Source organism: Nicotiana tabacum, chromosome 3 (assembly GCF_000715075.1).
Source record: "Nicotiana tabacum cultivar K326 chromosome 3, ASM71507v2, whole genome shotgun sequence".
NCBI lineage: Eukaryota > Viridiplantae > Streptophyta > Magnoliopsida > Solanales > Solanaceae > Nicotiana > Nicotiana tabacum.
The window spans coordinates 112,451,743-112,509,017 of record NC_134082.1 but is presented as its reverse complement, the minus strand read 5'-3'; the positions used below and the strand labels follow the sequence as shown (position 1 = coordinate 112,509,017).

General features: G+C 40.3%; 1 long non-coding RNA gene across 1 annotated transcript; it reads left to right on the top strand.

The window, feature by feature from the left end:
• Window positions 1-15,784: 15,784 nt before the first annotated feature.
• Window positions 15,785-37,351, top strand: LOC142179483 (uncharacterized). Its single transcript, XR_012707731.1, has 3 exons — window positions 15,785-16,081; window positions 36,781-36,864; window positions 36,946-37,351. It is a non-coding gene; the product is annotated as an uncharacterized LOC142179483 (long non-coding RNA).
• The last annotated feature ends 19,924 nt before the right edge of the window (window positions 37,352-57,275 follow it).

Sequence of the window (57,275 nt, the reverse complement as noted above, 5' to 3'; positions counted from 1 at the left end):
GAGGCCGTCTTCACACTGTTCTAACTACGGCCAACTTTCTAATGCTTAAGCTCTCATTTAGGGACTAAGTGTCCCAAAACACTCCGAAACTCAAAATCGAACATCCTGGCAAATCAAAATAGCAGAAATAAATTCGGGGAAAGCAGTTAATAGGGGATCGGGGCGTAAATTCTTAAGATGACCGGCCGGGTCGTCACATTAATATGATCTTTAATCAAATTTTACTTATTAATACAAGCAATTAAACTAGCAAGTTGAGTTCAAATAGTGTAAGTAATTGCATAATAATTTCCTATGTCTACCTGGACATAACATGAACTTTAGCTACGCACGGACTCTCATCACTTCGTGCATACGTAGCACCCACAATTAGTAGCAAATAACAATTTAAACACCTATGAGATTCATTCCCTCTTACAAGGTTAGACAAGAGACTTACCTCATTTCCAAGTCCACTTCACGGTCCACAAATTACACTAAAAGCCTCAAATCATGGCCGAGCAATCCGAAACTAGCCAAAGGTTGTACAAACTAATTAATATTTGCTCAAAAGTTCATAATTTAACTATTAAGTAATTTCCCAACCCAATTTGGAAGGTTTTTAAAATTCACCCCCGAGCCCACGTGCTCGGATTTCAAATTTTTTTGTAAATAATTGTTACAGATAACCTCACGAACATAAATATGTAATTTTTACTCAATTTCATAACCATTTTCGTGATCTAATCCCATTTTTGTCAAAATCTAGGTTTTTCAACAAACTCCTAAAATTTTCACGTTTTACATGTTAAAATCTACCCATAATCTATGTATTTAATTTACATTGTATAGAAATTACTTACCTTCAATAGCTAGGTGAAAACCCCTCTCCAAAAAGCTCCAAAATCGGCGAAGAGAAATGAAAATGAGAGAAAATGGCCTAAGTCCTGAAAACCTTTATCGTGAACGCAACAGGGTCCTCGCAATCGCGAACGCAAAGGGCAACGACCCACTGACCCCTGGCCCTTTAACCCTTTTACGCAAATGCGACATGGTCATCGCGAACGTGAAGGTCACAGGTGCTGAAGCTTCGCGAACATGGCCTGTTGATCGTGAACGCATAGGGTAAATTGTCCAGCCCCCCCCAATTCCTTCTACGCGAACGCGAGACTACCTCCGTGTTCGCGAATAAGGAAACCAGAACCAGCATATCAACAGTTTTGGACTTAGCTCCGGGCGGTTCGAAACACACCCGAGCCATCCGGGATCCTGTCCAACTGAACCAACAAGTCCATAAACATAATACGGACATGCTCGAACCTTTAGAACTCGTAAAACAACGAAACTTAGAATCGCACCCCAAAATCAAATTGAATCAACTTATGAACTTCAAACTTCTCAACTAGCTCCGAACGCGCCGAATCATACTTAAGACTATTCGGAATGACACCAAATTTTGTGTACAAGTCATAAATCGCCATACGAAACTATTCCCAGTATTGGAATCCTAAACGGACCTCGACAATACCAAAGTCTACTCCAAATTAAATTTAACGAACTAGAAAACCTTAAATGAACCAACTTTCAACATTAAGCGTCGAAACACACCAGGATCACTCGAAACATGATCCGAACATACGCCCAAGTTCAAAATTATCATACAAACCTATTGAAACCATCAAATTCCGGTTCCGAGGTCGTTTACTCAAAATATTGAATCAAGTCAAACTTGATCATCTTTGGCCACTATTAAGGAACTAAGTGTTCCGATTTCAATCCGAGCCCTTCCAAACCCAAATCAACCATCCCCGCAAGTCATAAAATAGTAAAAGCACATACAGAAAGTTTTAATAAGGAAAACAGGTATTTAAAAAGTAAAACAACCAATCGCCAACTATTAGCTAATGAATCACATGGCAAACCAAGAGAGGCTACTGAGACTTCACCCTTACACTTCGTCACAACATTACACACAATCTCATTGAGGCAATTTCTCAAACACATAACAAGCACAGTTCTTCCTAACCCCAATTTCTCAAACACATAACAAGAACAGTTCTTCCTAACCCCCACAACTCAATTTCAGCCCTAATTAGACTAAGGATACACCAATGTCACACCCAGCAACTATATGGTCAGACAAATGAAAAAGGAGTTGATCATGGCAGTCTAGGCGCAATGATATACTACACATGGCAGACTAGGAATTGGAAGCAGTTTAGGAACATTAATGTAAATAGAAGTTTTGTTAAAGAACATATATAGAAGGAAACTAAGCATGAACTAGATACGATACAAGGTACAAAAAGAGCTCGAGAATGTCAAGTGTTAATACAGAGATTATGAAACTAGTTGTCCAGTTGAGGCCTAGATGACTCAAGCACCATTCCGAAAAGATGGCTTGAGCTTTAGGTGCTCTTTAGGTGTATCAATTTAATTGTTATGGTAATGTTTTACATTTATTACCACAAAAAAGGACTTAAATATACTTTTCTTAAAATTATGAGATAAACAAATTTATGTGATAGTACATTTGTGTAGTTTAAAATCTTTTAGCTATTAGTTGCAAGTGATACGTTTATCTACATTTACCCTGACTTAAAATTGATTGATTATCCTTCAAAAATAAGAAACAATGCAAAAATTGTGGTGTTTTTGAATTGGTATGTGTTACACGCTACTAATATTTTTTAACAATTTTTTGTATAATATGCAAGATTTAAATGTAATAACTTGATCATTGTTTTATCCAAAATTCGTGAAACACCAATTAGTATATAATATTTGGTCTAGAAGCAGTAGTCAACATGAATTAAAAAATGAAAGTCCCAAAAGCTTTTTTTTTTTACTAATTTTTAAGAATGAAATTTAAAAGTAATGCTATTGAAAGAGCAGTATTGCTCCTTTTGAATTTTCACGAAATTATAATATTATTATTAGTAATGGGTTAAGACTAAATGCAGTTATAATTTGTTTGAGGCGGAACTAATAGGTATGGAATTAGTAAAAATGCTTTAAGATCAAACATTCAAACTTTAAGGTGATGGGCAAAAGAAAATGTTAAGTTGTAAAAGTACTATACCCGTATGTTGGATAGACTAATCTAATTTTCGCTTTAAATTCGAAGCATCAAAACCATTAATTATTTTAGTGAAGTATCCATTTTTAGAATCTATTTAGAGAGTACTATAAATAAAAATTTTATACAAGCAAAAGTAAATAGAAGATAAAAATCATAGCTAAAAGCCTAAAATTTTCTTGCCATATGGTAATTATGTTACATAATATAGTAGGATGTAGTGTATAGAACTCTTTTCTACTTGTATTTTTTTGTTTTTAGTTATTTGGTCTAAATGTTGTTAAACATTTAATGCATTGGATTTTTTTAATTATAACGTAATACTAATCCAAGACATTAAAATACTGAAAAGTATAATAGTCACTCAAACTAATTCTTGTTCTTTTCAATAATTATAGAAATATTTTTGAAAGTATCAACTTCTATGATCGGTGAGATATATCTCACTTATTTCATACATTTGATTACAAAACTATTTTAGTCATATTAATTAATGCTTTATTATAAAGTATATAACTTCACTTATTTATCACTTATATGTACATATCTCTACTGTGTATATATTTTATTCTATAATTATTTCCAAATTGATGAGTAATAAGACGTTCCTTTCATTTGGAATAAATTTTCTTTTCATTTAGAAACTGGCAGAGTTCGAGTTTTTATAGGAATAGGATTTAATTAATTTACAATATTTCTACGTGATTTGCTAAAAGCCTGAAAAAAAGGAGAGAGTTAGGCTAGAAGCTGGTTGGACCTAAGGGTGGCAAACGGTCAGGGCCCGGTCCTAAACGGTCCGGTTCTAAGTGAGCCCGGACTTCGTGGGTTGGGCTTAAATGGACCCGGGCTTCATGGGCTTTTGTGTAATCGGACCGGGACCGGGACAGTGAAGTAATGGTCTCGGGCTATGTGGGTCGGGCCCGGTCCTAAACGGGCCTAAGTGGGCCTTGACTATTTTTTTTTAAATTTTTTTATCTAAGGCAATTTCTTGTAAATTATATATATATATATATATATATATATATATATATATATATATATATATATATATATATATATATATATATATATATATATGGGATAGTGGGCCTAAGTGGGCCTATTTATTTGTTTAAATTTTTTATCTAAGACATTTTCTTGTAAATTATATTATATAATTGTGACTTAAAATTTTTTAATTCAAATTTAAAACACAAAATATTGTAAAAAGATACTCAAAGGAATGCGTTATAATTTTTATTATTATAACATTAAGAAAACATGGTCCAATCTTTCTTAGCTTCCACCCCCAATGGAATGAGCACAACCAAGGTGATAATACCACCATTGAGAAGAAAAAGAAACTAATCAAGATGTGCCAAAATACAAGTTACATATTAATTTTACATGGTATCTTTTACAAATTTCATAAATCCATCAAGGTTCGGAGGAATTTCCGTTGGTAGTGGCGGGAAAGAAGCTTGTTCATCACCGCTTCCGGGCGAAGCTGCATCCTCCGCAAGTTCAGCTAGCATTTCTTCGTAAGCTTCGTCTACCTCTGATTGTGATTCAGCAAGTCAAAAATTTCTTCGTTCCGAACGGATCCAATCTCTGAAAAGTACTGATTTTTCCAAGCTCTCCCTCATAGACGATCTATAATCACTAAGTTGTAGTCTTGCTTGACTGAAAGCACTCTCTGATGCCACTGTTGAAGCTTGAATGGTTAAAATATCTCGGGCCTTCCTTGAAAGGATCGGAAAGTATTTTTCTTTGTCCTTCCACCATTCCAAAAGATTAAATGAGCCGTCGGAATTCACTTCCTCAAGTCCCTGTGACAAATAAACTTCAAGCTCATTTAGTTGTGAACAATCAGTAGTGGTACAACCTTGAGAACCCTTGAACTCGGTCCAAGCAGTAAGTGCTCTTACGCCTGTAGTTCTTTTAGATGATTGACAACTAGAAGAAGAAGGAGTTGGAATATCTGGTCTAGCATTATCTAGTGCAGTTTGATAAGCACTATAAATAGTTAGAGCATTTATATTAATTGAGACATGTGCGTCCGAAAGGGTAGACAACCCTCAGGTGCAAGTGCTAAACCATTATAAATAGGTCGATACCAATATTGAGGACCACCTAATTTCATAGTAGGATTTAACAAGGCAGCAATACCATAAATAGGGAAAATAGGAAAAAAATATTTTTTAAATTTCTTTCTCATAGAATCAATAGCTACTTCATAAATTTCCTCACCCTCTGAAAAATAAGCAAACAAATTTGCAAGATCTGCAAGATAAACTAAACAGTTCGAAATAGTCGGATAATATTGCCTAGAAAATTCATTTGTAGCAACATGAAATCTTTCTAAAAAATCTACAACCATTTTAACATTAGCCCAATCTGCATTTGTAAGGTGCTCATCATTATCACTTACATGGGCATCGTTGAGTTTATGAGGTTTCTATATTCGTATGTAACAACTAAACTTTCATACATGTAATTCCATTTAGTTGGACAAGGTTTAGGAACCTTTCTTTCTCTTAGGTCAAATTCATCGCATCTTTTAAAATATTCTCTAAGTCTACTTCTACGGTTTGAATAAAAAAGCAAATTAAGAGCCATTTTAACCTTTTCAATTTCAACATTTAAAATTCTCATACTATCACCCACAATTAAATGGTAAATATGAAAAATACATCTGTCACGACCCCTGTTCGCCCTCCATGAACCATCGTGACGGCACCTAGTCTCTACGACTAGGTAAGCCTAATTTGCGGAAGAAAAACTAAACTTGCGGAAGTAAACAATTTAAAACAGGAATAAAGCAGTGAGAGTGTATAAATGTGCCGCTCAACATACACCATGTTTAACTCTCATTACAAACATATATCCAAGACCCGGAAACCCATGAATCACAAGCTAAAAAAGAAATACTACATAGCTCTAACTCCGGAATTTCTAATAAAGAACAGAAAAGTACATAAGGGCTAAATACAAAAAGGCAGTAATAGAAAGGGACTCCTTGGTCTGCGGACGCGACAGATGTACCTCAGAGTCTCTACGCAGTCGCCTCTCTCAACGATAGTAGGCCTGATCAGCGGTACCCTGGATTTGCACATGAAAAACATGCGCAGAAGAGGTGTGAGTACACCACAACGGTACTCAGAAAGTGCCAAGCCTAACCTCGGTTGGGTAGTGACGAGGAAGGTCAGGGCCCTACTGAGATAAATAAATAATAATTGACAGGATGAAGAAACAGTATAATGAGAGTCTACAGCGAGAATCTAAACAGGATAATAAGGATACAGTAATAGAAAAACAGAAATAAGGCAAACACAAGAAAATACCGCTCACCACAAGGATGATAACCGGGGATCTCTTAGTATCCCGAGGATCTCTTGGTATCCTCACCATATACACTAGGGATCTCTTGGTATCCTGAGGATCTCTTGGTATCCTCAATAGGTAAGTCGAGGATCTCTTGGTATCCTCAATATATATACATGTACCAGGGATCTCTTGGTATCCTCAATAAGTAAGTCGGGGATCTCTTGGTATACCGAGGATCTCTTGGTATCCTCAATATATATACGTGTGCCAGGGATCTCTTGGTATCCCGCACCTCAGTCCAGATCATAACACGTGCAGGGGATTTCCCGGGATGCCCTCCCATAGTCCCAAATTTAAACACACAACAACAACTCAAGAATATTAGAATAAATGCTAAACTCATGACAAGCAACAATAAATTCTAGCCTAACATGCTTCACGAAATACAATCAAGGCAGTTTAAGCTAATAGGCAAATAAGTCAACTAAACATGCCTCTCTAAACTATCACAGGCTAAGTTGCAATTAGAGTAAAACAGGTAAGAAGAAGAACTCAATTTAAATACTTCAAGTAAAACCAGATTTTCAACAATTAGCTCAGGTACGCGCTCGTCGCCTCACGTACAAGGCATTCAATTACCAAATATCATATCCTAAGGGGAAAGGTCCCCCCCCCCCCACAAGGTTAGACAAGCCACTTACATCAAACCGGCTCAAAATCAACTTGAAACCACACTTTTGCCACGAGTATCCGACTCCAAATGGCCCAAATCTATTCAATTCAATTGCATATTGTAAATAATATCTCAAGCAACTGATTCTAAGATTTAATTCAAAGCTAAGATGCAAAATTAGATAAAATGACTAAAATGCCCCTCAGGCCAACATCTCGGAATCGGGTGTAATTTATATTTTCAGAAAACTTGTACTCTTACGAGTCTATACATAATAAGAACACTGAAATCGGAGTCCAAATGACCCCTCAAATCCTCAATTAAAGGCCTCTTAAACTCAAGCCCTAATTACCCATTTTCCCCAAATTTCTCACCATTAATTAGGTGTTTATTCATATGAAAACGAGTTATAAAGTCAACAAAGTTACCTCCAAGTGATTTCCCTTTGATTTCCTCAAAACCCCCTCTTAGAAGCTTCAAACCCGGACAAAAATGGTGGAAGAATAGCTAATTTTCGCAAAGGCAACTATTTATATGTTCTGCCTAGCGATTTCCGCATTTGCGGCTCTGGGACCGCTTTTGCGGTCTACATGTCGCATCTACGACTTTCATTTAACAGCCCAGGAGCCACATCTGTGATACTACTTTCGCAGATGCGAAGCCGCATTTGCGGTGGAACTTCCGCATCTGTGGACACTGAACGGACACCCAAATTCCGCTTCTCCGGTCTCCTAAGCCGCATCTGCGGTCCCCAAACCGCAGATGCAAAAATACCAGAAGCAACAAAAATCTGCAACTCTTCAACTTCAAAATTCTTCCGTCAACCATCCGAAATCACCCCGAGGCCTCCGGGACCTCAACCAAAAGCACCAATATCACCTAATACCTTATTCAAACTTGTACAAATCCTTAAACCACCCAAAACAACATCGGAAACTCGAATTAGACAAGGATTTAAGCCTAAGAACTCCACTTTTCCTCAAAATACGCTTTCGATCAAAAACCTAACCAAACCACGTCCGAATGACCTGAAATTTTGCACACACATCCCAAATGACATAACGAAGCTGCTGAAACTTCCGGAATTCCATTCTGACCCTCGGATCAAAATCTCACTATCGGACCGGAAACTTCAAAAATTCAACTTTCGGCATTTCAAGACTAATTTAGCTATGGACTTCCAAAACACAATCTGGACATTCTCCCAACCCAAAAATCACCCAAAAGAGCTAACGAAATCATCGGATTTCCATTCCAAGGTTGTCTTCACACTGTTCCGACTATGATCAACTTTTCAACACTTAAGCTCTCATTTAGGGACTAGGTGTCCCAAAACTCTTCGAAACTCAAAACCGAACATCCCGGCAAATCACATTAGCAGAAATAAACTTGGGGAAAGCAGTTAATAGGGGATCAGGGCATTAATTCTCAAGACGATCGGCCGGGTCGTCACATCCTCCTACACTTAAACATTCGTTCGTCCTCGAACGAGCATAGAGACATACCTAAAGTAGTGAAAAGATGAGGGTAACGACTGCGCATATCCTGCTCGGTCTCCCAGGTCACCTCCTCGACCGGCTGGCCCCGCCACTGAACCTTCAACCGAAGCAATGTTCTTTGACCTCAATTTCCTAATCTGCCTGTCCAGTATTGCCACCAGCTCCTCAATATAAGATAGGTCCTTGTCCAACTGGACTGAACTAAAATCCAACAAGTGCGACAGATCGCCGTGATACCTCCGGAGCATCGAAACATGAAATACCAGATGAACTCCTGCCAAGCTGGGAGGTAAGGCAATCTCGTAAGCAACCTCCCTAACACGCCTCAATATCTCAAAAGGGCCAATAAACCTCGGACTCAACTTCCCTTTCTTCCCGAATCTCATAATGCCCTTCATAGGCAAAATCCGAAGCAGAACCCGCTCTCTAACCATATAAGAAACATCACGAATCTTTCGGTCCGCGTAACTCTTCTGTCTGGACTGGGATGTACGGAGTCTATCTTGAATCACCTTAACCTTCTCCAAAACATCCTGTACTAAGTCTGTGCCCAATAATCTGGCCTCACCCGGCTCAAACCAACCTACCGGGGATCTACACCGCCTCCCATATAAAGCCTCGTACGGTGCCATCTGAATACTGGACTGGTAGCTATTGTTGTAAGCAAACTCCGCCAATGGCAAGAACCGATCCCAAGATCCTCCAAACTCAATCACACATGCACGGAGCATATCCTCAAGAATATGAATAGTGCGCTCGGACTGTCTGTCCGTTTGAGGGTGAAATGCTGTACTCAACTCCACCCGAGTACCTAACTCATGCTGAACAACTCTCCAGAACCGTGATGTGAACTGAGTACCTCTATATCTGAAATGATGGAAACTGGAATACCATGCAGACAAACAATCTCCCCAATATAAATCCCCGCCAACCGCTCCGAGGAATAAGTGGTACACATAGGAATAAAATGAGCGAATTTGGTCAGCCGATCCACAATCACCCAAATAGCATCAAACTTCTTCAAAGTCCGAGGGAGTCCGACTACAAAGTCCATGGTGATCCGCTCCAACTTCCACTCCGGAATCCCTATCTGCTGAAGCAACCCATCTGGTCTCTGGTGCTCACACTTCACCTGCTGACAGTTGAGGCACCTAGCTACAAACCCAACTATGTCTTTCTTCATCCGCCTCCACCAATAGTACTGCCTCAAATCCTGATACATCTTCGCGGCACCCGGATGGATGGAATACCGCGAACTATGGGCCTCCTCTAGAATCAACTCTCGCAGCCCATCAACATTGGGTACACAAATCCGACCCTGCAACCTCAACACCCCATCATCTCCAATAGCCACATTTCTGGCATCACCGTGCTGAACCTTGTCCTTGAGGACAAGCAAATGGGGTTCATCATACTACCGCTCCCTGATACGATCAAATAAGGAAGACCGAGAAACCACGCAAGCTAGAACCCGACTGGGCTCCGAAAGATCCAATATCACAAACTGGCTGGCTAAGGCCTGAACATCCATCGCATAGGCCTCTCTGATGCTGGTAAATATGCCAAACTCCCTAAACTCTCTGCCCGACGACTCAAAGCATCAACCACCACATTGGCCTTGCCTAGGTGATACAAAGTAGTGATATCATAGTCCTTTAGCAACTCCAACCACCTTCTCTGGTGCAAATTTAGATCCTTTTGCTTGAACAAATACTGCAGACTCCGATGGATAGTATAAATCTTATAGGGAACCTTGTATAAATAATGGCGCCAAATCTTCAGGGCGTGAACAATGGCAGTTAACTCAAGGTCGTGAACATGTAGTTCTTCTCATGCACCTTCAACTGTCTGGACGCGTAGGCAATCACCCTACCGTCCTGCATCAACACCGCTCTGAGGCCAACCCTCGAGGCATCACAATAGACCGTATATGACCCCGAACCAGTAGGCAATATCAAAACTGGGGCTGTAGTCAAAGTTGTCTTGAGCTTCTGAAAGCTCGCCTCACACTCCTCTATCCATTGAAATGGAGCACCTTTCTAGGTCAACCTGGTCATAGGTGCTGCAATAGAGGAAAACCCCTCAACAAATCGACGGTAATAACCCGCCAAACCAAGGAAACTGCGAATCTCTGTAGCTGAGGACGGTCTGGGCCAACTCTGCACCGCCTTTACCTTCTTCGGATCCACCCGAATGCCCTCACTCGATACCACGTGGCCTAAGAAAGCCACTGAATCCAACTAGAACTCACATTTTGAGAATTTCGCATATAACTTCTTCTCTCTCAGAGTCTGAAGAACGATCCTCAGGTGCTGCTCATGATCTTCCCGACTCTAGGAATACACCAGAATACCATCAATAAAATAATGACGAACGAGTCGAGATACGACTGAAACACATTGTACATCAAATGCATAAAGGCTGCTGGGGCATTGGTCAGCCCAAATGACATGACAAGGAACTCGTAATGACCATACCGAGTCTTGAAAGCAGTCTTCGGGATATCTGGCTCCCGAATCTTCAACTGATGGTAACCTGAGCGCAAATCAATCTTAGAAAACACTTGTGCGCCCTAAAGCTGGTCAAACAGATCATCAATGCGAGGCAAAGGATAACAATTCTTTACTGTGACCTTGTTCAGCTGGCGATAATCAATACACATACGCATAGAACCATCCTTCTTCTTCACAAACAAAAAAGGAGCACCCCAAGGTGAAACACTGGTCGAATACAACCCTTATCAAGCAATTCCTATAACTGATCCTTCAACTCCTTCAACTCAGGAGAAGCCATATGATACGGAGGAATAAAAATGGGCTGAGTGCCCGGCAACAGATCAATGCCAAAATCAATATCTCTATCAGGCGGCATGCCTGAAAGGTCAGCTGGGAACACATCGGGAAAATCCCGTACTACTGGAACTGAAGGGGTATCAATACTGACATCTCTCACATATGCTAAATACGCTTCACACCCCTTCTCAACCATACTCTAAGCTTTAAGAAAAGAAATAACTCTACTGGGAGTGTAATTTAAAGTACCCCTCCACTCAACACACGGTACACCTGGCATAGCCAGCGTCACGGGTTTGGCGTGACAATCAAGAATAGCATAATGGGGCGACAACCAGTCCATGTCCAAGATAATATCGAAGTCGACCATACTGAGTAACAATAAATCGGCTCTGGTCTCAAAACCACTAAGAGCAACCAAACAATATCGATAAACGCGGTCCACAACAAGGGAATCTCCCACAGGAGTAGAAACATAAACAGGGGAACTCAAAGAATCCCGAGATATACCCAAATGTGGAGCAAAATAAGAAGACACATAAGAGTAAGTAGAGCCTGGATCGAATAGAACCGATGCATCTCTGTGACAAACCAATATAATACCTGTGATGACAGAATCGGAGGCAACAACCTCGGTATGGGCAGGAAGGGCATAGTATCTGGCTTGGCCTCCCCCTCGAGGGCAACCCCTACCTCCCTGACCTCTGCCCCTAGCTGGCTGGGTAGATGGGGTAGCAGCTGGAGCTGTGATCATAGCCTGAGAACTCTGCGGAGCACGCTGTGGCTGAGAAGTCTGTGGAGGTGCAGTCCTCCCAAGTCTAGGGCAATCCCTCACCACATGGCGGGTGTCACCACACTCGAAACAAGCTTTGGGAGGACGTGGTGGTTGTGACTGGCTAGGGCTAGGTCTGCTAGACTGACCTCTGAAAGCACCCCGCGCAGGAGGCGCGCTAGAAACCAGAGGTGCATAATAGGGATCCTGAGGTCTAGGAGGAGCTGGAGCACTGCTGGCTGCTGGAAGAGCTGAATGAACGGAGTGACTCATATATCCCCTGCCATGATGACCTGCCGCTGGGGTACGGGCACCAGAGCAGTGACTCGACTCTCGAGACCTCTTGGCCTCCCTCTCCTCTCGCTCCCTAGCGAGCATACCCTCGACCCTCCTAGCAATGCTCACTACCTGCTGATAAGGAATGTCTATTTCCAACTCTCGAGCCATGCTAGATATGATGGGTAGGATAAGACCCTCAATGAACCGGCGAACCCTCTTGCGGATAGTAGCAACCAAGGCCGGTGCATGCCTAGCCAATCTGGTATACCGAATAGCATACTCTGAAACGGTTATAGTACCTTAGCGCAAATGCTCAAACTCTGCGCACCATGCGTCCCTGAGGCTCTGGGGAACAAACTCTCTCATGAACATATCTGAGAGCTGGGTCCAGGTCAATGAAGCAGCCTCGTCTGGATTGTCTATCTCATAAGTGCGCCACCAATCGTAGGCGGCTCCCTGAAGCTGGAAGGCAGTAAAGGAAACCCCGCTAGATCCTGCTATACCCATAGTGCGAAGAATATAGTGGCACTCCTCTAGAAATCCCAAGGCATCATCTGATGCTAATCCACTGAATACCAGAGGATCATACTTCTTGAACCTCTCAAGTCTCCGCTGCTCGTCCTCTGAAGCAGCTGCCCCATCCTCGGGCTGAACTAGTACTGCAGGCGGTGCTAGAATGATCTCTAGGACCTGCTCAACATGCACTCGCTTCTCCGGAGTGCGGGCGGCGGGAGTCTGTGCTCTTCCCCTGGCCTGGGATGTGGCTGCAGCAAGGGGAAGCAACCCTGCCTGAGCCAAGGTGGTGTACATGCTCATGAACTGAGCCAATGTCTCCTGAAGGGCTGGAGTTGTAGTGGCACTAGGCGTGTCAAGTCCCTGGACTCCGGCTGGATCTGCTGGTGGTGCCTCGGCGGAGGCTCGCGTAGGTGATCTCGCTGCACCACGTGCGCGTCCTCGGCCTCTACCCCGGCCCCGGCCTCTAACGGCTGCAGAAGGGGGCGTGGGTGCTTGATCATCTCGAGTAGCACGTGTCCTCACCATCTGTGAGATAATAGAAGACAGAAGTTTAGAATTGTGATGTCAAAATATCGCACGACAAGGAAATCAAAGGAAGTGGAAATTTTTCTAACGGTTACATAGCCTCTCGTAGATAAGTACAAACGTCTCTGTACCGATCAGCGAGACTCTAATAAACCGGCTTGTGATCCATGACTCCTATGAACCTAGATCTCTGATACCAACTTGTCACGACCCCGGTTCGCCCTCCATCAACCATCGTGACGGCACCTAGTCTCTACGACTAGGTAAGCCTAATTTGCGGAAGAAAAACTAAACTTGCGGAAGTAAACAATTTAAAACAGGAATAAAGTAGTGACAGTGTATAAATGTGCCGCTCAGCATACACCATGTTTAACTCTCATTACCAAACATATATCCAAGACCCGGAAACCCATGAATCACAAGCTAAGAAAGAAATACTACATAGCTCTAACTACGGAATTTCTAATAAAGAACAGAAAAGTACAGAAGGGCTAAATACAAAAAGGCAGGAATAGAAAAGGACTCCTTGGTCTGCGGACGCGACAGATGTACCTCGAAGTCTCTATGTAGTCGCCTCCCTCAACGATAGTAGGCCTGATCAGCGGTACCTGGATTTGCACATGAAAAACATGCGCAGAAGAGGCGTGAGTACACAACAACGGTACTTAGTAAGTGCCAAACCTAACCTCGGTTGGGTAGTGACGAGGAAGGACAGGGCCCTACTGAGATAAATAAATAATAATTGATAGGATGAAGAAACAATATAATGAGAGTCTACAGCGAGAATCTAAACAGGAAAATAAGGATACAATAATAGAAAATTAGAAATAAGGCAAACACAAGGAAATACCGCTCACCACAAGGATGATAACCGGGGATCTCTTAGTATCCCGATGATCTCTTGGTATCCTCACCATATACACTGGGGATCTCTTGGTATCCCGAGGATCTCTTGGTATCCTCAATAGGTAAGTCGGGGATCTCTTGGTATCCCGAGGATCTCTTGGTATCCTCAATATATATACATGTACCAGGGATCTCTTGGTATCCTCAATAAGTAAGTCGGGGATCTCTTGGTATACCGAGGATCTCTTGGTATCCTCAATATATATACGTGTGCCAGGGATCTCTTGGTATCCCGCACCTCAGTCCAGATCATAACACGTGCAGGGGATTTCCCGGGATGCTGTCCCGTAGTCCCAAATTTAAACACACAACAACAGCTCAAGAATATTAGAATAAATGCTAAACTCATAACAAGCAACAATAAATTCTAGCCTAACATGCTTCACGAAATACAATCAAGGCAGTTTAAGCAAATAGGCAAATAAGTCAACTAAACATGCATCTCTAAACTATCACAGGCTAAGTTGCAATTAGAGTAAAACAGGTAAGAAGAAGAACTCAATTTAAATACTTCAAGTAAAATCGGATTTTCAACAATTAGCTCAGGTACGCGCTCGTCACCTCACGTACAAGGCATTCAATTACCAAATATCATATCCTAAGGGGAAAGGTCCCCCACACAAGGTTAGACAAGCCACTTACTTCAAACCGGCTCAAAATCAACTTGAAACCACACTATTGCCAATAGGGAATAGGGAAATAGGGAGGGTTATAAAAAGTATAATGGCTATTTTGGGGTTAAAACAAAGTTGTGAGGGTTAAATGGCTATTTTATAAATAGCCAACGGCTATTTTGGCAGCAATAACGCCTACATTTTAAAGTTGAAACAGTCAGAAATTTAATTGACAATTTTTTTAAATTAGCCATTGGGGACCGGTTGAACCGGCCCACTTCGGAGCCGGTCTCAGGCCCAAACGATCCCGGTCCTAATGGGCCCCTCCTATGAACCAGCCCACATGGGCCTGTATGTCTCCTTTGTGCCAGGTTTAAACGGGTAGGACCATTTAGGCCCACTACCTATATGTGCTCGCAGGCTTGGGCCGGTCCCGGGCCTAACCGGCCTACTTGCCACCCTTAGTTGGACTAGTAGGGTCCAGTTAAATACTTTTTCTTAGTAAAAGACACGTAATGATGACATAAACAAAGGGTAGAATGGTCAAATGGGTCAGAAAAGTTTCAAGGGAGCTTAGTAAATTCTGTTGCCATCCCAAAGAATTAGAAGAATTACCATAAATTACCTATTAGCCCTTAAATTTATTTTTAATACCAACAAACACACACGTGGAATGGGATATTTTACCAGCCTTCTATATAGCAAAGTAGTTCGAATATATAGAAGAGCCTTGGAAGTAGCTGGGTGTTGTCTTGCCAGCTTGCCGACCAAGGCCCTTTTTGGTCATTTCATGTAATACAATTTTAATACGTGTCTGCACCTACAAAGACCTGCACGTGAAATCTGGCTGCAATTTAAGGATCAGAAGGACAAGGCCAGCTCTCAATTTCTATCTAATTGTTTGCTTTACTCTGTTTCTCGCTGATCGTAAATATCATTGGATACTACTTCTATGTTTCTCTTTCACTCACTAAATTATAGTTTTCTTCGCTCTCTCCTGTTAAAACACTCTGAAATATCCCACCGCTCTTTTCCCGCTCAGTAGGGTAACTACGACAAGTTGCAACAAACGTTTGGATGCAGTGAACTGAAACAACACTCTTCTTAAGCGGCGAACTTGGTTCTCTTTCGCTACTACTAGGTACCCTTCTTTCTCTCTGACTTTGTTCCTCTTGATTTCTACCCTTACACTCCAAAATTCATCCTTATGCTAAAAGCCCTAATTTCTTCTATTCCCTTTTTATGATTTTGGGTAAATTGGAAACTGTGTGATTATGTAAATATTTGGAGGTCTCCTTCTTTGTTAATCGATTTTGTAATCGCTATGTTTTTTTAAAAAAATCAGCTGAAATTCAATTGTTTTTTGCTTTAAAATTTGATGGAGTTAACACTATTACCGATGTTGATCTTTTTTTTCTTTGACATAACATTTTGGATTGGTTTGAAATTAAGGCTTGATGTAAAAATTGTTCAAACACTTCATTTTTTTCATAAAAAATTGATCAATTATTGGACTTCCTACATCGTGCTTAATAGAATCAAAAGGTAATGTGGTATTTTTAATATTTACTTAGTCAATTTCTGAATATTATGTAGTTTGAAGAAGATGAAATGTGTATAAAGGTCATTTATTTTGCTTATTTAGCAAATCTTTTGTAGTGATCTAATGGCACTGATTTCTATTCTAGAGTTAAGATGGTATTCTGAATTACCATATTTTTAAAATGGTAAGATCTCAATTCATTTTCTTTTTTCGTGTGTGTCGCGCCCCATTTTTCCTCGGGGAGTCCGGGTTTCAATATTCATTGGGAAATTTTGGGAATTGGGTATTTGAAGAGTCGCTACCTAACGGATTAAGGTGCGTTAGGGCACCTAGAGCGATTAACTCATGTAACTAGTTTGCATTACCAGAGATCGGGGTAAGGGCTCGAAATAACCTTGAGGGGAAGGTGTTAGGCACCCCTCGCGGTCTACAATGGTGAGTCCCAGCTGAACTCAAACTATGCGAATTAGTCAATTAACAAGTAAGTACGTATTTACAAATAAAGTAGTTTTCCCCATCTAAATGCATATATGATCAAGGAAATTTGGACAGCTTAGATAATGAAAGTAAAAGAGGTTTGGACAGCTTAGATAATAGAGTTCAGATAATGAAAGTAAAAGAGGTTTGGACAGCTTACACATGTATATGTAAAAAAAGGAAATTTTGATAATTTAAACACATATAGGAATTGAGAAAGGAAAGTCCTAAGTTGATTAGCCTACATGATCAATCTGTGCAATGCTCGGTAATCCTACTCAACTAGAGGGGCTACACGTGACATTAGCGCGCAAGTCATCATATCCTTTTACTACCCATTACCTTCCCTTAATGGTTATATAAGCGAGTTTGATTAACGACCTCTAAGCGTGCTGCTACCCATCCCTTCCTTTTTGCCCGAAGGAATTTAGGACCTCTAGACTTAGGCAGTTCAAGACAATCCTAAGGTGTTTAAAAGGAAAAAGTCTAGGCGATAACGAATAACATATGGGACTGTCAATTAAAGAAGCAAGTAAAAGGCTCATATTTTCCTCCACATATACATAGGCAAATAAACAGCACGTCTCAAACAGCTGATTTTGAATAAGTTCAGAAAGCCTAGGAACATTATATCTAGATGAACATCACAGAACAGAACATGCAGCATTTGTTTTAAGGGAAGTGGCTGAATCCTAACCAGTTTGCCTACTGGTTTTTCAAAATATGTGAGACTTAAGCAGTTTAAACACAATCAGAACACAGTTTTCAGTTTTACAAGGAGATTAATTATCTAAGGCTTGCCTAGGCGTGGCATTCTACACAATCATAGTAGCAGGAGCTGTTTAAACAGTTTGAGATTATTCAACCTATAGGCATGCTAGATTTATGTGATACAGATCATAACAGGCGATTTATCAACTTGTGTTTAGAGACATGGTACCTACGCGTGAGTCTGTTTTAAACCTTTTTGTGGACAGCTACTGATTTAATCAAAATAGACGTGGTTCAGACAGATGCAAACAGAGTTCCTAAGAATATGGTATCTAATGCATACATGAATGATAGTTTTATTAAGATCATTTAGTAACAGGATGTCTATGTGGCAGTACCAGGAATTGAGCATGCAACATGCTGAAGCAGTAAACGTGAAGGCCATAAAGACAGGATATCTAATGCACATGTTCAACATGGTTTAAATGCAAATGAACACATCAATCCTAGAACATGGCTTCTAATGCAGATTTGCAGAATATAAAGCCTATTGCATGTTTTCTACCCAATTTTACCCACAATATCATACAACTACCCTCCATTTTCACTAGTTACGTAAATATCTGTTTACAAATGATTATTACAGACTAGAATGGAATAAATTACATAAATGCAATGTAGATTAAACTATAGAGAGCCTGATGCAGGCCCAAAGCAAACCTGGGGTACCAGGCCTTCAGTAGTCTCAAATGCCAAGAGTTACATTACCAAATTTGTGTCCAGGTGTGTTAGAGTTCCCTAAGGACCTCAAGGATCCAAGGCAGTGCTCATACCCAGACTTTTCTCAAATAAAGACTGATTATGTGCAGTGTGGAAGAGCCAGCTCTGATATGCCAGAGTTCAGAGAGACCTCAAGGATCCCTAAGCGGTACACATACCAGAGGGGCAGAACTTAATAACCTAAGAGTAAGTAAGAGTGCTTGACATAGTTTTGAAAGACTTAGTGAAAACAGTTTAGGAGTGAAAAAGGTTTTTCTAGAATTGACCAGTTTTGAGAAAATACTAGGAATGAAAGTCAGTTTTTTTAAAAGAATACTGACAACACTTGAAAACAGTTCAGAATAGAGCAAATTCAATAAACAGTCAATAAATCATAGAAGGTTCAGATTCACAAGTACTATAGAAGGCATGTTTGCACACAGGGGTGGAAGGGATTGAGAACATATCAGAACCTCATTGGGTACATGTATAGGGTGCATGGAGACATGTAGACAACAATGTGCATAGAACACTTAGGAGCTTCACAGCCTTAACAGATTAATCAAGATAGTAGGCAATTAAGACATGGGGAAAATATATAGAGGATAGAATCAGACACACAAGTAGGATCAACCATATTAAGCAACCAACATGATCACATAGTTAAAGGATTAATCATAAATCAACAAACAGGCTGTTCAAACATCAGATAGACATGTGAAAGGTAGACATACTAGTTGTACATTGAACATGACAGAATTTAGGCATGCTAAACAAAGAAGTAACTGAGAGGATATGTCAAATTCATAATCAATGAGCTAATGTAGGAATACAAGACATAGAGTTTGGGCTTCAGATTTAACTAGAGACATACCGGTTGAGGAAAAAAAAAAGCAAAAGAGTGTAGAATATAGAGCAAGTATAGTCCCACTATCTAGCCTTGGCTTTCAGCCGGCTAGACCCACAATAGCACAAGTAGCAAAGAAGGAGAATAGTTTGAGAGTGTGTGTGTATTGTGAGCTTATGTCTATCCAGAAGTGAGAATAGAGGAGAGTATATATAGTAGTTGGGAGAAAAATAGAGTAAGGTAAAGGAGATCAATCAGTCAACAATTAAGGAAGCTAACAGAATCAATTATGTACAAAGTCAGTATAGTCTCCCTTAATTAAGGGGTAATTACCCAACGGTAAAGGGAAGGACAACATTTAAAGAAAGAAAATCGAGTAAGACTTAAGTACATAGTGGACAATTAAGGGTAAATAAGCAGGGGTTCAATTAAGGAAACAATCTTGAGGAATCAGTAAGTATTGCAGTTAATCAAATAAGGTAAGAAACTAAATAAGGTCGCAAATAAATAAATAATCAAGAATCAGCCCGAGGTTTTTACGGAGCAAATCAGTGAATCAAGAATCCAAAATAGTACTGATTTAAAGGAGAATAATATATGTTTCCACCAATACACAAATAGGCTAAGTATAAACACACAGAATCAGTCGAGAAATCAAGTCAGAAGCCTTAATAGAGACATACTAGGGTAAAAATCACAAGACGTTTAAATTAGACTAAGGAGAAATCATGAGAATCAAAGCATAGAACGAAACATTGCACAGGTAACACGGTCAAGCTTAGAATCAAAGCAAAAATTGTCAAAAATTGGGGTTTTAGCATGAATCAACTAGGGCTAAGGCAAACTTAACATAAATCGACTAAAAGCACATAAGAACAGAAGGTTAAACATTCAAAGTCAGAAAACGTTTGGAGAAAAGGATTTCCAGGAAATCTTAGCTTTAGAAAAATGAAAAATCACTCAAAAAACCAGAAGATTTTTTATGAAAAACATGTGAAATAGGTCTGATTCTTCTCAAATATGTACAGATCTGAGAAAATCAAAGACAAAATTTAGGGCTTTCAGAAGTAAATTAGAGATGAGAACATAGGTCTAGAAAATCGTGGATTCATATCAAAATAAGAGAGGCTTCTTACTCATGGTGAAGAACCAATATGGGCCATTGATCTCAGAGATCAACAGTCAAGATTAGAGGGGTCTGGGTCTGGTCTAATTGCCTTTGGGCCTGGGTGAATTGGGTTAGGGATTTGGGCCGGTTTTTGGGTTCGAAAATTAGGGAGATTAAGAGGCTATTTGTTAAATACCCAAATATTTGAATAAAATTATTTTATAAAATAATTAACAATGAAAAAAAATAATTTTTATGCATAGAAATGCCTCAAAATAATTATTCAATATTTTAAAAATATAAGGGTCCAATATCTGGCAAAATTATGTCGTGATGTGTACATGGGCAATAATTGCAAAATCAATGCAATTGTAACCAAAAGGTGTAAATTTGGCCATTTATGAAATAATTGGAACTTAATAAGGCCATAAATGGTAATATTAAATCAAGAGATATTTTAAAAATTATCTGTAATGCAAATTTATAATTATTTATATAAAGAAAATATTGATATAAATTAATTAAAAAATGTAAAAATTATGAAAAAAATACCCATTGATGCCAATGCATAGTTTTAAGGTTATATAAGGATTTTAAAAAAATATTATAGGGAAAAATTGGGTATCAACAGCTGCCCCTCTTTACCCGAGAAGGATGAAAGAGTTTTCGGATAAAGAAATAATGGCCAATTTTGATCGAATGTGATGTTTTAAAAACACTAGAGGCCGGACTCTAGTTTTCGAGCTACCTATATACCCCTGGTTTTACAAGAATCAGGCCATGTATAGTTCCAGATCCATCGACGGAATGTACCGATGAAGTCATTACAAGAACGGACACGAAATTTCGAGATGGATGAAAGAATGGCTATGGTGAGGTCAAGTTTGAGATAGTTGAAGGAACTGGAGCGAGGTCGCTCATGCTGGGATAGCGGTTGCTTATTGGTCACCTGCAGATAAAGAGATGCTACGAACATGTATTTGTGTGAAAATTTAAACATGATGCAGATTCCTTTCGAATCATGAGAGTTGTCTTTGGACGGTTAAGGATGACGTCCTTAGACCATGATGTCCTGGGCCATGAATTGTCTAGATAAGAGATTCACGGGCCATGAAATGATGTTCTCGGGCCATGAAAATGGTGCCTCCAAACCATGACGCCTTTGAATAGTGATATGCAAATTTGAGAGATCCTCAGGCCATGGCACGGTGTCTTCCGGCTATGAGGATGATGCCTTTAGACTATGACGCCTTTGGAAAGATTGGAAATATTTTAGCCCATGAGATGCAATAACATGATGTTAACAAGACAAGGCTTTGTCTTGTGAAATGGAGGGCAGAGCTTAGCCCGACAGAAGAGTAAATAAATAGTTCCAGAATAGAGCAACATTTATGCAAGGAGGGACAATGCTTAGTCCCATGAGAAGACAGTGCTTAGCCTTATGCAAATAAGGAGGCAGGGTTTAGCCTCATGCAAAATGCGGGACAGGGCTTAGTCCCATGCAAATAGAAGGCAGTGCTTAGCCTTATGCAAATATAGAGGCAGGGCTTAGCCTCATGCAGGATGCGGGACAGGGCTTAGTCCCATACAAATGGAAGGCAGTGCTTAGCCTTATGCAAATATGGAAGCAGGGCTTAGCCTCATGCAAGGTTCGGGACAAGGCTTAGTCTCATGCAAATGGAAGGCAGTGCTTAGCCTTGTGCAAATATGGAGGCATGGCTTAGCCTCATGTAAGATGCGGGACATGACTTAGTCCCATGCAAATGGAAGGCAGTGCTTAGCCTTATGCAAATATAGAGGCAGGGCTTAGCCTCATGCATGATGAGGGACAGGGATTAGTCCCATGCAAATGGAAGGTAGTGCTTAGCCTTATGCAAATATGGAGGCAAGGCTTAGCCTCATGCAAGGTTTAGGACAGGGATTAGTCCCAAGCAGATGGAAGGCTGTGTTTAGCCTTATGCAAATATGGAGGCAGGGTTTAGCCTCATGCAAGATGCGGGATAGGGCTTAGTCCCATGCAAATGGAAGGCAGTGCTTAGCCTTATGTAAATATGGAGGCAGGGCTTAGCCTCATGCAAGTTTTGGGATAGGGCTTAGTCCCATGCAAATGGAAGGAAGTGCTTAGCCTTATGCAAATATGGAGGCAGGGCTTAGACTTATGCAAGGCTTGGGACAGGGCTTAGTCCCATGCAGATGGAACGAATAGCAAATAAGGGTAGAATATTTCTTAGCTGAAGATACGTTTAGTGTCTGGTGGCCCATTTGATAGGTATTTTGCTTCGTGTATATATATTGCGAATGCTATTGCTACGTCAAATATGCCTGCACTCAAAGAAAAATTGTAAGTTCCGTAAGGGGAGGTTGGTTCATGCCTTCGTCTACTAGCCTTGCTCTGCTCCATTCTAGAGGCCTTGTTTGAGTTTCCCTGGGTAACACCTGACTGTTACGGAAATAGAGCTTTTGAAAATATGCAATATTGATAAAAATAGAGTTAGTTTAGAAACATAGTGAAATATCAAGTAATTTTAGATGAACTAGTGACTGTAACACATTTCAGAGACATTGCAGCTTTTTCGTGTTACAATTTTGAGGATCCTCCTCAAAGTTCTGCCCCAGTTTGGTGGATGATCTTTCAATCGTTTGCGAGTAACAAAACTTGTTGAACCTTCTTCAGAATTTTGAGAATCCTTCTCAAAATTCTGCCCCAGTTTCTTAACTAATTTCTGACTGTCTGGCATATGCTAGCGTCGGCTGGACTTGCTCTGGAATTTTGAGGGTCCTCCTCAAAATTCTGCCCTAGTTTCTGATTTTGGGGATCTGTGGGGAAATGGAAATTTTATTATGATATGACCGAACCCACAGGGCTGCCTACGTATTCCCTCTTAAACGGGAATCAGGTCGAGCGTAGTTCAATTACATTAGATGAAGAAATGTAAATAGTCTAAGCATAGTATCTCTTGACTGCGTCTGAATTGATTGGTTTTGGCCAGATTTCTCCGTCCATTTCTGCAAGTATGAGCGCTCCTCCTATTAGCACCCTGTGAACCATGTAAGGACCTTGCCAGTTGGGAGAGAATTTCCCTTTGGCTTCATCTTGATGTGAGAAGATCGTCTTCAGTACCAGCTGTCCTAGTGCAAATTGCCTTGGTTTGACCCTTTTGTTGAAAGCTCTGGACATTCTGTAAAGCTGACCGTGACATACTGTGTTCATTCTTATTCCATCTATAAGGGCCAATTGTTCATAGCAGCTCCTTATCCATTTTGCATCGCTAAGCTCGGCTTCCTGTATGATCCTTAAAGAAGGAACCTCTACCTCAGCTGGGATGACAGCTTCGGTACCATAAACCAGCATGTAGGGAGTTTCCCTGGTTAATGTACGAACTGTAGTGTGGTATCCCAACAAAGCAAAGGGTAGCTTCTTATGCAATTGCTTGTGGTTTTCTACCATCTTCCTTAGTATCTTCTTGATGTTTTTGTTGGTGGCTTCTTCGGCTCCATTCATCTGAGGTCTATAGGCTGTGGAGTTCTTGTGATTGATTTTGAAAGTCTCGCACATGGCTTTCATCAGATCACTGTTGAGATTGGCGGCATTATCAGTAACAATGGACTCAGGAACTCCGAATCGACAAACAATATGATCTTTGACAAAGTCTGCGACTACTTTCTTGGTTACAACTTTGTAGGATGTAGCCTCTACCCATTTTGTGAAGTAGTCAATGGCTACTAGAATAAACCCGTGCCCGTTTGAAGCAGTGGGCTCGATAGGACCGATGACATCCATTCCCCAGGCGGCGAATGGCCAAGGTGAGCTTGTGGTATTGAGCTCATTTGGCGACACTTTTATCATATCGGCATGCACTTGACATTGGTAGCATTTGCGGATATACTGGACGCAATCTGTCTCTATAGTCATCCAAAAGTAACCAGCCCTAAGTATCTTCTTGGCCAAGACAAAACCATTCATATGCGGGCCGTAGGTTCCAGCATGTATTTTTTCAAGTAGCTTAGAAGCCTCTTTTGCGTCGACACATCTTAGCAATCCCAAATCAGGAGTTCTTCTGTACAATTTTCCTCCACTGTGGCAAAAGTGATTGGACAATCTCCGAAGTGTGCGTTTCTGAGTATGGTTCACATGCTCCGGATATTCTCCTTTTGCCAAATACTCTTTGATATTGTTAAACCAAGGCTTCCCATCTGTTTCTTCTTCAATGTGGGCACAATACGCTAGTTGATTATGAATTCTCATTGGGATGAGATCAATGAAATTCTTGTCCGGATGCTGTATCATAGATGACAAAGTGTCCAATGCGTCAGCAAACTCATTCTGAATTCTAGGCACATGCTGAAACTCTATCTTCATGAACCTCTTTCTCAATTCCTATACATGGTGTAGATATGGCAATATCTTAGAATTCTTGGCGGCGCACTCTCCTTGTACCTGGTGTACAAGCAAATCTGAATCACCTATTACCACCAGCTCCTGAATATTCATGTCGATTGCCACGTTGATCCCTAGTATGAAGGCTTCACACTCTGCCATGTTGTTGGTGTAGGGAAATCTGTGTTTAGCAGATACCGGGTAATGTTTCTAATACCAAAACTGCTCCAGCCCACTCCTTTGAAATTTGTGGCTCCATCAAAGAACATCTTCCAACCGTCGTATACTTCTGTAATGTCTTCTCATACAAATGACACTTCTTCATCAGGAAAATATGCTTTTAAGGGTTCGTATTTTCCTCTCACCGGATTTTCAGCAAGATGGTCTGTCAATGCTTGTCCTTTGACCACCTTTTGAGTTACATAGACGATATCGAACTCACTTAATAGTATCTGCCATTTGGCTAACTTCCCGGTTGGCAAATGTTTCTGAAATATGTACTTCAGAGGGTCCATCCTGGATATGAGGTATGTGGTATTGGCACAAAAATAATGCCTCAATTTCTGGGCCGTCTAGGTTAGAGCACAGCATGTGCGTTCCAGTAGAGAGTATTGTGCTTCATAAGGTGTGAATTTCTTATTTAGGTAGTATATGACTTGCTCTTTTCTCCCTGTCTCATCATGTTATCCTAGAACACATCTGAAGGCTCCATCTAATACAGATATATAGAGTAGCAAAGGTCGATCCGGCTCTGGTGGGACCAAGACTGGTGGTGTGTATAGATACTCCTTGATTTTGTCGAAAGCTTTCTGACAATCCTCGGTCCAGCTTGTCTCAACATCTTTCCTCAACATCTTTAAAATGGGTTCACATATGACTGTGGACTGTGCTATGAAGCGACTGATATAGTTGAGACGTCCTAGGAAGCTCATCACGTCCTTTTTGCTCCTAGGCGATGGTAACTCCTGAATAGCCTTAACCTTGGACGGGTCTAGATCGATCCCTCGACGACTGACAATGAATCCTAGTAACTTCCCTGCGAGAACCCCGAATGCACACTTTGTGGGGTTCAGTTTTAAGTTGTACCTCCTCAACCTGTCAAAGATTTTCTTAAGTCCGCTATGTGATCCACAACCCTCTTGGATTTGATAATAACGTCGTCCACATACACCTCTATTTCTTTGTGTATCATATCATGGAAGATGGTTGTCATGGCTCTCATGTAAGTAGCCCCAGCATTCTTTAGACCAAATGGTATCATTTTGTAACAGTATACCCCCCATGGTGTAATAAAAACTATTTTCTCTGCGTCTTCTTCATCCATCTAGATCTGATGATAACCCGCGAAGCAATATACAAAGGATTGGAGTTCATGCTTGGCACAACTGTCGATCAGGATGTGTATATTTGGTAGTGGGAAGTTGTCCTTGGGACTTGCTCTGTTTAAGTCTCTATAGTCAACGCATACTCGGACTTTCCCATCTTTCTTCGAAACTGGTACAATGTTGGCTAACCAGGTTGGGTATTCAACCACCTTGAGGACTTTGGCTTTGATCTGCTTAGTGACTTCCTCCTTGATTTTTAGGCTCATATCTGGTTTGAATTTTTTGAGTTTCTGCTTTACCGGCGGACACATGGGATTGGTAGGCAACTTGTAAGCCACTATGGATGTGCTCAAACCGGTCATGTCATCATATGACCATGCGAAAATGTCCTCATACTCCTTTAAGAAACGAATGCACTCCTCTTTCTCTGCCGGTGATAAGTGAATGCTGATACGAGTCTCCTTGACAGTCTCGGCGTCCCCCAAATTTACCGCTTCAGTTTCGTCCAGGTTGGACTTAGGCTTATTTTCAAAGTTCTCAACCTCCCTGACAACTTTCTCAGGTATTTTATCTTCTTCATCCAAATCACTATCCTCATATTGTGTTGCCTCATTACATGTCACAGTCACCGGTTCATCAGGAAAAGTAATAATAACATTGTAGAAAGAAAAAGTGTGTAAGATAATAATGAATAACAAAGAACAATGCATTTGATTAAAACTGAAAACATCCAAACAAGTATGGCTCGATGAATCGAGCATTTATTTTGAAACAAGTAAGTCTTTAAAACAAAATTACTAAAAATCTTAAATCCCTAGAATGACTATAGAAATAAAATCTACCAAGCTACCTAGGGACTAGGCGGGCCCGGGATGGTGTGGCAGTCCAGTTCTTGAGAACAGCTCCCTTCTCCACAGTCTGAATAGTGAGGCCTTCTTCCTCCTCCTCCTCCTCAATTATTGCACTGCAATCCATGTCTTCGTCCTCCAGGAACAGATTCCTCAGCCTAGCTAATGCTTCTTCTTCTGCAGTTCCCCATATTGTATCAGCTTGGTGAAAAGTTTGACCTAGCTAGATGTGGTACTGGTTGCTCGAGAGTGTAATAAGGTCCATGCCATGGAGACGACCAATCATCATACTCTTGCCATGTATACTGGTATCCGAGCCCAAAAGTAGTACAATGACGTTTCAGTTGTATCAGTTTGGTAATACCCTGGAGATTCTTCCCAAGTCCTTTGCCAGGTTCATACCCAGACCATGCCAGTATGCTTTCTATTTTGTTACTCCACCATTTATCTTTCTCAACGGCATTGAAATGTTCGATGTGATGATAGGTTTCCCCTCCTAGCCTTCTTCTGTTCCCGATACCCTGGATGGTTTGACTGGTGTAAATGGGGTTACTCCCGTCTCCGTGAATGATCACCTCCTGATGGTTCCATTCGAATTTCATGGCTTGGTGTAGTGTGGAAGCCACAACCCCAGCGACATGTATCCATAGTCGGCCAAATAGAAGATTGTTTGAAGCTGATATGTCAAGCACTTGAAATTCAACGTCGAACCAAGTTGGCCCCATTTGCAAGCAAAGATTAATCTCCCCAATCGTAGCCCTTTGAGACCCATCGAAGGATTTCACGTTCATGCTTCCTGTTCGTATTTCATTGAAACCTTTGGCCAATCTTTTCAAAATATCTAACGGACAAATGTTGAGGCTTGAACCTCCATCAATCAAGACCCTGACAATGAATTTGTCTTCAAATTGCACCGTGATATGCAATTCTCGGTTGTGATTCAACCCTTCAGGCGGTAGGTCATCCTCGTGGAAGATTATTTTATGACTTTCCAGCACATGCCCTACCATGTTGGCCATCTCTTTGCAGGTGATATTGTTGGGTACATAAGCTTCACTCAACACCTTCATCAAAGCATTCTTGCACGCCTCTGAATTTTTCAACAATGATAGGATGGATATCTGAGCTGGGGTTTTGTTCGAATGATCAATGGCGGAATATTCCCTTGCTTGTAAATTCCTCCAAAGGTCATCTAGCCCTGTTTCAATGACAGGCTGCTTAGTAATGGCATCCTTACTTGGTCCTCCCAAGTGTTCAGGTGTATAGATTCTTCCGGTCCTAGTCATTTATTCTGTAGCATCGAATTCCTCTATCTTTGCCTTTCTTTTTCCCGTAGCTTCAGCAACATAATCCCAAGGTATTGCTTTTGAATTGAAAGGAGGTGTGGTTGATACTGTCACTGTGAAAGGTGTGGTCACTTCCACTTCAAATGGAACAGGGGTGGCCGCAGGTGGAGCTACTTCTACCTCAAATGGAACTGATGCAGTTACCTCAACTTCGATCGGTGACTGAGTCTGTACTATGATAGGAGTAAGTGTGATTGTGAGTTTAAAGTCATCGCCTTCTCGAATAAGCCCGATTGACCCCTCAGGATCCCATTCTTCATCCATCTCTATCACATGTATCCCACCAACCCTATGGTCTGGGAGAGGGTTGTTGCGGACATTGGGTTCAACTTCTTTTGCTTGTATGACCTTGTTGTCAATCAGTGTATGGATTTTATCTTTCAATGTTCGGCACTCGTCAATGGTGTGCCCCTTCATATCGGATGGTATGCACATGTTTTGTTTTGGTTGACCCATTGAGATGGGTTTTCTACGACCACAACAGGAATGGAAGTGACGTAACCAGCAACCTTCAACCTTTCATACAACTGGTCGATGGGTTCAGCAATAGTAGTGTATTGTCTGGGTAGTTTGCAGTCAAAATTGGATCGTGGTCTTGGATAATTTTGGCAAGTTGGAAGTGACTGGAAATGAGATGGCTGGGAATTATAGGTATGATAGACGGTGGCCGGTTGGGAATATCTGGGAGATGAGGGTTGATATGTAGGTGGCGGTGCTTGGTATGTGGGTGGGGGTATTTGATATGTGGGTGGATGTGTTTGATATGTGAGTGGAGATTTCGGGCCCTGAGCCACCATTACTGTCCCAACATCTTTCTTCTTTAATATGCCGCCTGATTGTAATGCCTTGTTTGTGGCCTGTAATGCCTCAAAGTTCGTTACCATCCCGCTTTTGATGTCTTTTTCGATTCTTTCCCCAAGTTTGATGATATCAGAGAATTTATGGTTTTCAATAACCATCAACCTTTCATAGTATTGCGGATCCTGTGCTCTGACAAAAAATTTATTCATCTGTTCCTCGTCCAAAGATGGCCTGACTTTGGCTGCTTCTGACCTCCAACGAGTAGCGTACTCGCGGAAAGTCTCGGTGGGCTTCTTCTTGAGGTTCTGAATGTAGAAAACATCTGGCACATTTTCTGTGTTGAACCTAAATCGGTCCATGAAATCAGATGCCATACTCACCCAGTTGGACCATTTCTTAGGATCCTAGCTGATGTAATAGGACAAGGCGTCTCCCATAAGACTCCTCATGAAAAGCTTCATCCAGATCTTTTCATCCTTTCCAACCCCGATGAGTTTGTCACAATAGGTCCTTAGATGAACCATGGGATCACCTGTACCATCAAACATTTCGAACTTGGGATGTTTGCAACCCTCCGACAGTTCTACATCCGGCTATATGCACAAGTCTTCATAGTTCAAACCTTCTATCCTTTTGCCTCCTTTGACACCCTGAACTCGACTTGTTAATTTCCTAAGTTCCTCAGCCATGTTCTTGATGAGCAGGTCCTTCTCAGCGGATTTTGGCATATAGGAGGTTGGTTGGATAGAGTGAGGTACGGTTTCCACGTATATATGGTTGTTTTGGTGAGTGCTAGGAACCTGGGTGTTGTGGTGGTCATTGGTTGAGTTTTGAGGATCGGGAATGGGTTGTGGTGTGTTCTGGGGAGTATGATAAGTGGCGGTTGGTGGGTACTGAATTAGTTGATGGTAGTGTTGTGGCGGAGTTGGTATTGGTAAGAGATTGAGATTTTGAGGTGGAGTTGCATATTGATGCGGTGCAGGAGGGTTTTGTGGATGTTGGTTCAGTGTGTTTTGGGGAGGCGCTGGGTTTTTGGTGTTTTATTGGTTGATATCAGGGACATTCAAGGTGAGGGATAGGTTTGCCAAGTTGCGTACCTGCTCAAGTTCTCCCTGCAGTTCCAGTATCTTTTGTTCTAGCCTCAAAACTAAATCATTTGATGCCGGAGTGCTCCGTTCGTTTGAAGTTTATGCATTTTTCGCATTTTCCTTTCGAATATCACTTAAGTTGTCCATTTTAGCTTTCCCTTTGCTCTTTGTATTACTTGAAAGAGGAGGAGGTGGAGGGCCTCTAGATCTGGTATGATATACCAATGATGCCAGTATGTGCGAACCAACCTTAGGGGATGGGAATAAAGAATAAAGAAAAACAAGAAATTAAACAAGTCAGTAATGGTTCTGAAATGTTTACAGTATTTAAACACATATTGTGGTAATGTAAATTTGCGTCCTAATTTGGAAGCCTCGTTGTGCCCGAGGTAGGCCTAGCGACAAATAAATTTGGAGAAATTCAGTGCCAATAATTGCCTCATTTCATTAATGTAAAAGTAAACGACCCAAAACGATACTAAATAAGATAATATTGCTAATGGCACTTGGCCTTATTACATAGTGACGGCAAATTCCCTAAGATTCTTTTCACATGATTTTGGTTGCTTAAGGGAAGGTCCCTCCACCAATCTATCAAAAGTGGAGTTATGCTACCGACCATACCGAATCTGGGAACTTCGTGCCTCATTTTCTGCAAAACAAAAGATAGTTAGGCCCTTTCCCCCTCCAGGTTCGTCTATTTATACAGTAATAATTAGCATATTGGCACTTATTTCTCCAAATTAATGAACACGATCGTGATTTCGTCTGTTGGGATTGTGGAAAACCCGATGGACATTTTGGACGAGGCTTATCTTAAAGGGTTATTATGAAGACAACATATTAACCTGGCTAGGTTTGACTATGATGCATGTACAGTTGATCAGAGTAAGGTTGTTATAAAGGTCTAGACTGGGACCCTCAAGCGGACAACTTGAGGGGGAAAGGCACGGAACCGTCAAACGCACCACTGATCGACTAGTTTTACCGCAAATACGCCTTTCTGAATTTAAAGGGTGATATATAGGAAGAGCGCAAACACTCATCAAGCGTTGCTATAGGATTGATTACGCACGAGTGGAATATGATGTTGAGCATGATTTATGCTACAATAAATATCATGTTGTCAAGTATTTGCACGTAAAAGATGATAAATGCAGTATTTAAATAATTGAGAGACATTTACGGAAAAAGAAAACAAAGAGACAAGTCAATTTCAGGAAAATAAAGAAATCTTAAATAAGCATTTAAATCCAAATAAAGGGGAAAGGGTACCCAAGATAAAGCATGCTTAGACTAATTCACAAAAATAAGCTCGTTATGGTACGAGCCTAAAATATCCCTAGCAGAGTCGCCATGCTGTCGCGCCCCCTTTTTTCTCGCGGAGTCTGGGTTTCGACATTCATTGTGAACAACTCGTTTCCTTTTGGGAATTGGGTATTTGAAGAGTCGCCACCTAACGAATTAAGGTGCGTTAGGGCACCTAGAGCGATTAACTCATGTAACTAGTTTGCATTTCCAGAGATCGGGGTAAGGGCTCGAAATAAACTTGAGGGGAAGGTGTTAGGCACCCCTCGCGGTCCACAATGGTGGGTCCCGATTGAGCTTAAACTATGCGAATTAGTTAATTAACAAGTAAGCACGTATTTGCAAATAAAGTAGTTTTCCCCGTCTAAATGCATATATGATCAAGGAAGTTTAGATAATGAAAGTAAAAGAGGTTTGGACAGCATACACATGTATATGTAAAAAAAGAAAGTTTAGATAATTTAAACACATATAGGAATTGGGAAAGGGAAGTCCTAAGTTGATTAGCCTACAAGATCAATCTGTGCAATGCCCGGTAATCCTCCTCAACTAGAGGGGCTACACGTGACATTAGCGCGCAGGTCATCATATCCTTTTACTACCCATTACCCTCCCTTAATGGTTATATAAGCGAGTTTGATTAACGACCTCTAAACGTGCTGCTACCCATCCCTTTCTTGTGGCCCCGGAGGAATTTAGGACCTCTAGACTTAGGCATTTCTAGACAATCCTAAGGTGTTTAAAAAATAAAAGTCTAGGCGACAACGAATAACATATCGGACTGTCAATTAAAGAAGCAGGTAAAACACTCATATTTTCCTCCATATATACATAGGCAAATAAACAACACGTCTCAAACAGCTGATTTTAAATAAGTTTAGAAAGCCTAGGAACATGATATCTAGATGAACATCACATAATAGAACATGCAACATGTGTTTTAAGGGAAGTGGCTGAATCCTAACCAGTTTGCCTACTGGTTTTTCAAAATCTGCGAGACTTAAGCAGTTTAAACACAATCAGAACACAGTTTTCAGTTTTATAAGGAGATTAATTATCTAAAGCTTGCCTAGGCGTGGGATTCTACACAATCACAGTTGTAGGAGCTATTTAACCAGTTTGAGATTATTCAACTTATAGGCATGCTAGTTTTAGATGATACAGATCATAACAGGCGATTTATCAACTTGTGTTTAGAGACATGGTACCTACGCGTGAGTCTGTTTTAAACCTTTTTGTGGACAGCTACTGATTTAATCAAAATAGACGTGGTTCAAATAGAGGCAAACAGAGTTCCTAAGAATATGGTATCTAATGCATACAGGAATGACAGTTTTATTAAGATCATTTAATAACAGTATGTCTATGTGGCAGTACCAGGAATTGAGCATGCAACATGCTGAAGCAGTAAATGTGAAGGCCCTAAAAACAGGATATCTAATGCACAGATTCTACATGGTTTAAATGTAAATGAACACATCAATCCTAGAACATGGCTTCTAATGTAGATTTGCAGAATATAAAGCCTATTGCATGTTTTCTACCCAATTTTACCCACAATATCATACAACTACCCTCCATTTTCACTAGTTACCCTAATATTTGTTTACAAATGATTTACAGACTAGAATGGAATAAATTACATAAATGCAATATAGAATAAACTATAGGGAGCCTGATGCAGGCCTAAAGCAAACCTGGGGTACCAGGCCTTTAGTAGTCTCAAATGCCAAGGGTTTCATTACCAAATTTGTGTCCAGGTGTGTCAGAGTTCCCTAAGGACCTCAAGGATCCAGGGCAGTGCGCACACCCAGACTTTTCTCAAATAAAGACTGATTATGTGCAGTGTGGAAGAGCCATCCCTGATATGCCAGATTTCAGAGAGACCTCAAGGATCCCTAAGCAGTACACATACCAGAGGGGAAGAACTTAATAACCTAAGAGTAAGTGAGAGTACTTGACTTAGTTTGAAAGACTTAGTGAAAACAGTTTAGGAGTAAAAAAGATTTTTCTAGAATTGACCAGTTTTGAGAAAATACTAGGAATGAAAGCCAATTTTTTCTAAAAGAATACTGACAGCACATGAAAATAGTTCAGAAGAGAGCAAATTAAATAGACAGTCAATAAATCATAGAAGGTTCAGATTCATAAGTACTATAGAAGGCATGTTTGCACACAGGGGTGGAAGGGATTGGGAACATATAGGAACCTCATTGGGGTACATGGATAGGGTGCAGGGAGACATGTAGACAACAATGTGCATAGAACACTTAGGAGCTTCACAGCCTTAACAGATTAATTAGGATAGTAGGCAATTAAGATATGGGGAAAAGATATAGAGGACAGAATCAGACACACAAGTAGGATCAACCATATTAAGCAACCAACATGATCACATAGTTAAAGGATTAATCATAAATCAACAAACAGGCAATTCAAACATCAGATAGACATGTGAAAGGTAAACATACTAGTTGTACATTGAAAATGACAGAATTTAGGCATGCTAAACAAAGAAGTAACTGAGAAGATAGGTCAAATTCATAATCAATGAGCTAATGCAGGAATAAAACACATAGAGTTTGGGCTTTAGATTTAACTAGAGACATACCAGTTGAGGAAAAAAAGAAGCAAAAGAGTGTAGAATATAGAGCAAGTATAGTCCCACTATCTAGCCTTAGCTTTCAGCTGGCTAGACCCACAATAGCACACGTAGCACAAGTAGCAAAAGAGGAAAATAGTTTGAGAGAGTGTGTGTGTATTGTGAGCTAATGTCTATCCAGAAGTGAGAATAGAGGAGAGTATATATAGTAGTTGGGAGCAAAATAGAGTAAGGTAAATGAGATCAATCAGTCAACAATTAAGGAAGCTTACGGAATCAATTATGCACAAAGTCAGTATAGTCTTCCTTAATTAAGGGGTAATTACCCAACGATAAAGGGCACGACAACATTTAAGGAAAGAAAATCGAGTAAGACTTAAGTACAGAGTGGGCCATTAGGGGTAAATAAGCAGGAGTTCAATTAAGGAAACAATCTTGAGGAATCAGTAAGTATCGCAGTTAAGAAAATAAGGTAAGAAACTAAATAAGATTGCAAATAAAGAAATAATCAAGAATCAGCCCGAGGTTTTTACAAAGCAAATCAGTGAATCAGGAATCCAAAATAGTACTGATTTAAAGGAGAATAATATATGTTTCCACCAATACACAAATAGGCTAAGTATAAACACACAGAATCAGTCGAGAAATCAAGTCAGAAACCTTAATAGAGGCATACTAGGGTAAAAATCACAAGACGTTTAAATTAGACTAAGGAGAAATCATGAGAATAAAAGCATAGAACAAAACAATACATAGGTAACACGGTCAAGCTCAGAATCAAAGCAAAGAATGTAAAAAATTGGGGTTTTAGCATGAATCAACTTGGGCTAAGGAAAACTAATCGACCAAAAACACATAAGAATAGAAGGTTAAACATTCAAAGTCAGAAAACGTTTGGAGAAAAGGATTTCCAGGAAACCCTAGCTTTAGAAAAATGGAAAATCACTCGAAAAACCAGAAGATTTTTTATGAAAAACATGTGAAATAGGTCCGATTCTTCTCAAATATGTACAGATCTGAGAAGATCAAAGACAAAATTTAGGGCTTTTCAGAAGTAAATCAGAGATGAGAACATAGGTCTAGAAAATCATGGATTCATATCAAAATAAGAGAGGCTTCTTACTCATGGTCGAGCAAATGGCCTAAAACAGGCAAAGAAATCAAAGGTGCAAAGCAGACCGCCTAGGTTCCTTGAGATCTTTTCAAGGATCCAAGAAACTGATGAACCATAGCAAGTTGGAGGCCAATATAGGCCTGAGACGATAGAGAAACATCATAGAACGGAGGTCTAAGTCGATGACGGTGCCTGAAGATTAGGGTTTAGGTAGAGAGCATTTGAGAGGAAGGGAACGAGTGACGACGGGGTGTGGTGGAAAATGATTTAGGTTAGGAGGGGTCGTTTGGAGTTAAAATTGGTAAGAACAAATGTGGGTCATTGATCTCAGAGATCAATGGCCAAGATTAGAGGGATCTAGGTCGGGTCTAATTGCCTTTGGGCCTGAGTGAATTGGGTTAGGGATTTGGGCCGGTTTTTGGGTCCGAAAATTAGGGAGATTAAAAGGTTATTTGTTAAATACCCAAATATTTGAATAAAATTATTTTATAAAATAATTAACAATGGAAAGAATAATTTTTATGCATAGAAGTGACTCAAAATAATTATTCAATATTTTAAAAATATAAGGGACCAATTTCTGGCAAAATTATGTAGTGACGTGTACATGGGTTATAATTGCAAAATTAGTCCAATTGTAACCAAAAGATGTAAATCTGGCCATTTGTAAAATAATTGGTACTTAATAAGGCTATAAATGGTAATATTAAATCAAGAGATGTTTTAAAAATCATCTGTAATGAAATTATGTAATTATTTATATAAAGAAAATATTGAGATAAATTAATTAAAAAAATGTAAAAATTATGAAAAAATACACATTGATGCCAATGCATAGTTTTAAGGATATATATGCATTTCAAAAATATTATAGAAAAAATTGGGTATCAACAATGTGTGTTTGAATTGAATCTGAAAGTAGCTTGAAAGGAACCGTGATTTAATTTTGTATATTTGCTCAACTTCAAAGGATTTTGGCCTATTAATTTCACTTACCATGCCAATTGTGTTAACATCTGCTTTTTCTCTGTGTTACCAAAATTTCTTGAATATCTTTAATTAAGTTTTCAATTCTTTCTTTACTAAGTTTTACTGGATCATACAGTTTAGCATTTCAAGACCGAGTTTGATTTCTATTTCTATTAGAGACGTGATGTAAAAAATATATAAATTATTCAAATACAAATGCCTACCGATAAAAAAACCATAGCGCCAAGCTGCCTCTTCCAGAAGAGGAAACGACATTATTCAGCAGAAAGAGCTTCTAAAATCAAGCTAAGGAGACATGATGTGTATGCAAATCAGTTAGCTGATAAAAAGAAATGCTTTTAGCACAACGACGATAAAAAAATATTAAGTCGACAAACCAAGGTTTCTTGGTTGAACATTGAAGTAGCATCATCTTCTGAGGTTGCTGCTGAGTTATCTAGACATAGAATACTAACAATAGAGGAATCATGTTGCCTTCCTGAAAATGGTTAGGGAAAAGAAATATAACTCTACCTATATAGAACTCTATATGTTGTCTTAGGGATTTTACCAAGATATGTATTGTTAATTCTAACATGCGTTCACTTCTATGTAGCCGATAAATCTTGCGCAGACAGCGCAACAATTTGTTCTAACAAAGGGAAGAATATAATTGGCTCCCTTTCTTTATTCGAATATGGTTAGTTACTATTAATATAGTGCTTCAATTTTAGTTAACTTAAAATATTTCATATATGAGTTATAATGGTTTGCCTATTAGGTTCCACATCAAATCCACTCGATGAACGGCGTGATCCTGAGCTGTCAGTTGTCAGAAAAAGAGGTTTATTTGGTACTCTTTGAACAATGATTGCCATATATCTTTTCTCAATACTTGTATGATATACAATAACTTATATACACAGGTTGTAGATTAAAGATAATAGGTTGTTGGAATTTCAAACAGTTGCCCAGTAACGCAACCATTTTGAAAACTGTACCAAACTGTAAATATTGTGGAGCTAAAAGGTTTGAATATGAATCATCAGGATTTTGTTGTAGCAATGGTTCGATTAAGGTGACGTCATATGAAATGCCCAATGAATTATCAAATATCTACTTAGGCACTACTGAAACATTTTTGTACCTACATTGGACTGTACAATAATATGTTTGCCTTTTCTTCACTTGGGGTGAACTATGACAAAGTACTAGCAAAAAGAAACCACGGGATTTACACATTTAGAGTACAGGGTCAAATGTATCACTTCATAAATAATTTGATTTCGACAAATCGACAACCAAGAAATTTACAGCTGTATTTTTATGATGAGAACATAAAAATATTGAATCAAATGGCTTCCTCAGGTATACTTCGACAGTTAATCATTGAGAAGCTAATGAATATACTAAAGATAAATCCTTACTGTATCTTCTTAAAATCTCTGATACATATCCCAGAATTATCAAACTTTTATATTGCATTGAGATGTGGTTCTAGCCTAGATCAAAGAATATATAATCTGCCAACTGTGTCAGAAGTAGCAATATTATGGCTAGAACAAGAAACAAACAACAATATTTCTTCACTGCACATCCGGATTTACACTCGCAATAACAAAAGTCAAATAGTAAATTACTATTATGGTTGCTATGATCCTTTGCAATATCCGCTTTTACTTCCTTATGGTCAAAATGGATGGTATTGTGTTATCCTAAAAATCGTACAACCTAAGAATAAATTGAAAAAAATGAGCTTACTATGAGACTGAGCAACTTTCGAGCCTTTGTAACATGTGTTCAATTGATGGACTACTTGATATGGAAGCTGATGTTTTGCAAAAAGGAAAATGGAAAAGGAATAATGTTTCTTATTATGAATACTACTGTTACAAACTCCAGATGAGAGACAATGAGGAAAACAAAGTTTTACATTCTAGCAGATTATTTCAACAATACTCAGTTGATGAATTCATAAAAGTAGAAACTCAGAGGTTATATTTTACCTCATTTAACCAAGATTTATTTCGGTTGATGTACTACAAGGACTTCTGGATATCGTGAGACTTGGTGAAAGAGAAGCTTCTAAGATAGGAAAACAAAACTTTCTTCCGACAAGTTTTACAGGAGGTCCAAGAGATATGCGCCAACGTTATATGGATGCTATTGCATTAGTACAATATTTTGAAAAACCTGATATATTTCTAACAATGACATGCAATTCTTCTTGGCCCAAAAAAAGGAATATTTGCTCTCAATAGATGAAACTCAAAATAGGCCTAATTTAATAGTCGAGTGTTCAGAGCAAAAGTAGAAGAGATGAAAATAGATATATTAAAAAGAAACATATTTGGAAAAGTTGCAGCTTTTATGTACACTATAGAATTTTAAAAATGCGGTTTTCCACATGCTCATTTTCTTATTATACTTACTGGTGACTACAAATTATTAACACCTGAGGCTTATAACAAATTTGTTAGTGCTGAGCTGCTTGATCCTGATACGAATTCTTACTTGCATAAGCTTGTTATTAAACACATTATGCATGGGCCTTGTGGTCATTTGAATCCTACAAATTCATGTATGAAAAGAAATGAGTGCAAATTTAAGTACCCCAAGAGCTTTGCTGATGAGACAACAAAAGAAAAGAACTCATACCCATTTATAAAAGACGAAACACTGATAAATCTATGAAAGTTAGGAAACAATTTCTTGATAACTCATGGGTTGTTCCTTACAATCCTTACCTACTCTGTAAATACAATTTCCATATAAATGTAGAGGTTTGCTTTGATATTAAAGTTTTCAAATATATATACAAATATATATGTAAATGACATGATAAGATTTCGTTTGGCTTACACGAAGATAACACAAATTTACAAATAGATGAGATAAAAGAGTATCGATCTGCTAGATGGGTGTCAGCTCCGAACGCTATGTGGCACTTATTTGCCTTTCCTATTAGCAAAATGACTCCAACTGTTTATCACCTCCAGTTACATCTTGACATACTACTATTTGTCTCTTTTAAAAAACTGACACAATAGACAATATCGTTTTTTTTTGACAAAGGTAACAATAACACAATAGACAGTATCGTGAAAAACCCTATGCTTAAAAAGACGATGTTGACAGAATATTTTTGACGAATAAAACAAACAAAGATGCTAAATAGCTCAAATTGTTGTATAAAGATTTTCCGCAGTACTTCGTAGGGTCATCTACCTATAAAATATGGATTCGACGACAACGAGGTAATGTTATCGGCCGCGTTGTAATGTGTCATCCTAAATAAGGAGAAAGATATTACCTTAGATTATTACTAATGAATGTGAGAGCACAAAAATAATATAAAGATCTTCTGACAGTAAATGGAATATGTTGTGACACATTTAGAGAATCTGCAGAAAAAACAGGATTGTTGCATTGTGATAACAGCTTGATCGAATGTATGTCAGAGGCTGCCTGTTATCAAATGCCTTATAGTTTAGACGTTTATTTGCTGCAATATTAGTGTATTGCAGTCCTGATAATCCCAGAGAACTATGAGAACAATTTGAAGATTCAATGTCTGAAGACCTTAAGAGCCTAGCGAATATAGGGCGAAAGGATATCCACCTTGTTGTCTTGAATCACATCAATGACATACTACATTCTATGGGGCGTGATATTAATGAGTTCAACCTCATTTCAGAAATGATCACATCTTCAAAAATGGCAAATGAAGCGAAGGAAGTGTATTTCGAAAGAAACATCATTGTGAACGACGAAGATTTATTGTTACATAGAAAATTAAATGTTGAACAAAAAATAACATACGACATAATTCTCCAGAGAGTATTTGCCGACGAATCTGGAGCATTTTTCATTGATGGTCCAGGAGGAAGTTCTAAGACATTTTTATATTGTGCATTATTAGTAACTGTGAGATCTAAAGGATTTGTAGCGTTAGCAACAATAACTTCTGGCGTTGCAGCTTCGATCCTGCCAGGAGGACGAATAACTCATTCACATTTTAAATTTTCAATTAATATCGATGAAAATTTTTCTTGCAATATCAGCAAGCAGAGCTCACTGGCATCTTTAATTCGCAATGCAAAATTGATTGTATGGGATAAAGTATCGATGGAAAAAAAGAATATGATTGAAGCTTTAGATTGTCTCCTAAAAGATATAATGGAAACAAATGGCTTTTTAGTGGAAAAGTTATTGTATTTGGAGGAGATTTTAGACAAACTCTTCCTATCATTCGTAGTGGAAAAAATGAAAACTTCATTCGGGAAAGTATATTGAACTCTGAAATATGGAATGAGCTTGAAAAACTCCGATTATCAAAGAATATGCGTGCGAAAACTGATTCCTCTTTCTGTGAATATTTGATGCGAATTTGAAATGGAATAGAAAAGACAAGAGCGGATGGCAAAATAGAAATTTCGAGATCTTTCATTGTTCCTTATATTACTAAAAAAGAATTGTTGGACCTCTTATTCAACATAATATATCCTGATTTACATATGTCCTTTCATGATTCTTTTTTTTAACCTCTCGTGTTATTTTGACAGCAAAAAATAACTTTATTGATAAATTGAATGATAGACTTATAACTCTATTTCCTAAAGATGCTAAGACATTTGTTGCCACTGATGAAACTGTTGAACCGAATAATCAGAGCCAGTTTGAGGATTTTTTACATTCATTGAACCCTGCTGGTTTGCCTCCTTACAAATTAATCTTGAAGGAAAATTGTCCTGTTATGTTGCTGTGAAATTTAAATCCTTGTGGTTTATGCAACGGTACCGACTGATATGCTGTGATTTTAAGAGTCATGTTATAAGCGCTAAAATTGCGATTGGTGATTTTAAGAATACACAGGTATTTATTCCTAGAATACCGTTGTTATATTTAGATGATGAGAAGTTACCTATCCCATTTAAAAACACAATTTCCACTACGCCTATATTTTGCAATGACAACAAATAAAGCTCAAGGACAAACGTTAGATTATGTTGGTATTTATTTGCGCGAGCCTGTGTTTTCTCATGGCCAGCTATATGTTGCTTTATCGAGAGCAAAGAGTTCAAGCTGTATTAAAATATTAATCCGACCATCTACGACAGATAACGATGATGGCCAATCTACATATAACATAATGTATGATGAAAGCATTCAAAAAACTCTTTTATAACTTTGTAGCTGTCTTGATTATATTCCTTGTGTGGCCTTCTATTCTTTATTTCAATAATTTTCATAGAAATTCAAATATTTTCTCTAAAATTTGGTATACGCTAAATAAGAGTTGGCTTGTTTACCTGCAAATTCTTGTAAAGTTTTACTCTTCTGATATAGTTTTTTGAATTAGTGAAAGCATTCGTGTTCGCAAATCTATAAATACAAAGGCTTATTACATATTTCTACGATTTTGTCCAACTTTGTGAAGCTGATATGCATAATCCTCATCTCATTTTTTTAAACGTTTATAACTCCGCCTGTGTTCAAGTTATACTATGACACAGCCGGTCCCAAGCCCGGATAAAGGAGGAGGGTTTATTGTTTATTAGCTATGACACTTGTGTTTTTATTTTTTGATTTGACTGTACTCATTGTGAACTAATAATGTTAGTATCAATTTAAATTTAATTAGTATCTTCATCAGTTCACTTAAATGGACTTTTTGCCATTTATTAAAAAAATCGAATCTGTTATGTCACGACCCGAGTTCGCCCTCCGTAAACTGTCGTGATGGCACCTAGTCTCTACGACTAGGTAAGCCTAACAATTTGCGGAAAAAGGAAACGAAAGATAAAACTAGCCAAGAACTGCGATAGAACATAAATAAAATATTTAAGATGCCGCTCGGCATATACAAATATAAACTCTCAAACTGAAACAACTCCCAAAACCTGGAATGTCAAATCACAAGCTGTTGAATAACTACAAGTGTTCTAACTCCAGAATATCTAAACAAAAGTAAATACAAGAGAGCTAAAGCTAGAGGGGAGAATAGAGATGGACTCCTCAGCCTGCAGACGCGGCAGATATACCTCGAAGTCCCTGAAGATCGCCTCGCCTCACTGATGGTATGTCTGAGTCGAAGAACTTGGATCTGCACACGAAAAACATGTGCAGGAAAGGGCATGAGTACACCACAACGGTACTCAGTAAGTGCTGAGCCTAACCTCGGTCGAGTAGTGATGAGGAAGGTCAGGGCCCTACTGATTATAGATGAAAGACAAGGTAAAGCAGTATAGAATACGACAATATAATTAAAGTGCTAACAGTCTATAACGAATAAAATCACAGAAAGAATCTAACTCAATACACAGAAATAGATAGGGGATCTCCCGGAATATTTTCTCGTAGTCCCAAACGTAAATACCTAGAGGATCTCCCGGGATATCGTCCTATAGTCCAAATCATAAATGTGCAAGGAAAACTCCCGAAATACCAATCCGTAGTCCCAAAGTAAATATCCAGTACGGAGAATCTACCAGGTGTTGTCCCTAGCCCCAATCATAAATGTGCAGGGGGATCTACCAGAATAACGATCCGTAGTCCCAAAGTAAACAAGCAGGGGGATCTCACGGGATATCATCCTATAGTCCCAAAGTAAACACACAACCATCTCAGTAGAATATACAGTTCTATTCAAGAATTAACAGGAAATTTCTACTCTAATATGCTGCACAGAGTACAAGTAGGCAATTAAGGCAAGTAAGACAATTAAGTCACGTAAGCATGCTTTTCCTAATCTAAACAAGAGGCTTCAAGTACAAGTATTTGGTAAATTACAAGAAAACATAGGTATTAGCTTAATGAAAACGGGATTTCAATAATTAGCACGTGTACGCACTCGTCACCTCACGTACACATATAACAAAAATACCAAATCCTAAGGGGAGTTCTCCCACACAAGGTTAGGCAAGCCATTTACCTCGAACCAACTCAATCAACTTGAAATCACGTTCTTGCCACGAGTACCCGGCTCCAAATGGCCCAAATTTATTCAAATTAATTACATAATATAAATATAACTTCAAGTAACTAATTCAACTAATTAATTCGAAGCTAACACGTGAAATTAAGAAAATCGCCCAAAACGTCCTTCGGGCCCATGTCTTGGAATTGGATAAAATTTAAAAATTCAGAACCCCCGATCACTCACGAACACACTCGAACAAAAATCACCAAAATCCGACGTCAAAATCTCACTCAAATACCGGATTTTTAATGGGGGAACGTTTCTCCCATTTCACAACTTTTACACCCAAATTCCTTAATTAGAAGAGGAAAACAACAATGGATTAATGTTCTAAGATCAAAATCAAGATAGAAATCATTATCCGATGCTTCTCCTTCAAAACCCCTCGAGAAATCACCCACAATCGAGCTCCAAATCATTTTTCCAAGTTTTGAGTTCAAACCCTCATTTCTTCTGCCGTGGTCAAGGCGGTCTTGAGCTTCTGAAAGCTCGCCTCACACTCATCCGACCACCTGAAAGGAGCACCCTTTTAGGTCAATTTGGTCAAGGATGATGACACAAATGAAAATCCTTAAATGAACCGATGGTAATAACCCACCAAACCAAGATAGCTACGAATCTTTGTGGCTGAGGACGGCTTGGGCCAACTCTAGACTGCCTCTATCTTCTTCGAATTAACCTGAATACCCTCACTGGACACCACGTGCCCCAAGAACGCCACTGAACTGAGCCAAAACTCACACTTTGATAACTTTGCATAAAACTTCTCCTCCCTCAACCGCTACAATACAACTCTCAAATGCTTGGCGTGCTCCTCTTGGCTATGAGAGTACACCAGGATATCATTAATGAATACAATAACAAAAGAGTCAAGATAAGGTCGAAACACATTGTTCATCAAATGCATGAACGCTGCTGGGGCATTGGTCAGCCCAAAAGACATCACAAGGAACTCATAATGACCATATCGGGTCCTGAAAGCTGTCTTAAGAATGTTCGAGTTCCTGATCTTCAACTGGTGATACCCTGACCTGAGATCAATGGAGAACACTCTCGCTCCCTGAAGCTGGTCAAATAAATCGTCAATACGAGGCAAAGGATACTTATTATTGATTGTGACTTTGTTCAACTACCTGTTATCAATGCATATTCTCATAGTGACATCCTTCTTCTTTACAAATAGAACAGGCGCACCCAAAGGCGACACACTAGGCCGAATAAATCCCTTATCAAGGAGTTCCTGAAGCTGCTCCTTTAGCTTTGCCGGTGCTATACGATACAGTGGAATAGAAATGGGCTGAGTGCCCAACACCAAATCAATACCGAAGTCAATATCCCTGACTGGTGGCAAGCCCGATAGGTCTGCAGGAAACATATCTAGAAAATCCCTCACCACCGGAACTGAATCAGTGGTAGGAGTTTCTGCACTGACATCCCTCACAAAGGCCAAATAAAAAAGACAAGCCTTCCCAACCATCCACCGGGCCTTCAAAAATGAGATCACTCTACTGGGAACATAATCCGATGAACCTCACCACTCAATCATGACACCCCCGGCATAGCCAAAGTTACCATCTTAGCGTGACAGCCCAGAATAGCATGACACGGAGACAACCAATCCATGCTCAATATCACATCAAAATCAACCATACTAAGCAGCATGCGGTCTACTCGTGTCTCCAAACCCCCAATAGTCACCACACAAGACAGATATACGTGTTCCACAACAATTGTATAGCCCATAAGAGTAGATACATGAACAAATGAAACAAGAGACTCGCGGGGTGTATCCAAATAATGAGCAAAATATGATGACACATATGAAAAAGTGGAACCAGGATCAAATAATACAGAGGCATCCCTGTGGCAAACTGAGACAATACCTGTGATCACAACATCTGAAGCAATAGTATCTGGTCTAGCTGGGAGTGCATAAAAACGGGATGGACCAAGTCACAATCCCCAATGGTGCACGCCCACACGCCCGTCATCTAGCATGTGCATCACCTAAAAAATAGTAAAATGATACGCAATCCAGGGTTTCATACCCTCAGGACTAGATTTACAATCATTACTTACCTCAAACCGGTCAAATCTCTACTCCGCAATGCTCTTGCCTCTCAACTCGGCCTCCAATCGCTCCGAATCTATTCACAACAAGAACAAGACCATCAATATGCGCTAATGGAATGAATTCCACGAGAAAAACTATCAAATTAGACACAAATCTCGAAATCTACTCAAACCCAGCACCCGGGACCACGTCTCGAAATCCAAAAAAATTCACAAAACTAGAAAGCCCATTCACTCACGAGTCCATACATACAAAATTTATCAAAATCTGACTCCATTTGACCCCTCAAATCCTCAAATCAAACTCTTCAAAATCCCAAGCCCTAACCCCTTATTTTCACCCATAATCTTCACTAATTACATAATTAAACAATGAAAAATCACTACATATACATGTATTAGGGCTCAAGAACAAACCTCACTGATAATCCCTTTTCAAAATCACCCAAAAAGCTCCAAACCCGTCTTCAAAAATGGTGGAAATGAGCAAAATTCGCGAAGTCTTCAATTTATAGGTTCTGCCTAGCAAAACTGCATCTGCGGTCAAAATTTCCGCTTCTACGAGGCCGCATTTGCGGAAAAACCATCGCAGGTGCAGATTCCACTTACTCCTCAAAATCCGCATCTGCGGCCAACATCTCGCACTTGCGGTCTCGCAGGTGCGACTCCTACACTTGCACCTGTGCATCCAGCCCAAACAACTCCTGCCCGCATCTGCGAGCCTCTTTCCGCTTCTACGGACCTTGCACCTGCGTTTCCCACTCCGCAGGTGCAGTTTACCAGCAGTTTTCACCAACTCTCAAACACCAAAAACCAAACCGTCAACCATTCGAAACACACACGAGGCCCTCAGGACCTTAAAAAATAATACTAACAAGTCACATATCAACATACAAACTTAGTCGAACCTTCGGAACACTCAAAAACAACATCAAAACACCAAATTACTCTCGGATTCAAGCCTAAGAACTTTTAAACTTCCAAATTCCGCAAACGACGCCGAAACCTACTAAATCACCTCCGAATGACTTGAAATTTTTCACACACGTCACAAATGACACTACAAACTTACTCCAACTTCCAAAATTCCGTTCTGATCCCGATATCAAATTTTCCACTGCCGATCAAAATAGCTAAATTTTCAATTTTGCCAATTCAAGCCTAATTTTACCACGGACCTTGAAACTACATTCCAGACGCGCTCCCAAGTCCAAAATCACCTAATGGAGCTAACCGAACCATAAAAATCCAAATCCGAGATAGATTACTCATAAGTCAACTTTTGGTTGACTTTTTCAGCTTAAACTTCTAAATAGGAGACTAATTGTCTCATTCCACACCGAAACCACTCCGGACCTGAATCAACCGACACGATTCGATAAAATACAGCTGATGAACACAAAACGAAGCAGAAATGTGGGAAAGGGGGCTATAACTCACGAAACCACCAGCCGGGTCGTTACATTGAGTCCCCAAACTCAAATGCACGTGTTGCAAACAAGCGTTCCTACTAGGGATCCGGCATGACACTATGTTATTATAGGTTTAAAACCTGGGTATATTATTCTAGACCTGGCTTATCCGAGCAGACAACTCCAGCCGAGGGGGGCAACGTACCGGTAACCAAAAGGCCATCGAGTTTTGTAACTGATCTGATCCTCGTTCTAAATTAGGGTATGACACAAACATAAAAGAAGTCACGCCAGCGTGCACTTCCTCGAAGAGTTAGAAGACTCAGAGAGAAGAAGGGTTTCGTAATAGTTTTATATACAGTTCACAAAATATCAAAGCGGTAAAAAGCGGCAATTAGCACATTAGGCTCAAACACGTAAAAATCAGATAATAAACGAAAGCCAAGTATAACAGTTATTCTAAGCTCGAATTCTGAATCCTGAACCAGAGATTTTGGGTTCGATCCCCAACAGAGTCACCAGAGCTATCACACCTCCTTTTTTCCGACGGATAAGGAGTTTTTCCAATTAAAGTGGCAATAATCGAAATGGGATTATTTAATTCAGAGTCGCCACTTGGGATATTATTTTGATGTCCCAAGTCACTCGTTTATTTTAAATCCCAAATCGAGGAAATTTGACACTGTTTTTGGTCTGCGAACACAGAAGACTGGGTAAGGAATTCTGTTAACCCGGAAGAAGGAGTTAGGTATGCTCGGGTTCTGTAGTTTTAGCACGGTCATTCAACTATTAATAATTGGCCTGATTATCTGATTTAATACATGTTTTAAACCTATTGTGCATTTTTAACTTTTATCCGTTTTTAATTAATTTAATTATCTTTTAGTATTTATGGAATTATTTCTTGAACAAGTTATGATGTCGTACACTTGTCGTTCTGGTACACATTGCAAACCGCGCCACGTGAAATACACCCTCAATTTACAACATGTTTATTATTATTATTATTTGAAGTTATGGTCGAGTCACGTGAAACACACACTCGAATTGGGAATTATGTATCGTGACCATGCCACGACAACCATACCCATAGGCACGATGATTTTGTGATGACCCGGCCGGTCGTCTTAAGAATAATGCCCCGATCCCCAATTAACTGCTTTTCCCAAGTTTAATTCTACTATTTTGATTTGCCGGGATGTTCGGTGTCGAGTTTCGGAGAGTTTTGGGACACTTAGTCCCTAAATGAGAGCTTTAGTGTTGGAAAGTTGACCGTAGTCGGAACAATGAGAAGACAGCCTCGGAATGGAAATCCGATGATTCCCTTAGCTCCGTTAGATGATTTCAGGCTTAGGGGCATGTTCGGATTGTGTTTTGGAGGTCCGTAACTAATTTAGGCTTGCAATGCCGAAAGTTGAACTTTTGAAGTTTCCGGTTCGATAGTGAGATTTTGATCCGAGGGTCGGAATGGAATTCCGGAAGTTGGAGTAGCTCCGTAGTGTTTAACGTGACGTGCGTGCAAAATTTCAGGTCATTCGGACGAGGTTTGATATACTTTTTGATCAAAAGCGTATTTTTAGAGTTTTTGGAATTCTTAGGCTTGAATCCGTTGAAAATTGTTTTGATGTTGTTTTGACTGTTCCGAAGGTTGGAACAAGTTTGAACGATGTTTTAGGATTGGTCTGCATGTTTGGTTGAGGTCCCGGGGGCCTCGGGGGTGTTTCGGATGCTCAACGGATTATTTTGGAACTAGAGAAATTGTAGAAAAATCTGCAGCAATACAGTTCTGGTTTCCTTCTTCGCGTTCGCGAGTGGGGTCTCACGTTCGTGAAGAGGAGCTGGGGATGGTGAGGAATTTACTCTTCGCGTTCATGAATCAGCTTACGTGTTCACGAGGCTGTAGGACTTGGTGCCTACGCGTTCGCGAAGTCAGTCTCGCGTTCGCGTAGGGGAAGAGAACTGAACATCGCGTTCGCGGCTCAGGCATCGTGTTCGCGAAGAGGGAAACTGGCCAGTGGAACTTTAGTGCATCACGTTCGCGATAGTAACCTCGCGTTTGCGAAGAAGGAAATACCTGGGCAGAATATAAAATTTCAAAATCGAGGGTTTAGCCATTTTTATCAAAACTTAAGCTTTGGAGCTCGGATTTAAGCGAGATTTTGAGGAATTTTTAGAGATATCGATTGGGTAAGGATTCTTAACCCCTTTTTGCTTGTGACCCATTAATCCAAACATGAATTCATTATTTAATTTTGGAATTTGTATGAAAATTTGGGGAAAGTTCTTAGACCAAAAATTCGAGTTTTGATTGGGGATTTGACATTGGATTTGGATAATTTTGGTATGGTTAGACTCGTGGGTGTGTGAGGATTCTAGAAATGTAAATTTTACCCGATTTTGAGACGTGGTCCCGAGGGGCGTTTTGGTCATTTTACCTAATTTTGCGTATTAGCTTAGAATTTAATTGTAGAATTAGTTACTTGAAGTGTTGTTTACATTATGCAATTGAATTGAATATATTTTGGCCATTTGGAGTCGAGTACTCATGGCAAGAGCATGGTTTCGGGTTGATTTTGAGCGGGTTCGAGGTAAGTGACTTGTCTAACCTTGTGTGGGGGACCTTCCTCTTAGGTTATGATATATTTGATAATTTAAATGCCTTGTACGTGAGGTGACGAGTGCGTACTTGAGCTAATTGTTGAAAATTCGGGTTTTCCTTAAGTATTTCAATTGAATTCTTTTTTTCTGTTTTATTCTACTTGTGAATTTAGCATGTTGCTAGTTTAGAGAAGCATGTTTAGTTGACTTAATTGCCTATTTGCTTAAACTGCCTTAATTGCATTACGTGAAGCATTTTACGCTAGAATTAACTGTTTACTTGGCACGGAGTTTAGCAAAGTAAAAACTTTGGGACTACGGGACGACATCCCGGGAGATCCCCTGTACGTATTTATGATCTGAACTGAGGTGCGGGATACCAAGAGATCCCTGGCACGTATATTGAGGATACCAAGAGATCCTCAGGATATCGAGAGATCCTTAGCATATATTGAGGATACCAAGAGATCCTCGGGATACCAAGAGATCCCTAGTCGGGATACCAAGAGATTCCTAGGATACAATGAGGATACCAAGAGATCCTCGGGATACCAAGAGATCCCCGGCTATCATCCTTGCTATGAGTGGTACTTCCTGGTGTTTGCCTTTATTTCTATTTACGTTATTGTACTCCTTCTTACTGTAGATTCTAAATTGTACTGTTTATCTTATCCTATCATCTTATTATTTATTTAACCTCAGTAGGGACCTGACCTTCCTCGTCACTACCCAACCGAGGTTAGGCTTGGCACTTATTGAGTACCGCTGTGGTGTACTCATGCCCCTTGTGCGCATGTTTTTCATGTGCAGATCCAGGTACCGCTACTCAGGCCTATCATCCTTGAGGAGGCGACTGCTCTAGAGACTTCGAGGTACATCTGATGCGTCCGCAGACCGAGAAGTCCCTTTCTATTCCTGCTTTTAGTATTTAGCCCTTCTGTATTTTTCTGTTCTTATTAGACATTCCGGAGTTAGAGCTATGTAGTATTAATCTTAGCTTGTGATTAGTGGGTTTCTGGGTCTTGGATTTATGTTTTGGTATTGAGAGTTAAACGTGGTGTATGCCGAGTGGCACATTTAAACACTATTACTACTTTATTTCTATTTTAAATTGTTTTACTTCCGCAAGTTTTGGTTTTTCTTCCGCAATTTAGGCTTACCTAGTCGTAGAGACTAGGTGCCGTCACGATGGTCACGGAGGGTGAACCGGGGTCATGACAAGTTGGTATCAGAGCTCTAGGTTCATAGGAGTCATAGATCACAAGTCGGTTTATTAGAGTCTCGCTGATCGGTACAGAGACGTCTGTACTTATCTATGAGAGGCTATGTAACTATTAGGAAAATTCCACTTCATTTGATTTTCTTGTTGTGCGATATTTTGACATCACAATTCTAAACTTTTGTCTTCTATTCTCTCACAGATGGTGAGACCTTATTAATCCTACAAGACCTTTGAAAATCTCTGTGCATCCTATTGTTATCTGCTCTATGTGTCCCCAATTCTCACAACCCCTGGGTGAAATTTGTTGTTGAGTGATGCTATACCTGTTTGTTCTATAACAATGAGACTCTTTGTTGATTTTTTTAAAAGTATTCACATTGTTTTCAAACTACTTTACTACCAAATTAGTTCTTATTATTTATTCATAAAACCTCTTTACTTATAGAGTCATTTCAGCACTGCTTTCTTGTCAAAAACTTGTCAGAACTATGTCAAGCACTGTCACTCTACTCTTAAGTCCCTAGGTTCTGCCCCTCCAGTGTGTGTACTACCTTGGGATTCTCTTAAGATCTTTTGGAACTCTGGCACACTGGGGCTGACTACTCCACACTGCATTTACTCAATCCCTTATTGTGAAAATCTGGGTTTAAGCACTGCCCGGTGTGACGACCCGGCAAATCGTCTCATGAGTTACCACTCGGTTTCCCCATTTCTGCTTCTTATTACTTTGGTTATCGGTTCTAGGTGTGATCAGGTTGGTTGGCTCGGGTTCAGAAAGGTTTTGGTAAGGTTTGAGATACTTAGTCTTTTTGGAGGAAGCTTAAGTTGAAAAAGTTAACCGGATGTTGACTTATGAGTTAGAGGGCTTAGATGTGAGTTTCGATGGTTCGGATAGCTTCGGGAGGTGATTTGGAGCTTAGGAGTGTGATCTGAATGTGTTTGGAGGTCCGAAGTAGATTTAGGCTTGGATTGGCGAAATTGGATTTTTAGCGTTTTCCGATTGATAGGTGAGATTTTAATATAGGGGTTAGAATGGAATTCCGGGAGTTGCAGTAGTTCCGTTGTGTTACTTGGGACATGTGTGCAAAATTTTAGGTCATTCGAACATGGTTTGGTAGACTTTTTGATCAAAAGCGTGAATTTTGAAAATTTTGGAATTATTAGGCTTGAATCCGATGCGAATTTGGTATTTTGATATTATTTTGAGCGTTCCGAAGGTTGGAACAAGTTTGAATGATGTTATGGGGTATGTTGGCATGTTTGGTTGAGGTCCCGGGGGCCTCAAGTGAGTTTTGGATGGTCAATCGGATCATTTCTAGATGTTGAGAATTGCAGAAAACTGCAGTTCAGTGTTGTAGAGAAATGACCTTTGCGTTCGCGATGGGTTAACTGGTGAGGCTGAGGATTTAGCCTTTGCGTTCGCGAGGGAGGCTCCACATTCACAAAGGGATGGGGTGGTCGTGCATCGCGTTCGCGAGGTTGTGCCGCGTTTGCGTAGAGGAAGTTGAGTAGCTGCGGTTCAGCGTGTTTTGTTTATCGCGTTCGCGAGAGAGGGAGCTCGTTCGCGAAGGTTAGGCTGAGGAACCATCGTGTTCGCGAAGGACTGGACGCATTCGCGTAAGAGGAACATTTGGTCAAAGTTAGATTGTGCTTCGCAAACGCGAGGCGTTGACCACGTTCATGAAGAAGGTTTGGAAGCCTAGGCAGAATGTTTAAATAGTCATCTTGTCCGCGATTTTGGGGTTAACTCCCACCATTTTTGAGCGATTTTGGAGCTTTTTAAAGAGGATTAAAGAGGGATTCAAGGGGAAACACTTGGAGGTAAGATTTATGGACTTAATACTCGATTCTTATGTGAATCTACCTAATTAATCATGGAATTTAAGCCTAATATTGAAGAATTAGGGCTTGTAATTGGAGACCTAAGATTTGGGATTTGAGGGGTCGTTTGTGGTTAGATTTTGATGCTTTTGGAATGAATGAACTCGGGGAGTGATAAGGAGTCCATTGATGTAATTTTTATCGGAATCCGAGGCATGGGCCCGGGGGTCGGGTTTAGCCAATTTCAGGATTTGTGTTGTAATTTGATTTCTTTCGAGTGGGGTTTGTTCCCTTAGCATATTTTGTTGGTTTTGCACTGATTTTGGTTAGATTTGGAGAATTCGGAGGCCAATTCGAGGGCAAAGGCATCGCGAGCTAGAGATTTGGACCGGGTAGAGGTGAGTAATGATTGTAAATGTTGCCCTAACGGTATGAAACCCCGGATTTGCACATTGTTATGCTATATTGAGGTGACGCATACGCTAGATGACGAGCGTGGGGTCGTCCACCATTGGGGAATGTGACTTAGTCCATCCCGAATGATTGTTTTACCGCGTATTTGATTGAAAACTATTTGCTATCATCATGTTTGGGTGAATGCCTTATTTGAACCTCGTGCCAACTATTTGAACCCTTAGGGGATTTTTACTGATATTTCCTCACTGTTTTGACTTTATACTTGTACTCAGTCATGCTATATTCTACTGTTTTCATAACTCAGCCATGTTTACACTGCTTTAACACTTAAAATGATATTTTTAACGATATTTTGGGCTGAGCATCATGTTTTACTGTTGCCCGAGTGGCTTGTAAGATTCTAACTGAGTAAGGCTGAGGGCCTATGTTGTGAGGAAACACTGATTATGATTATGAGGCCGAGGGCCTAAAGATTTGTACGCCACGAGGTGACTTGTTGATATGAGGCAGAGGGCCTATGTGATTATTCCACGAGATGGCTTGATATTGCGCTTGGGCCGTACGGGGCCCCTCCAGGAGTCTGCACACCCCCAGTGAGTGTGGGTGCCCATTGTGATATGAGATATAGCCCGAGGGGCTGATTCTGTTAGTATGGTGCCCGAGGGGCGGTTCTTTATATGTTTATCTTTCCTTGTTGCCGTCATTTACTTGCTTAACTGTTAAAAAGGCATTCCAAAGAAGTTTTAAGTAAACTAAAGTGACTTTACATATTTTTCACTGTTTCATTGTTTTTACTGGCTTTTACTGCTTCTTTATAGTTTGTTGATATGCCTTTATGTGGTTTCTTATTATTCAGTGTGCATTTATTATTATTACTCACTGAGTCGGAGTACTCACTTTACCCCCTGCACCCCATGTGCAGATTCAGGCGCATCAGGTCCTACTTGTGAGGGTTGAGAGGTGTCCAGCAGATTTCGGAGATTCACTAGGTATCTGCCCGGTGATTTGCAGCCTAATGCTTCTCCCTCTATCTTATTTTCTTCTATTTTAGTTATCTAATAGTCGTGTAGACTCTTTTTCAGACTTGTAGTTTTATGATAGATGCTCATGACTGGTGATACCCTGATGTCGGGCTATGTCTATTCTGCAACTGTATTGTTTACCTTATTTTGGGATTTTTATTATTATGTTAAAGACTTAGTTTTTTTACTTAATTGCTTAAAAATGAATTGGGAATGTGTTGGCTGGCCTTGTCTTCACGAGAGGCGCCATCACGATCGGGTCTGGGTTTTGGGTCTTGATAAGTTGGTATCAGAGCCTAGGTTACATAGGTCTCACGAGTCATGAGCAGGTTTAGTAGAGTCTCACGGATCGGTACGGAGATGTCTATATTTATCCTCGGGAGGCTGCAGAACCTTTAGGAAAACTTCATATTCTTGAAATTCTTCTCCTGCAAATTTGTTGATCCGAGTGCTAAACTTCTATTATTCTATTCTCTCACAGATGGTGAGGACACGCTTTACCGGTTAGGATGAACAACCACTATTACCACCAGCTGTGGCCACTAGAGGCCGAAGATGCGGTCGTGGTCACGGTAGGGGCAGGGGTGTGGCCCGCACAGCAGCTAGGGCAGCACATGTAGATCCACCAACTGTCTCAATTCAGGATCAGGTCCCAGTTGTGGACGCTCCAGCAACACCAGATCAGGCACCAGCTATGCCCATTGTGATTCCGGGTCTTCAGGAGGCCTTGGCTTAGATTCTATCAATTTGCACTGGCCTAGCTCAGGCGGTCTCAGTTACTACAGTCGCAGCTACTTCTCAGGCCAGGGAGGCAATCAGACTCCCGTCGCTCGCACACCTGAGCAGGTCGTGCAGGGACTTCAGACACCGGGGGCGCATCCAGCCTAGCCGGTTGCAGTTGCTCTGGAATATGTAGTTCTCTCCATGCCAGAGGACGCGTAGGTTGGAGAGGTTTGGTAGACTTCAGCCTCCGATCTTCAGTGGTGTAGAGGGCGAGGATGCCCAGTGTTTCTTGGATAAATGTTAGAGGATTCTTCGCACAACGGGTATTCTGGAGACCAGCGGGGTCACTTTCACTACTTTTCAGTTTTCTAGAGCTGCCTTCACTTGATGGGAGGCTTTTGAGAGGCGTAGGCCTATTAGTGCAGCACCCCTTACCTGGCAGCAGTTCTCCGTTCTCTTTCTAGAGAAGTATATGTCGCAGTCTCGTAGAGAGGAGCCGTGTAGACAGTTTGAGTGGTTGCGTAAGGGAGAGATGACTGTGATGCAGTATGAGATGAGGTTATTCGAGTTAGCTTGTCATGCTATTTGGTTGATTCCGACAGATAGAGAGAGGATTAGGAGGTTTGTAGATGGCCTCACTTATCAGCTTTGTATTCTCATGACCAGGGAAAGGGTGTCTGGTGCTGCTTTTGAGGAGGTTGTTGACATTGCTCGTGAGATTGAGTTAGTTCGTCGCCAGGAGCGAGATGAGAGGGAGGCCAAGAGGCCTCGAGGATCTGGTAGTTATGGTGGTGCTTCTTCGAGAGGTCAGTTTCAGCACGACAAAGGCCATCCATTCAAGCATGCTCAGCCAGCTTGCCCTAGTTATCGTGAGGCGTCATCGGGTCATGGTTATCACAGTTCTCATCAGGGCCAGTCATCACTTAGTGCCTTTCCAGCTTAGAGTTCATCCCGTGCTCCATCCGTTCAGGGCTCTTCTATGCCAGGTGCATCAGCTAGTCATTCCGGTGCTAGGGGTTCCCTTCAGTCCCCATCTGCAGCACCCAGGAGTTGCTATGAGTGTGGAGAGATGGGTCATATGTGGAGGCAACGTCCTCGTAGTCTTGCGGGTTTATCTTAGCAGAGGAGTCAACCATCTGCTTTAGTGCCAGTTACTTCACCACCACCCGCCCAGCCAACTAGGGGTGGAGGTCAGTTAGCTAGGGGTCACCCTAGAGGGGGAGGTCAATTAGGTGGCGGTTAGGCCCGTTTCTATGCACTTCTAGCTAGACCCAATGCTATTACTTTCTATGCTGTTATTACAGGTATCATTTTAGTCTGCCACAGAGATGCCTTTGTATTATTTGATCCCGGTTCCACCTTTTCTTATGTGTCATCATACTTTGCTCGTTATTTGGATACGCCCCGTGAATCTCTTGTTTCACCTATTCATGTATCTACTCCAGTGGGCGATACTGTTGTTGTAGACCATGTGTACCGGTCGTGTGTGGTGACTATTGGAGGTCTGGAGACTCGAGTGGATCTTTTTTTATTATGTATGATGGATTTTGATGTCATTTTGGGCATGGATTGGCTATCTCCGTGTCGTGCTATTCTAGATTGTCATGCTAAGACAGTCATATTGGCTATACCGGGTGTGCCACGGATTGAGTGGCGAGGTTTAACTGATTATGTTCCTAGTAGGGTAATCTCATTTTTGAAGGCCCAACATATTGTTGGGAAGGGTTGTCTTTCGTATCTAGCCTTTTTGAGGGATTTCGGTGCAGAGACTCCTATTATTGATTCTGTTCCAGTTGTGAGGGATTTTCTCGATGTGTTTCCTGCAGACCTGCCGGGCATGTCACCGGACAGGGACATTGACTTTGGTATTGACCTGGTGCTGGGCACTCGGCCCATCTCTATTCCGCCGTATTGTATGGTACCAGCGGAGTTGAAGGAGTTAAATGAGCAGCTTTAGGAACTCCTTGATAAGGGGTTCATTCGGCCTAGTGTGTCACCTTGGGGTGCGCCAGTTCTATTTGTGAAGAAGAAGGATGACACTATGAGGATGTGCATTGATTATAGGCAATTGAGCAAAGTAACAATTAAGAACAAGTATCCTTTGTCTCGCATTAATGATTTATTCGACCAGCTTCATGGAGCGAGAGTGTTCTTCAAGATTGATCTCCGTTTAGGTTATCACCAGTTGAAGATCAGGGACTCAGATATTCTTAAGACAGCTTTTAGGAACCGATATGGTCATTATGAGTTCTTGGTGATGTCTTTTGGGCTGACCAATGCCCCAACAACGTTCATGCATTTGATGAATAGCGTATTCCGACCTTATCTCGACTCGTTTTTCATAGTCTTCATTGATGATATTCTGGTGTATTTGCGTAGTTAGGAGGAGCACGTGGAGCATTTGAGAGTTGTGTTGCAGAGATTGAGGGAGGAAAAGCTTTATGAAAAATTCTCCAAGTGTGAGTTTTGGCTCAGTTCAGTGGCTTTCTTGGGGCACGTGGTGTCCAGTGAGGGTATTCAGGTTGATCCGAAAAAGATAGAGGCGGTTCAGAGTTGGTCTAGACCGTCCTCAGCCATAGAGATTCGCATATTTCTTGGTTTGGCGGGCTATTATCGCCAGTTTGTTTAGTGATTTTCATCCATCGCATCGCCCTTGACAAAGTTGACTCAGAAGGGTGCTTCATTTGTGTGGTCGAATGAGTGTGAGGAGAGCTTTCAGAAGCTCAAGACAGCCTTGACCACAACTCCAGTGTTAGTTTTGCCATCAGCTTCAGGTTCATATACCGTGCATTGTGATGCTTCGAGAGTTGGTATTGGGTGTATATTGATGTAGGAGAGTAG